Below are 72,089 nucleotides of genomic sequence, written 5' to 3'. Positions count from 1 at the left end.
ATTTAAATATTATTTAAATTCAAAAACTTAACTAATTATTAAATAACCTAAATAATATTTTTAATAATATATAAATATCCATATAGATGTTGGAGGATAAATGATTCCTATATTTTCTCCACATTAGATTAAATTACTCGGTTAATCTGAAGAGAAACTGATTCCTATATTCTCTCCACATTACTTTTATCAATTGTAGATTTTATTTTTATATTTTGTATTTTTAAATTTGAATTTTTCTGGCGATGACACTTGTCATCATATCGTCATTTTGTCTCTCCTATTCTATACAGATAGATTTAATAAAATTATATTTTAATCTAATAATAACATGTTTGAAATTTTTGAGTCTCTTAGTCATTGAAATTGATTGTTACTCCAGAATAAATGTAGAAACTTTGAAACATATACAGTGCTGAGATTTTTTTTTTATTGTGAGTACTTTATAAAGGAATTCCTGCTATTTTTAATATAACTTATTCACAGACCAAACCACTTGAGTACTACTCCAATGAAGAGAATCGGATTCAATCAATTGTAATCCTACGCCATCAGCTTTAGCTAAATTACTGTACTCGTAAAGCTTTCATCCATCTCGACCATGAAAGTCTTCTTATGAAAGAATATAGAATATGAAAAAGAAAAAATGAATTTGTAATGCATCAACTTAAAGCTGTCGCTTTAACCAATGGTTAAAGGTTGTTCCATCAGTTTTATGTGGAAGATGGACCCCAGAAATTTCATTAACTAGTCATAAGAAAGAATATCTTTTTTTCTGATGAAGATAAGAAAGAATATCAAACCTCAGAAAAATTGCTTATGAACACTTTAAATCAAAACCCAACTAGGTCCGTCAACAAAAGGTTACTTAGTAGGAAAGAGTTGTCTTAGGTCCCCCCCTCAATTTATGGACTCTGAATTTGAATAGTTCAAATCTCAACTCATTATAATTTCTTTGTAACTATTTACTAGATCTAGTTCAAATTATTAAGATATTTTTTCCCAAACATATGTTGTTCATTTAAATATTTTTATAAAAATTAATATTTAGTCTCCATTTTATCTTATTATTATGTACAATCACTACCTCTGATCACCACCAATAGCTATCTCATGGCACATTATTAACACCAATAACCACCTTATAACTATCACTAGTGTACATCCCCGCGCTTAGCTCGGTCGTTAAATATAATGCTCTTATAAATACAAAAATTAAAAATTTAATGGAAGAACAATATTGAAAAGTACAAAAATATGACATAGATAAGTAAAATAGAGGTATAACATTAATCCACACATTTAATCCAAAACCTCATCTCATTTTAAGTGAAGATATTTCTGTTTTGGAAGTGATTTTTTTTAATTATAATTTTCTCAAACTATTTTTAAAGTGCGATTCATTAGCTATATTGACTTGTAGTATTTTTCGTGTAGTTTAATTCCAAATATTGTAAACTTTATTTTAAAAAATTTATACCCAAAGTCATAGACAAAATTAATTATCTTGGCCCGAGCCCCTTCACAAAAATAAAGGGGAAGTAATTATTTCAGCCCAAAAAATAAAATTGTACGATATAAATGCACAAAATGTAGAACTAACATGCTTGAATGTACAAGACTGTTTTGTATTAAAAAAGAATGGTAAAGTCAAAGTGATGGTAGCAAAGATCGAAAAAGGGTATGAAAAATAATGTGACTGTGAGGGTGGTCGTATAGAGCAAAAAATGGGTGTGAGGGCTAGGAAAGGTTCCAACCTCAACACAAGTCAATCAAAATTGTCTGATAAAGCAGACGAGGTGGAAGAAGGTATGTCTAGTATATATATACAACTAAAGAATGTCTAATAAATACAGTATGTGAGACAAATAAAGAATATGTAAGATGCAAAGAGCACGTAGCAAATAAAGAATGTGTGACAGATAAAGAATGAAATTAATCCGGCTAGAGCAGTGATCAAAATTATACGTACAACGGCATAAGAATTCTAAGAGTAGATTCGCCTAAGCTGATAAATAATACTCGGATAACTGCGAGATGGAAAGTAGTAAGACTAGCCCACCAATCTCTAAAACTAAGGAGTTTGAAGAAGGTTCGGAGGAGCGCAAAGCACAACTCGCGTGCACAATGTGTGTATGTGTACGGCCAAAGACTCAATTGAAAGTGCGATGACCGTATAAAGAATGCAGTAACATATAGTGTCTTCAAATAAATAAGGAACACAAGTTTGACTTTGCTAGCGTCCTTTCAAAGACAATATTGTAGTAGTTCATGATATATATTACAAGTAATAATAATAAAAACAGATAAATAATCACATATCCCTCAAGTGCTCTGTCATACCCCATTTTAAATGGGTTAAAGTAGAAGTACAACATATTGGTGATTCCTATTTTTGTTTATTTTAAAGAGTCGCCACCTAATTATTTATGGTGAATTAGGACACCTAAAGTTTATTAAAGTTATTTTTAAAGTTAGCTCTGTCTAAGGTCTGCGAAACTTAAGATTCTAGGTAAGGGTTCAATTAGTCTAAAGGGAAGGTATTAGGCACCCTTTAAGACCCATTAACAATGGTTAACCGACCGGACTTACGATTAGTTAGGCTAAGTGTAAATATAGTATTACAGAAAAGAACATAGCTTTGTAAATATGGCTAAAGTTGTAAAAAGGCCTGTAAGAATGCTATTTAAAATAGGACTTGTATAAAAATAATAATTTGTATAAAAAAGTATTTCTAATGCTATTTTGAAAACACGACTTATAAATGTTGTTAAGATTTTAAATAAAAAATGTCATTTAAAGAAGACTTATAAATGTGACTAAACTTTTAAATAAAATGCTCTTTAAGAATAAGATTTGTATAAAGGTAATAGTTTGCATATAATGTGATAGCTTTCAAGAAAAGGCTTAGCAAATTTGAATCTTTGGATAAAAAATGATGTTATATGAATATGGTGGTGTAGAAATGCCTAGACTTATATTCTTAAATATGATGAAAAGGCCATAAAACAGCTTAGGCAAATAAAGTAACTAAGTTAGCACACAAAGCCTAATTAAATCTAAGTCCGTTATGGTTAGAACCTAGGTAGAGTTCCCCAGCAGAGTTGCCAAGCTGTCATACCCCATTTTAAACGGGTTAAAGTAGAAGTACAACATATTGGTGATTCCTATTTTTGTTTATTTTAAGGAGTCGCCACCTAATTATTTATGGTGAATTAGGACACCTAAAGTTTATTAAAGTTATTTTTAAAGTTAGCTCTGTTTAAGGTCTACGAAACTTAAGATTCTAGGTAAGGGTTCAATTAGTCTAAAGGGAAGGTATTAGGCACCCTTTAAGACCCATTAACAATGGTTAACCGACCGGACTTACGATTAGTTAGGCTAAGTGTAAATATAGTATTACAGAAAAGAACATAGCTTTGTAAATATGGCTAAAGTTGTAAATAGCCCTGTAAGAATGCTATTTAAAATAGGACTTGTATAAAAATAATAATTTGTATAAAAAAGTATTTCTAATGCTATTTTGAAAACACGACTTATAAATGTTGTTAAGATTTTAAATAAAAAATGTCATTTAAAGAAGACTTATAAATGTGACTAAACTTTTAAATAAAATGCTATTTAAGAATAAGATTTGTATAAAGGTAATAGTTTGCATATAATGTGATAGCTTTCAAGAAAAGGCTTAGCAAATTTGAATCTTTGGATAAAAAATGATGTTATATGAATATGGTGGTGTAGAAATGCCTAGACTTATATTCTTAAATATGATGAAAAGGCCATAAATTTCTTTCTATTTTCTATCACTCTTCATTTAACCAATTTCGGCTAAAAATATGTATAATTGGGTAAATCTTGAAAATGTTTATAAAATATAATCGACTTCATATTTTGTGTGTTAGTGACGTTTTGAAATTCCTAAGCTAGTGAGAATGAAAAATGATTCCTTTAACCCAAAGATATGTAGGCATGCTATTTGAAAATCAATTAATCAAATAAATGTTATAGATACTATAAATAGTTTAAAACATAAATAGAAGTGAATGTAATTTGTGGAATTAACTTCCCTTTACTAAACTAAAACCCTTAATGTCACTAAGGTTTACCTAAATTAACAAACAAAATGTTAGTCATACAATACACATTAAATGCACACAAAAATAAAAATAGAGGGATAGATATGATGTAAATGGGCTCAGCCCACTTTCCCAAAACAAACTGATGTGGTCTGTTGCGGTTGGGCTTCGGCCCAATCATTTTTGTGAACTGCTGCGGTCTGTTCACTGTTGGGCTTCGGCCCAACAACCTCAACATATGCTGCGAACTGTTCATTGCCTATTGGGCTTTGGCCCAGATTTTCTTTCCTTGTTTGGCTCCGGATTGGCTGCTACTATATGGGGCTGACTCGAGAGGAGTTGTGTTGGGCTTTTGGCCCAACGCCAAAATGCGGGGAAGATGACGAGTCGCTTGGATAGATTTAAAATTGTTAAACTGGGCTTTTAAATGCTTAGACGCTTTTGAATCCATTCTGATTTTTAATAGTACCAGAACCAACAACAAATTAAAGGTGCCAGCCTCATAGCTTTCGAACAAAATCACCAAAGAGGGAGCATTCAAGGGTCAGGGTCAGTTTATAGATCAGCTTGTATCTCATTTAACCTCAACTGAGAGTGTCAAATAACAAATAAGAAAACAAGACCTTTGTGGCAACACTTGGTTCATACACACATTTAATTAATGCATAACCCAGACCTCACATGGAAGAGGAGAGAGAGAAAAAAGAGAAGAACAGAATAGCAACAGTTCCAATTCCTAGTTATTACTAGATGAAACTTTTCTAATTAAACAAATATGACTCATAAACCTCAAGACTTGCTTGTTTTCTGCAATAAACCAAGTATTATCCTTCAAACAAGATCATTACAGTAACAACCTGGGAAAACATGACTCTTAAGTTCCAAACCATTGTATTAAAATGGCTTTCTCAACAGTCTTGCAAGTATTTAAAACTAGTCAGCAGAGATCATATGTGATTATGTATTAAGCTCATTTGCCTGACCAACCTTCAACTAGAAAAATTAATAACTGAACGACACCAAAAGATTTATACAGGACTCAGCGATTTAAACTTTGTAAAGCAAAATGAGAAAAACTCTTCCACAAGTTTTAAATAATCAGACAAGGATAAGGACCATCAAATCTCCAAAAAGGCATGTCGTTATCTTAAAAAATTATACAGGAGCACAAGCAAACCACCAGGGAGGATAAAAAATGAGGATACACTTATAACAGTATTCCACTGATGAACCAAAAACATTTAAGCTGACAAAGGTCCATGAAGACCATGCAGGACCAAAACCAGAAGAAACAAACAACTTGTCACATGATCTTTCATCAAATAGGTAAAAAGACAAACACATATTAGAGATAGTGAGCAAATCCAAAGCAGTTTAACCTATATTTTGACTCATTAAGCTCAGTGATAAGATCAGGGTAGTCGGGACATTGAGTGGTGACATATTCAGACTCCGTTTTATGCTATTTCACGCTCATCCAAGTTTGTAAGACTCTCTCTATTAGTTAGACATACTGGATGGTGAACAAAGCCTTGTGAAGTATAAGTTCAACTAACAAATACAATTTCAAACAAATTTATAGTACCTACTAGATATTACCATCACATAGTACAACAACCCAGTCAAACTACATATAAATACCTTCCTAAAGTAGATAAGTCAAAAGCTAATCCCCTAAATACACTTGATTAAACAAATTAGGTCAACTGCTTAGGTATATTTGATTGAAAATAGATGTGATAGTATGTTCGGACCAGCACTTGTACATATTTATCATAACCAATGACACTTACATACACACAGATCAACTGGACCAGCTTATATTAGGAAACTAAGCTAGGGCTAAACTGAGATCGGATCGAAGAGGTATAATTATCAAACGACATGTATCCTAAGCCAAAGGGCCATATAACTAAGTAAAACTGAAAAACTGAACTAAAGTAAGACATAAACATACAGATGCTGTTAACTACTAAACTGAAACTAAACCGAATTAAAACACGGACATATAAACATTATTAATTACTAAATCGAAATTAGACTCACTAAACATGAACATGCATAATGCCACTAAACTACTAAACTGAAATTAAACCGATTGAAACAACAACATATACGAACACATCGGAAATTTTAGATTCGAAATAAAAAAAACACACTGACCTTTTGTAGGTGCAGTGAATGGGGCGTCGAGGCCTCGAATCTACACTTGAACTCGAACGAACCCGAACCCGATTAAAGTAACTAAAGTTAAAACGAAAAATGAAAATAGAGTAATTATCCCCCGCGGCTAAAGTTCACCGGAAAGGTAAAATCAAGTTTGGGAAGATAGTGGTTGTCTCCAAAAACACTGAGTAATCTCCCTTGAAAAAACGCTGGGTCATTGTTGTCCCCCTAAACACTGAATAATCCCCCCCTCTTCAAGGTGTAAGCTTCCCTCCTTTTATAGAGTGAGGAGAGAGAGGAGCGTGGGCGAGAGACGAAGGAGCGGGGGACAGAGGGAATGTGGAAGAGATACGCGTGGGGGACAAGGGGAAGTGGAGAGGAGCGTGAGGAGAGAGGAGCGTGAGGAGAGAGGAAGGGGGAGAAGGGAGGGTGAGAGAGAGAGAGAGAGAGGGTAGGCGGCTGAAGAGGAAAAGGGATTTGGGTTGGAGTGAAGAGAATAAGTGAAGGGGAAATGGGTTGGGCCGGTTGGGTAAGCGGGTCGGGGGAATTAATTGGGCTGGACTGAATGGTAGTGGATTATTTGGGCTGGTTGGATTAGTTAAAAATAGTGGTAATGGGTTGGTCCGTTTGGGCCATTAATTGGCTGAAAAATGTTGATCTTTTCTCCCCTATTTAATTATTCTTGGGTTTCTAATTTAATAACTAGTACAGTATATACTATGTAAAGACAATTAATAATTAATATGTAGAAAAAATAAGGATTTTACAAAGTATTGTCTTGTAATTAATTTAACGAGTCCAAACTCGAAAATGATTTGTGATAAAGTAATGCTCGTAATGTTGAAAATAAAAGTAACGATATTAATAATAGTAACAATAAAATAAAATAGTGAAAATAAAGTGTTTAGCTCGTTAGTAAATTTAGAAGCCCGAGTAAATAAAATATTAAAATAAAGGAGGGACAAAATTGGGTGTCAACATGCTCACTTAAACTATGTTTGTTAAGGTCAAAACCTAGGTAATCCCCAGTGGAGTCGTCATTCTGTTACGTCCTATTGTGAACTGGTTCAAGATAATTTGCAACTTTCCGGTTCTTCTAACTGGTTTAAAAAGGGTTAGAGTCGCCATCTTATTTTTAAGCAAAAACAGGAAACCTATAAGTATTTGTATGTCTACTACATTCTTAGTCCACAAAACCTCTGAGATTCTAGATAAAGGTTTTATTTACCCCGAGGGGAAGGTGTTAAGCATCTCTCAGAGCCTGTCCGAAGACAGTCCTTAAACTTAGTTTAACTGAACACTAGAGGGGGGTTATCTATATGTTTATCATTATTATTACATATTTTTAAAATTTTATGACTTCATGAAAAGCTACACTAGGTGATAATATGCTAAGTATATACAATATATAAAAATGTATGTATATCGAGTATCAAGAATTTATAAAGAGTGTATATCGATATGAATCTACAAAAGAGTGTAAAGAAAACATACCTCATCCGTATGGTAGCATATTTGTTAGTAAAATAAGTGTATATCTATTAGCACAAAAGGTATATCAGTTGGTGTAAAAAATGTATACAACTATATAAAAGATGTATAAAATATATGAGAGTATGTAAAATAGGTATATCAAGTATATAAAGAATGTGTGTCTATGTATATTAAAAGAATGTATGTATATTAAACATATAAAGAATGTATTTCAAGCATAAAAGAGTGTCTATCAAACATAAAATGTATAAAGAATTGTATAACTAGGTATATTAGTGCACAAAGAATGTAAAAATATTTTACGAACATTCATCGGTGTAAAGATTTTGTATAACAAAATTATTCAGGAAAGTGAAGTTGATTTGACTTATTTCTACGGTTTAGCTAAAAAGAGTGTTCGTTTAATGAATATCCTATCAAATGAATTAGAAACAAAAGGATAGTAAAACGTTTTGGTAAGAATAAGTATAAGAAATTATGTATATAAAAAAATGAGTGAAAAAATATAATGCCTTTAAAGAATAAAATATTTGTAAATGGACGGTCTAGTATTTACCTAGCATAAAAAAAGTGGATTTAACTTAACTAAAATATGTATTAGTGTATACGAAACAATATAAAATGTGTGTTGTATTAAAAGTGTATAAAGAATATAAAATAAAGGATGAACCAGTATTTTTGCCTAAACGCCAAAAGTGTGAATTTAATTAACAAAGTATTTATATCGAGTCAATCTAATTAATTTATGAAAGTGTAGACGGCCTAAGTCTTGCCTAAATCGAATAACGAACTTTAAATTCAACATATAAGCGACAAGTAATTAAATATCCCCACCCAACATCAAAGTGAAGTTTTCACTACTCCAAGTTTATGTTTTGTACAATTTTAAATAACGCGTGAAAATAAATACAAATAAGGATTCGATGAAGTCTTCAGGTTCCTTCCGAGTGTCGTCTTAGGGATGTGTTTCCGGACACCTGTATAAACACTTAGTAAAAGTGTTAGTAAGAGAATAAATAACTATCGAATCAATTAAAGAAATAGTGAATATACTTAAAATAAAAACCCGTCTTTTGTACATGGGAGGCCTTGAAAATCGACGAAAATTTCTTCATCGGCCAAAAATATAGCATTTGTAATAAATTGCAAGATGAAAGAAAATTGTGTTAGTTAAAGTAATTTGAAAAAGTCAAAAAGTAAGTGACATGACATAAAGTCTTTAAATGAGTGATTTGATAAAAAATGAGGACGAAACTTGATTTGACCCTGGTATTAGTGTGGTGTATGTAATGTAAAAATGTATATGTGAATGATGTAGGTAAAAAGAACATAAGAATAAAAATGAAAATATATGTAAATGTAAATATGATGTAGAGAAAAAATAATTAAATAGGCATGTAGTGTGATGATACAAAAAAATGCTTGAAAATTTATACATGTATAAAAATAAATAAAATTATAGAGACAATATAACAAAAATATAAAGATATTGAATGAAAAATTTAAAGATAATGTAGAGACAATAAAGTGCATTCCCTTTAATGAAAAGTTTCTCCTTTCTTCACTTAGTGGTTAAGTAATGTAAGTATGTACACGTATGTGTATATAATGTATGGTATAAACATGTGTAAAAGAATATGGAGATGTAAAATGACGTAAAGGAAAAAGTGTGGCTTAAAGTGGAAGAAAGGTGTAAGGAAAATGTAAAGAAAAATGTAGAAAAAATATATGATGAAAATGTAGAGACAATATAAACATAATGCATGAATAAATTTAAAGACAATACATGAATAATGTAGGGACAAATGCATGAGTAATGTAAAGACAAATGCATGAGTAAATGTAAAGACAATGTATGAATAAAGACAAATGTATGAATGAATGTAAACACAAATGCATGAATAAATATAAAGACAATGTATGTAATGTATATAAAAAATATAAAGACAATGCATATAATAAATTTAAAGACAATGAATATAAAAAATATAAAGACAATGTATGAAAAAAGAAGAGAGGAAAAAACATAAAGAGAAGAGGAAGATGCTAGTCTTGCTAGTCTTCCTATGAAGAGAAAAATATGGAGAGTGAAGAGAGAAGAAAAAATATATGTGAGGTAGTGTGAAGTGATGAAAAAATATGAAGACCCATCTTCAGTATTTAAAATAAAAAATGACTCCTTGTTTTGTCCAAAAAATGAAGGACTACACCACATTGTCCCCTTAATGCCACATTTGATCTTTAGGTTATTGTCCAATGAGACTTCACCCTTTTAACTAATGTACAAAAATCTATTAACCAATGGATGAAGAACCCACCTCATCACTTCAAATGTCACCTTTTTAAAAAAGTGACAAGACCTTGACTTGATCGAATTCTTGCTCTGCGTTTAAAAATTAATTGTTTTGATTTTCTCTACACTCATGTACTATACTAAAATATAGTTAACTAATACATGTATAAATAATAATGTAAGTATAAAATATAAATATTAATATATAAGATACAAAAAATGTACTGCTATAAAATAAAGAAACAATTATTAATTGCACAAAAATGGCAGTATTACGCTATACATGTGCAAAAATAATGATTTTTAAAAATAACAAATAAATTGATAAAGTTCCTAAAATAAGGACAATCATGAATAAATTGTCGAAAAAATGAAAAAATGTGTAAAAATGCTATTCCGTTCTCTTTAACGAATCAGGGCCCCCCAAAACGTTAATTTTAAGCACGGTGAGCCAAAATTAGGTGTCAACAGTGATGCCCTTCCCGAAAAAGGATCTTCCTTCTTTAGGGATTTTGAAGTGAAGCTTGGTCATGATGACAAACATGGGGTGGGTGAAGTTGTTAACAGCATCTCCGATGGCGAAAAGTCCTTCTTTAGGGTTTGTGACCCACTTGATGGATCGACATCGTGTTTTGGAAAGGCTTCCCAAAATGAAGAGTACTCTTTAAATAAAAGCAATGTGCAAGGAAAGGAGCCTACATTTTGGAAGGACTATGCTAGATATTCTAACCTAAGGGGTGAGGAGATGTTACTCAAAGCTTGGCATAGGTTCGATGAGCGTAAAGGTAAAACTCTCTCTCTTGGTTATTTGACTAACTTGTGTGCAGTTTCATCAAAAGAGGAGTCTTGAAGGGGAAGACCATGGGAAGATATCTCATTGGACTGCACTTTGGTATGAAGTCACATCCTGTACTTCCTTCAAGGATGGTATGTATTCGTGGCTCATGCTTATTTTTGGGCTTTCTAGAGCAATGAAGGTAACTTGTTTATGTGATGAGTATAGTTGTAGCACTTCTATACATTCATGTGATTCTTTCCTAGTGTTATTACTTGACTTCATTATCTCTTTTGTTTTTCAAAGTTCAGATTTGAGGACGAATCCTTTCCAAGAGGGGGAGGATGATACGATCCTGAGGAGCACACATGATTCAAGATACTTCATCCGAGGCCGAGCCAAGGAACTCCACGCCATGGTGATGTAAATAGAGGCTTTGGAGACTTTGAGTAGCTTCATAGGAGAGCATATATATGATGTGTGGATGATTGCTTGGTCGCATGGAGTGAAGATGAGATGGACGGAGACGATGGTGACTATTCATGCAAAGCGGCTATTTTTTAAAGTCAAGCCATCATCCCTAAAGAAGACTACTAAACATAGCCTTTATTTCATAAAGGTATTATTGTAATAACCAGCCTAGTCTTCTTTAGCTTATTTAATATAAATACCATACTTCGTCTTTTGATACTTAGTTAGTTTTGATGTTCAGATGAATACTCTAAATGAGTGATAGTTTGTTTGGTAGAATTAGTGTAGTACTAATCTAGTGATTAGTGTTTAGAGCTAGTTGATTATGATGGATTTCATTATTGTCTATTGAACCTTTTTTTCATTGATTTCATACGAGAGTTGTTGATTTGTGGATTCATTTGATTGACTCTTAATTGAATTCAAATAGTATAGGTTCGTTAAAAGGAACCGATAAGGAGAGTTTAAGTTTCATATGCCTAAATTTTCCTATAATTTCTTTACTAATTAGGTCTTGCTTCTATTCTCATCTCATTTTCTTCACTTCTCATCTTTGATTTCTACTCTTTCTTTAATTCCGCGTATTTGCTGTTTGAATCCGAATCATCCACAATCTTAAAGCTGTCTTTTTAACCAATAGTTAAGGTTGTTCCATCAGTTTTAGGTGAAAGATGGACCACATAGAAGTTGCACTAACTGGTTTTGAGAAAGAATATCAAACCTTAGAAAAGATTGTTTATGAACACTGGATCTAACTTTAAATCAAAACTCAACTAGGTCAATCAACAAAAGATTACTTAGTAGGAAAGGGTTGTCTTAGGTCCTTCACCCAGTGGCGGATTCAGGATTTTCATTCAGGGGGTTCGAAAAAAATAACAAAAGTTAAATATAAAAAATAATGTTGTTGATGGGAATAGAACCTAGGACGTTAGAGACAATTTTGAACACCTTAAATCGCTTGAGCTGACCTTTTGCATTTGTTCAGGGTATTCAAAAGTTTAATATATATGTACACAAGTACAGAAAATCTACCCTATAGATACACTGTAATATTTTGCTTAGGGTGTTCGAGTGAACACCCTCGGCAGCCTCTAAATCCGCCCTTCCCACCCCCCGCCCCCACCAACACACAATTTATGAACTTTGAATTTGAATAGTTCATATCCCAGCTCATTATTATTTCTTTGTAACTATTTACTAGATTAGTTAAAATTATTAAGATATTTTTTCCCAAACATATGTTGTTCATTTAAGGATTTTATAAAATTAGTAATCCACTTTATCTATTATTATGCACAATCGTTACCTCCGATCACCACCAATAACTATCACATGGCACAATTATTAACACCAATAACCACCTTATAACTATCATTTAACCATCATCATCACCACAAGTATAACAACTACTAACTCTTAGTGTGTGCATCATAAATAAATAACCAGTTAACATCATTTATATTAAGATTTTTTCGATGATCTTCAAGGATAGAATACTTATAATTATTTTAATTTACATTTACATTTATAAACCTTTTATAAACATCATTTAAATACATTTGAATGTCGAGATAATGAATAACCTTAGTTATTTAATATTCATACTTCAAAGACAAATATCTTAAAAGGTTTAAGTTTCGTCAATACATATAACACAAAACTTAAAATTGCTAGCTCCCTTTGTTTCGGTTCATGTATTTTAGTTTAATTAGGTACGAAATTTAAGAAAGTAGGGAACTTGAGATCTTAAAATAAAATATGTATGTATATATCAAAATGTCATTTGAATTTCGTACTCTTAAATATGTCTTGTAAAACATTGAAATTTAAAAGTTATCTTCCGCCAAAAAAAAAAAGAAATTTAAAAGTTACCAAATATAAAAAGAGATATTTTTTTTAAACATATTACAAAAGAAATGAAACCCACAAATCAAAAGAACAGAGTATACCATATGATTCAGATTTATAGTACACTTTAATTTTCTTTTAAAAAGAGAAAGAAAAAGGGGCCCTTAACAAAACCATGGACCTTAGTGGGATCTCTCACTTTATAAAAACAGGCCACACAGAGTGAGAAAACAATAGAAAATCAAATTAATATTTCGAAGGGCAAATTTGTCAAATCATAATTCATTTATATTTATTTTAAATAGGTTTAAAGTATGGTTACAAGAAAATCAAAATAAGGGAGGTATGCATGGAGGGAGGTCTCCGAAATTATCCTTTTTTAAAAAAAATATTGAAATAAATAAATAAAAGAAATGACGCAGATTGAGCTACGTTATGAAAAGTAAAAGCCAATAGAGTGCTATGGTTGGTGGATAAAAGTAGTGATATAGGTATTTATCGCTCCATCTGCTTCGTAATTTCCCCGACAATAACTCTTAATTTAACTTCCTTTAAATCTCTCTTAAACCTAAAATTAGTTTCTTTTAAACTGAAAGAATAAAAATAATGTGTGTTTTACTGTGGGAGATTGTAGAGACAATTTAGGGAAAGTGGGATCGAAAATTTTGCAATTTGAAATGTAAATCTAAAATAATGTTTTTGAAAAAATATAAAGAGTAAAAAACAAAAATGTAATAAGCAACATCAAAAACCAGTTTTTTCTAAACAAATAAAAAGTGTAGAAATATGTAATTGTTTTTGATTAATTTTATAAAATGATTATCTAAATTTAAATATTATTTAAATTAAAAAACTTAACTAATTATTAAATAACCTAAATAATATTTTTAATAATATATAAATATCCATATAGATGTAGATTATCTGGTTAGGAGGATAAATGATTCCTATATTTTCTCCACATTAGATTAAATTAATCGGTTAATTTGAAGAGAAACGGATTCCTATATTCTCTCCACATTACTTTTATCAATTGTAGATTTTATTTTTATATTTTGTATTTTTAAATTTGAATTTTTATTGTGATGACACTTGTCATCATATCGTCGTTTTGCCTCTTCTATTCTATACAGATAGATTTAATAAAATTATATTTTAATCTAATAATAACATGTTTGAATTTTCTGAGTCTCTTAGTCATTGAAATTGATTGTTACTCCAGAATAAATGTAGAAACTTTGAAACATATACAGTGCTGGGATTTTTTTTTTTATTGTGAGTACTTTATAAAGGAATTCCTGCTATTTTTAATATAACTTATTCACAGACCAAACCACTTGAGTACTACTCCAATGGAGAGAATCGGATTCAATCAATTGTAATTCTACGCCATCAGCTTTAGCTAAATTATTGTATTCTTAAAGCTTTCATCTATCTCGACCATGAAAGTCTTCTTATGAAAGAATATAGAATATGAAAAAGAGAAAGTGAATTTGTACAAATTAAAGCTGTCGCTTTAACCAATGGTTAAAGGTTGTTCCATCAGTTTTAGGTGGAAGATGGACCCCAGAAATTTCACTAACTAGTCATAAGAAAGAATATTTTTTTTTGATGAAGATAAGAAAGAATATCAAACCTTAGAAAAATTGCTTATGAACACTTTAAATCAAAACCCAACTAGGTCCGTCAACAAAAGGTTACTTAGTAGGAAAGAGTTGTCTTAGGTCCCCCCTCATTTTATGGACTCTGAATTTGAATAATTCAAATTTCAACTCCTTATAATTTCTTTGTAACTATTTACTAGATCTAGTTCAAATTATTAAGATATTTTTTCCCAAACATATGTTGTTCATTTAAATATTTTTATAAAATTGATATTTAGTCTCCATTTTATCTATTATTATGTACAATCACTATCTCTGATCACCACCAATATTTATCTCATGGCACATTATTAACACCAATAACCACCTTATAACTATCACTAGTGTACATCCCCGCGATTCGCTCGGTCGTTTAATATAATGCTCTTATAAATAGAAAAATTAAAAATTTAATGGAAGAACAATATTGAAAAACACAAAAATATGACATAGATAAATAAAATAGAGGTATAACATTAATCCACACATTTAATCCAAAACCTCAACTCATTTTAAGTGAAGCTATTACTATTTTGGAAGTGCTTTTTTTTTATTATAATTTTCTCAAACTATTTTTAAATTGCGATTCATTAGTTATATTGACTTGTAGTATTTTTCGTGTAGTTTAATTTCAAATATTGTAAACTTTATTTTAAAAAATTTATACCCAAAGTCATAGACAAAATTAATTATCTTGGCCCGAACCCCTTCACAAAAATAAAGGGGGAGTAATTATTTCGACCCAGAAAATAGCATTGTACGATATAAATGCACAAAATGTAGAACTAACATGCTTGAATGTACAAGACTGTTTTGTATTAAAAAAGAATGGGAAAGTCAAAGTGATGGTAGCAAAGATCGAAAATGGGTATGAAAAATAATGTGACTGTGAGGGTGGTCGTAAAGAGCAAAAAATGGGTGTGAGGGCTTGGAAAGGTTCCAAACTCAACACAAGTCAACAAAAATTGTCTAATAAAGCAGACGAGGCGGAAGAAGGTATGTCTAGTATACATATACAACTAAAGAATGTCTAATAAATACAGTATGTGAGACAAATAAAGAATACGTAAGATGCAAAGAGCATGTAGCAAATAAAGAATGTGTGACAAATAAAGAATGAAATTAATCCGGCTAGAGCAGTGATCAAAATCATACGTACAACGGCGTAAGAATTCTAAGAATAGATTCGCCTAAGCTAATAAAGAATACTCGAACAACTGCGAGATGACAAGTAGTAAGACTAGCCCACCAATCTCTGAAACTAAGGAGTTTGAAGAAGGTTCGGAGGAGCGCAAAGCACAACTCGCGTGCACAATGTGTGTATGTGTACGACCAAAGACTCAATTGAAAGTGCGATGACAGTACAAAGAAAGCAGTAACATGTAGTGTCTTCAAACAAATAAGGAACACAAGTTTGGCTTTGCTCGCGTCCTTTCAAAGATAATATTGTAGCAGTTCACGATATATATTACAAGTAATAATAATAAAAACTGATAAATAATCCCGTATCCCTCAGGTTCTCACTTAAACTATGTTTGTTAAGGTCAAAATCTAGGTAATCCCCAGTGGAGTCGCCATTCTGTTATGCCCTATTTTGAACTGGTCTAAGATAGTTTGCAACTTCCCGATTTTTCTAACTGGTTTAAAAAGGGTTAGAGTCACCATCTTGTTTTTAAGGAAAAACAGGAAACCTATATGTATTTGTGTGTCTACTCCATTTTTAGTCCACAAAACCTCTGAGATTCTAGATAAGGGTTTTATTTATCCCAAGAAGAAGGTGTTAAGCATCCCTCAGAGCCTGTCCGAAGACAGTCCTTAAACTTAGTTTAACTGAACACTAGAGGGGGGTTATCTATCTGTTTATCATTATTATTACATGTTTTCAAAATGTTATGACTTTATGAAAAACTACACTAGGTGATAATATGCTAAGTATATACAGTATATAAAAAATGTATGTATATCGAGTATCCAGAATTTATAAAGAGTGTATATCGATATGAATCTACAAAAGATATAAAGAAAACATACCTCATTCGTATGGTAGCGTATTTGTTAGTAAAATAAGTGTATATCTATTAGCACAAAAGGTATATCAGTTGGTGTAAAGAATGTATACAACTATATAAAAGATGTATAAAATATATGAGAATATGTAAAATAGGTATATCAAGTATATAAAGAATGTGTGTTTATGTATATTAAAAGAACGTATGTATATTAAACATATAAAAAATGTATTTCAAGTATAAAAGAGTGTCTATCAAACATAAAATGTATAAAAATTTGTATAACTAGGTATATTAGTGCACAAAGAATGTAAAAATAATTTACGAACATTCATTGGTGTAAAGATTTTATATAACGAAATTATTCAGGAAAGTGAAGTTGATTTGACTTATTTCTACCGTTTAGCTAAAAAGAGTGTTCATTTAATGAATATCCTATCAAAAGAATAAGAAACAAAAGGATAGTAAAAAGTTTTGGTAAGAATAAGTATATAAAAAAATGAGTGAAAAACATAATGCCTTTAAAGAATAAAATATTTATAAATGGCCGGCCTAGTATTTACCTAGCATCAAAAATGTGGATTTAACTTAACTAAAATATATATTAGTGTATACGAAACAATATAAAATGTGTGTTGTATTAAAAGTGTATAAAGAATATAAAATAAAGGATGGACCAGTATTTTTGCCTAAATGCCAAAAGTGTGAATTTAATTAACAAAGTATTTATATCGAGTCAATCTAATTAATTTATGAAAGTGTAGACGGCCTAAGTCTTGCCTAAAGCGAATAACGAACTTTAAATTAAACATATAAGTGACAAGTAATTAAATATCCCCACCCAACATCAAAGTGAAGTTTTCACTACTCTAAGTATATGTTTTGTACAATTTTAAATAACGCGCGAAAATAAATACAAACAAGGATTCGATGAAGTCTTCGGGTTCCTTCCGAGTGTCGTCTTAGGGATGTGTCTCTGAACATCTGTATAAACACTTAGTAAAAGTGTTAGTAAGAGAATAAATAACTATCGAATGAATTAAAGAAATAGTTAATATACTTAAAATAAAAACCCGTCTTTTGTATATGGGAGGCCTTGGAAATCGATGAAAATTTCTTCATCGGCCAAAAATATAGTATTTGTAATAAATTGCAAGATGAAAGAAAACTGTGTTAGTTAAAGTAATTTGAAAAAGTCAAAAAGTAAGTGACATGACATAAAGTCTTTACAAGAGTGATTTGATAAAAAAGAGGATGGAACTTGATTTGACCTGGTATTAGTTAGTGTATGTAATGTAAAAACGTATATGTGAATGATGTAGGTAAAAAGAACATAAAAATAAAAATGAAAATATATGTAAATGTAAATATGATGTAGATAAAAAAAAATTAAATAGGCATGTAGTGTGATGGTACAAAAAAATGTAAAAGAAAATGCTTGAAAATTTATACATATATAAAAATAAATAAAATTATAGAGACAATATAACAAAAATATAAAGATATTGAATGAAAAATTTAAAGATAATGTAGAGACAATAAAGTGCATTTCCTTTAATGAAAAGTTTCTCGTTTCTTCACTTAGTGGTTAAGTAATGTAAGTATGTACACGTATGTGTATATAATGTATGGTATAAACATGTGTAAAAGAATATGGAGATGTAAAATGATGTAAAGGAAAAAGTGTGGGTCAAAGTGGAAGAAAGGTGTAAGGAAAATGTAAAGAAAATATATGATGAAAATGTAGAGACAATATAAACAAAATGCATGAATAAATTTAAAGACAATACATGAATAATGTAGAGACAAATGCATGAGTAATGTAAAGACAAATGCATGAGTAAATGTAAAGACAATGTATGAATAAAGACAATGTATGTAATGTATATAAAAAATATAAATACGATGCATATAATAAATTTAAAGAGAATATAAAAAATATAAAGACAATGTATGAAAAAAGAAGAGAGGAAAAAATATAAAGAGAAGAGGAAGTTTCTAGCCTTGCTAGTCTTCCTATGAAGAGAAAAATATGGAGAGTGAAGAGAGAAGAAAAAATATATGTTATAATAAAAAATAACTCCTTGTTTTGTCCAAAAAATAAAGGACTACACCACATTGTCACCTTAATGCCATATTTGGTTTTTAGGTTATTGTCCAATGGGGACTTCACCCTTTTAACTAATGTATAAAAATTTATTAACCAATGGATGAAGAACTCAACCGATCACTTCATATGTCACCTTTTTAAAAAAGTGATAGGACCTTGACTTGATCGAATTCTTGCTCTGCGTTTAAGAATTAATTGCTCCGATTTTCTCTACACTGATGTATTGTACTAAAATATAGTTAACTAATACATGTGTAAATAATAATGTAAGTCTAAATTATAAATATTAATATATAAGATACAAAAAATGTACTGCTATAAAATAAATAAACAATTATTAATTGCACAAAAATGGTAGTATTACGCTATACATGTGCAAAAATAATGATTCTTAAAAATGACAATAAATTGATAAAGTTCCTAAAATAAGGATAATCATCAACAAATTGTCGAAAAAATGTGTAAAAATGCTATTCCGTGCTCTTTAGCGAATCAGGGACCCCCAAAACGTTAATTTTAAGCACGGCGAGACAAAATCAGTGTCAACAGTGTCAGTGATACCCTTCCCGAAGAAGGAGCTTCCTTCTTTAGGAATTTTGAAGTGAAGCTTGGTCATGATGACAAGCATGGGGTGGGTGAAGTTGTTAACACCATCTCCCATGGCGAAAAATCTTTCTTGAGGGTTTGTGGCCCACTTGATGGATCGACATCGTGTTTTGGAAAGGCTTCCCAAAATGAAGAGTGCTCTTTAAAAAAGAGCAATGTGCAAGGAAAGGAGCCTACATTTTGGAAGGACTATGCTAGATATTCTAACCTAAGGGGTGAGGAGATGTTACTCAAAGCTTGGCATATGTTCGATGAGCGTAAAGGTAAAACTCTCTCTCTTGGTTATTTGACTAACTTGTGTGCAGTTTCATCAAAAGAGGAGTCTTGAAGAGGAAGACCATGGGAAGAGATCTCATTGGTATGCACTTTGGTATGAAGTCACATCCTGTACTTCCTTCAAGGATGGTATGTATTCGTGGCTCATGTTTATTCTTGGACTTTCTAAAGCAATGAAGGTAACTTGTTTATGTGATGATTATAGTAGTAGCACTTCTATACATTCATGTGATTCTTTCCTAGTGTTATTACTTGACTTCATTATCTCCTATGTTTTTCAAAGTTCGGATTCGAGGACGAATCCTTTCCAAGAAGGGGAGGATGATACGATCCCGAGGAGCACACATGATTCAAGATACTTTATCAGAGGTCGAGCCAAGGAACTCCACTGTCACGCCCCAAAACCCACCCTAGACGTGACCGGCATCCGAAGTCATGAACAACATCAGAAGAACCTAAACGATGCAGAATAACACTTGAACCCGCCAGGTTCAACATTCGCCTCCAACAGTTTATAAATTTAAATGTAATAATTCATGCATATATGAACTAAGACTGCGAAAGTCTTTGATATTGTAAGAGTTACTCACAACGTGACAAACGCCCAAGAGTTAAACAAAACTCAACAACTACCCACAAGAATGTATACTATGGAGCTTCTAGGATAAAGAGGTAACGGTTTGACTCATCGGGGCGCAGCCCAAAAACTAATAACAATTGAACAAGATAATAGGGTGTCCCACGAATGAATGTGTGGGCTCACCCAATCAGCAGCAACAACAAGTCCTTCCTAAGCGCCTGAAGTATCAAGAACCTGCTCTTCTCTGTTACCTAACATACCATCAAAAACAACAATGGTATGCCTGAGTACTTCGTACTCAGTGAGTGCCTTGGGGACAACAGGTAATATGAAAATAGAGTACATAATACATAAAGAAATTAGTCTTGCCAATCAGATGAAAATGACGTAAGAACAATTATCCATTTTATGTATCTCAATAATAAGTATCAAAACCCCATTCATAAAGCCTCTTGTCAACATACAATTCCATAAGAGAATGAGAATACCACACATGCCAATACAGGCCCAAGAACCAATCACATTCGAAGGGATAACCCCTAGAGGTTCCCTAAACACTGCGCAATACACCGAAATATGGATTCACGGTGGCTACTCTTCCTCCCGAATAGCAAGGCCATTAATACACCCCAGGTAGCGAACCCAGAAGTGGCCACTCTTCCTCCCGAATGGCAAGGCAATTAATACACTAGGATCCATAATGGCTACTCTTCCTCCCGAATAGCAAGGCAAACACAACAACAAGGTCCATGGCATAGAAGTCGATTCACAATTTATCTCAAAGTAGTCACACCATCAATAACATTAAGTTCATTATGCCATATCGAAAAATAAGTCATTTCAATCAAAGTTTTGAAAACGTATAACTTCTTTACAAAATATTTCCATGTCCCAATTCATCAATGAAAATATCATTACCAACCCTTAACCATCATTTAGACATGAATTAGGATTCAAGAACATAAAAAGATTACTTTTCCTCCCATTCATTTAAGAAGTTTGAATAAAATTTATACTTCCAACAATAGTTTCAAAAAGAGTGATTTTCATCCAAAATAAGTTATTAAAAGAGAGACATACGAATCAAAATCAAAGAGTTTGTAAAAATCGATCAAAAGAGTATGTTCAAAAGAGACATACCTCAACTTCGTGCTTTTGAGCATATCACAATGTCTTTCAATTCCTTCAACTTTAATCTATAGCAATACAGGTCATAGGGACTCTATATTAGCAACAATATCCATGCTTTGTTTATCTAAGCATTTTATCAAACACTTGGTGGGCATGAAGCTCCACAACCTTCATTAATGGTGTTTTCTTCACCCAATCTCCATTCTATTACTTCTAGATGATTCTACAATCTCAATTAGATGTAATTAACATCATTCTTCATCACCCATATGAGTACAAAAATCCCAAGTCAACAATCCAAAAACCCTAGCTTAGTTCATATAATTCTCTTTATCAAACCCATTTACTATTCTACCAAGAATTCACCAATTCACAACTATAAATGATTAGGGAGTAGAAGCATTACCTTTAAAGTCCAATCCTCTTGAATTCGGGTTCTAGGGTTTCCACATCCAACAAAAATGTTCCAATCACAACTCTATGGATTAGAAGGGTTTACTCAAGTTAGAAAGGGATTAGAGACTTGGATTCAATCTAAAATTATGATAAAAACTTACCTTGGAAGTTCTTGAAGTTTAGGACTTGTTCTCTCTAAATTTGGGGTGAGTTTTCGTGAATGAGGTGTGAAGGAAATGAAGTGGAAAGTGTTAAATGAAGTTTTAAACTTATTTTCAGACCCATTTTACGCCCAATTTTACGTCCCGTACAATTTGTACGGACCGTATATCCTACCGTATAATCATTCCAGTGATTTGGACATTCTGGACCAATTATACGGCTGGAATATACGGCCCGTATAATTTTTACGGTCCGTATGTTTTAACTTCAAACTGACAGAACACTGTTTAGTAAAACGGGCATAACTGTTTGTACAAAATGTTGCTCGGACTGGGCGACCTACCGTTGGAAAGCTATTGCAAAGATCTACAACTTTTATCAAGGAAGTATTTCCAAATTCTCAACACATTTTCATGAATATCTCCCAGAATCCAGGCCTACCAAAACTTAGGCGATTTTAAGAGCCCTTATGAACTTCGATTGTTGGTTTGACTTCAAAACGACCATCCTTTTCCCGAATTCATCAAGAATGAATTCATATAGATAAAATATAATCTTAACACTAGATTTTAAATATTCACACCTAGTTCAAGTTTACGGGGTGTTACATCCACGCCATGGTGATGCAAATAGAGGCTTTGGAGACTTTGAGTAGCTTAATAGGAGAGCATATATATGACGTGCGGATGATTTATTGGTCGCGTGGAGTAAAGATGAGATGGACGGAGACGATGGTGGTTATTTACGCATAGCGGTTATTTTTTAAAGTCAAGCCATCATCCCTAAAGAAGACTGCCAAACATGGCCCTTATTTCATTAAAGGTATTATTGTAATAACCAGCCTAGTCTTCTTTAGCTTATTTAATATAAATACCATACTTGGTCATTTCATACTTAGTTTTGATGTTGAGATGAATACTCTAAATGAGTGATAGTTTGTTTGGTAGAATTAGTATAGTACTAATCTAGTGATTAGTGTTTAGAGATAGTTGATTATGATGGATTTCATTGTTGTCTATTGAACCTTTTTTTTTCATTGATTTCATACGAGAGTTGTTGATTTGTGGATTCATTTGATTGACTATTAATTGAATTCAAATAGTATAGGTTCGTTAAGAGGAACTGATAAGGAGGGTTTAAGTTTCATATACCTAAATTTTCCTATAATTTCTTTACTAATTAGGTCTTGCTTCTATTCTCATCTCCTTTTCTTCACTTCTCATCTTTGATTTCTACTCTTTCTTTAATTTCGCGTATTTGTTGTTTGAATCCGAATCTTCCACAAGTCGAATCTTAAAGATGTTTTTTTAACCAATAGTTAAGGTTGTTCCATCAGTTTTAGGTGAAAGATGGACCACATAGAAATTGCACTAACTGGTCATGAGAAAGAATATCAAACCCTAGAAAAGATTGTTTATGAACACTGGATCTAACTTTAAATCAAAACTCAACTAGGTCAATCAACAAAAGATTACGTAGTAGGAAAGAGTTGTCTTAGGTCCGTATGTTTTAACCTCAAACTGACAGAACACTGTTTAGTAAAACGGGCATAACGTTTTGTACAAAATGTTGCTCGGGCTGGGCGACCTACCGTTGGAAATCTATTTCAAAGATATACAACTTTTATCAAGGAAGTATTTCCAAATTCTCAAAAACTTTTCATGAATATCTCCCAGAAGCCAGGCCTACCAAAACTTAGGCGATTTTAAGAGCCCTTATGAACTTCGATTGTTGGTTTGACTTCAAAACGACCATCCTTTTCCCGAATTCATCAAGAATGGATTCATATAGATAAAATATAATCTTAACACTAGATTTTTAATATTCACACCTAGTTCAAGTTTACGGGGTGTTACATTATCCCCCCTTAAGATCATTCGTCCTCGAATGAGGATAGTATTCCAGGAATGTAATTAACCAACACGAATTTTAAACACACAACCACCTTGCGCAATAATAGCTCAAAACTTAACTCATACCTGAAATAGGGAACAAGTGAGGATATCTCTTCTTCATGTCCTCTTCAGACTCCCAAGTAGCTTCCTCAGTATTATGATTTCGCCACATCACTTTAACTGATGCAACGTCCTTTGTTCTCAACCTTCTAACTTGGCGATCAAAAATCTGAACCGGTTCTTCTTCATAAGTCAATGATTCATCAATATCAACCTCTTCATAGTTCAATACATGAGAAGGGTCAGGTTTATATAACCTCAACATCGAAATGTGAAACACCGGATGAACCATGGACATCTCAGCCGGTAACCTCAACTCGTAAGCTACCTTCCCAACTCTTCTAATAATCTCATAAGGACCAATGTAGCGAGGACTAAGCTTGCCCTTTTTACCAAATCTCATTACCCCCTTCATAGGTGACACCTTCAAGAAGACCTTGTCACCAACAGCAAATTCCAACTCCCTACGCCTTGTGTCCGTATAAGACTTTTGTCGACTTTGAGCTGTCTTTAGTCGTTGAACAATAAGATTTACCTTTTCGATCGCCTCATGAATTGAATCAGGACCCAACAACTCTACTTCTGTTGGTTCAAACCAACCAATTGGGGATCGACAACGCCTCCCATAAAGAGCCTCATAAGGAGCCATCTGAATACTAGCTTGATAGCTATTGTTGTATGCGAATTCCACCAAAGGTAGGTGTTCATCCCAACTTCCTCCAAAATCGATTGCACAAGCACGCAACATATCCTCCAAAGTTTGAATAGTCCTCTCTGCTTGCCCGTCAGTTTGAGGATGAAAGGCAGTGCTCAGTTTCACCCTAGTCCCCAAACCTTCTTGAAACGTCTGCCAGAAATAAGCAGTAAATTGTGTACCTCTGTCAGATATGATAGATGTCGGAACACCATGCAACCTAACAATCTCCTTCAAATATAACTTGGCGTACTCTGCAGCGGCATATGACGTCTTCACCGGAAGAAAATGGGCAGACTTCGTGAGTCTATCCACGATCACCCAAATTGAATCATACTTGGCTCTTGTGCGAGGTAAACCTGCAACAAAGTCCATATTTATCATCTCCCACTTCCATTGAGGAATCTCAATGTTCTGAGCCAAGCCACCAGGCCTTTGATGTTCAGCTTTCACCTGTTGACAGTTCAAACACTTAGCCACAAAGTTAGAAATATCAACCTTCATGCTCTTCCACCAATAGTGTTGTTTCAAATCCTTATACATCTTGGTTGATCCCGGATGAACCGAATACTTGGAACTATGAGCTTCCATCATTAGTTCTTGTCGAAGACCATCAACCTCGGGAACACACAATCGTCCTTGCAATCGCAGAACACTATCGCCAGTTCCAACTGTAAATGAAGTGTACTCACCCCTTTCCACTCCATCTCTCAGCTTTGCCAAAAGTTCATCATCATATTGCTTGAATTTAATCCTTTCTACAATATCAGACTGTGATGGAGTGATTCCCACTAAATCTCCATCTTTAGTTTCATCAAGCCTAACCCCAAGGCTGGCGAGTCTTCGAATCTCTTTCCCCATGGGCATGTCATGAGCACGCAAATAAGACAACGTGCCCATGGATTTTCTACTCAAAGCATCAGCAACTACATTAGCCTTGCCAGGATGATACAGAATATTCAAGTCGTAGTCTTTTAACAACTCCAACCACCTCCTCTGCCTGAGGTTCAACTCTCGCTGCTTGAAGATATATTGTAGACTCTTGTGATCAGTAAAAACATCACAATGCTCACCATACAGGTAATGACGCCAAATTTTTAAAGCAAATACCACAACAACCAACTCCAAGTCATGAGTTGGATAGTTCTTCTCATGCTTCTTCAACTGACGCGAAGCATAAGCAATCACCTTACCATTCTGCATCAATACACAACCCAAACCAATTCTAGAAGCATCACAATACACCACATATCCACCAGACCCAGAAGGTAAAGTCAAAATAGGAGCCGAAGTCAATTTTGCCTTAAGCTCTTGGAAACTCTTTTCACAAGATTCAGACCACTGAAACTTTGCACTCTTCTGTGTCAATTTAGTTAGTGGAGAGGCTATTGATGAAAAACCTTCCACAAACTTTCGGTAATAACCGGCCAAACCTAAGAAACTACGAATTTCGGTCGCACTAGTGGGTCTAGGCCAATCCTTCACTGCTGCAATTTTCTGAGGGTCTACTTTAATGCCGTCACCAGTCACCACATGGCCCAAGAAAGCCACAGAATCAAGCCAGAATTCACACTTAGAGAATTTTGCATAAAGCTCATTCTCCTCAAGTGTTGTCAAAGTTATCCTCAAATGATTAGCATGATCCTCACGATTCTTAGAGTACACCAAAATGTCATCAATAAACACAATAATGAAGCGGTCTAGATACGGCTTAAACACACGGTTCATTAAATCCATGAATGCGGCAGGCGCATTAGTCAACCCAAAGGACATGACTAGAAACTCAAAGTGCCCATAACGAGTACGGAAAGCAGTTTTTGGGATATCCTCCCCCTTTATCTTCAATTGATGATATCCAGACCTCAGGTCAATTTTCGAAAAGAACTTAGCACCTTGCAGTTGGTCAAACAAATCATCTATCCTAGGCAAAGGATACTTATTCTTAATGGTCACCTTATTAAGCTGACGGTAGTCGACACACATCCTCAGGGAACCATCCTTCTTCTTAATAAACAAGACTGGAGCACCCCAAGGTGAGGAACTTGGTCGGATAAAACCCTTATCTAACAAGTCCTTCAATTGATCCTTTAATTCCCTTAGCTCCGCTGGAGCCATACGATAAGGTGGAATAAAAATAGGTTGTGTGTCGGGAATAACATCAATTCCAAAATCAATAACTCTATCAGGAGGAATACCAGGAAGGTCTTCAGGAAATACTTTGGGATAATCACTCACTATGGGGACAGATGCGAATTCTGGTACTACGGCTTTTGTATCATTAACAACGACCAAATGGTAAATACACCCCTTAGTAATCATCTTATGAGCCTTAAGGTAGGAAATAAATCTCCCCTTTGGCTTGGCAATTTCACCCTCCCACACAATAACGGGCTCATCGGGAAAGGCAAAACGAATTAACTTATGGCGACAATCCACATTAGCATAACACGCAGACAACCAGTCCATTCCCATAATTACATCAAAATCTACCATCTCAAGTTCATACAAATCAGCCACGGTCTCACGGCCTTTAATCACCACAACACAATTTTTGTACACTCTAGAAGCAATAACAGGAACACCCGTAGGCGTATCAACCGCAAAGGGTTCCAACAAAGATTCGGGTTTCATACCCATATCAAGAGCAAAATAAGGAGTCACATAGGATAAATTTGAACCCGGATCAATCAATGAGTAAGCATCATGAGTACAGATGGTAAGAATTCCTGTAACCACCGCGTCAGAAGACTCAGCTGTCTCCCTACGAGTTATCCCATAAAGTCGAGCTGTCCCTCCACCAGAAGTATTAGCAACTTCCTTTCCCTTGCCATTATTACGAGCATTCTGATAATTATTGGTAGCATTACCAGCAGACGGATTTTTAGCAGATGCTGAAGCAGGCGAATCATTCTTTTGATTATTCATAGCAGCCATTTCACGTATCCACTTTCTGCAATACTTCTTAATATGCCCCGAATGACCACAGTGATGACAGACACGACTCTCCCACACTGGTGGACGACCACTTCCCTGCAAAAACCTACTAGTATTGTTATTATTTTTCTGGCCTTGTCTACCAGAAGGCACGCTAACATGGGAATGAGTGCCAGAATGAGCAGGTGCAGAATACCCTTTACTCTGCCCTCCCTTATAATTATTACTACTAAAACCACCCGCTGATCGGGCCTTCTTGTGCTGATCTCGATCCACCCTCTCTTTATTTTTCCAACTTTCTTGTTGTTCAGCAAACCCAACCAGAGATGAGAAGGTGCAAGTAGGAGACATAGCAACAGCAGCACATGCAGACTTGATACGTGGTACCAAGCCTTTCACAAAACGAGTCAACTTATGCCTTTCAGTCGAAATCATGTAAAAGGAATACTTTGACAGACGAGTGAACTCCAAACTATACTCACGAACTGACTTGTTACCCTGCTCCAGCTTTTCAAATTTCGTAGCCATAGCAATTCTTTCCTCATCAGACAAGAACCTTTCCATGAACGCCTCCTCAAATTCAGCCCACGTCGGAGCTAAAGCAGTGTCGCCTCTCTCAGATTCCCACATCTCAAACCATACGTGAGCAACATCCTTCAACTGATATGAAGCAAGCCTCACAGCTTCTGAATCCTGGGCATCCATTGCCCTCAATGCCTTAAAGGTCTCATCTAAGAAGTGTTGGGGGTCGTCCACCTCTCGTGACCCAAGAACTCTGGTGGCTTTAAGTCTAGGAACTGCTTAAATCTGCCTCCAACATGAGGTCCCATACCTCCACGCTGTTGCTGAGCAGCAACCAATACAGTCAACATTTGAATAGCCGTTTGCATAGTACCAAGATCGGGTACACCCGCAACAGGGACAGCAGGAGCAGGCGGTGCTGGAGGTGGTGCTTGATTTCTAGCATCATTTCCATTACCAGCATTCGCGCCCCCCTGATTTCGCTTAACTTTCGCGGGACGTCCTCGTTTACCATTTTTGGATCGCGTCAAAGGCATTTCTGCAAGGCACGAATTAACGAGCGAATTAGAACGATCCTAAAAAAAGACTTTAAGCTCTACAACACAATCTAGAGTCAAGAAGAATAGGAAACACCTATAAATGTCCTGGGAGTTTCTCAATCATGCAGGTGATCAGGCTGCACAAGGAAAACTCCACTAGACACAGCTCCATAGACACCAGCAATAATCCTAGGACGTATTTAAACCCTGCTCTGATACCAAACTTGTCACGCCCCAAAACCCACCCTAGACGTGACCGGCATCCGAAGTCATGAACAACATCGGAAGAACCTAAACGATGCAGAATAACACTTGAACCCGCCGGTTCAACATTCGCCTCCAACAGTTTATAAATTTAAATGTAATAATTCATGCATATATGAACTAAGACAGCGGAAGTCTTTGATATTATAAGAGTTACTCACAACGTGACAAACGCCCAAGAGTTAAACAAAACTCAACAACTACCCACAATAATGTATACTATGGAGCTTCTAGGATAAAGAGGTAACGGTTTGACTCATCGGGGCGCAGCCCAAAAACTAATAACAATTGAACAAGATAATAGGGTGTCCCACGAATGAATGTGTGGGCTCACCCAATCAGCAGCAACAACAAGTCCTTCCTAAGCGCCTGAAGTATCAAGAACCTGCTCTTCTCTGTTACCTAACATACCATAAAAAACAACAATGGTATGCCTGAGTACTTCGTACTCAGTGAGTGCCTTGGGGACAACATGTAATATGAAAATAGAGTACATAATACATAAAGAAATTAGTATTTCCAATCAGATGGAACTGACTTAAGAACAATTATCCATTTTATGTATCTCAATAATAAGTATCAAAACCCCATTCATAAAGCCTCTTGTCAACATACAATTCCATAAGAGAATGAGAATACCACACATGCCAATACAGGCCCAAGAACCAATCACATTCGAAGGGATAACCCCTAGAGGTTCCCTAAACACTGCGCAATACACCGAAATATGGATTCACGGTGGCTACTCTTCCTCCCGAATAGCAAGGCCATTAATACACCCCAGGTAGCGAACCCAGAAGTGGTCACTCTTCCTCTCGAATGGCAAGGCAATTAATACACTAGGATCCATAATGGCTACTCTTCCTCCCGAATAGCAAGGCAAACACAACAACAAGGTCCATGGCATAGAAGTCGATTCACAATTTATCTCAAAGTAGTCACACCATCAATAACATTAAGTTCATTATGCCATATCGAAAAATAAGTCATTTCAATCAAAGTTTTGAAAACGTATAACTTCTTTACAAAATATTTCCATGTCCCAATTCATTAATGAAAATATCATTACCAACCCTTAACCATCATTTAGACATGAATTAGGATTCAAGAACATAAAAAGATTACTTTTCCTCCCATTCATTTAAGAAGTTTGAATAAAATTTATACTTCCAACAATAGTTTCAAAAAGAGTGATTTTCATCCAAAATAAGTTATTAAAAGAGAGACATACGAATCAAAATCAAAGAGTTTGTAAAAATCGATCGAAAGAGTATGTTCAAAAGAGACATACCTCAACTTCGTGCTTTTGAGCATATCACAATGTCTTTCAATTCCTTCAACTTTAATCTATAGCAATACAGGTCATAGGGACTCTATATTAGCAACAATATCCATGCTTTGTTTATCTAAGCATTTTATCAAACACTTGGTGGGCATGAAGCTCCACAACCTTCATTAATGGTGTTTTCTTCACCCAATCTCCATTCTATTACTTCTAGATGATTCTACAATCTCAATTAGATGTAATTAACATCATTCTTCATCACCCATATGAGTACAAAAATCCCAAGTCAACAATCCAAAAACCCTAGCTTAGTTCATATAATTCTCTTTATCAAACCCATTTACTATTCTACCAAGAATTCACCAATTCACAACTATAAATGATTAGGGAGTAGAAGCATTACCTTTAAAGTCCAATCCTCTTGAATTCGGGTTCTAGGGTTTCCACATCCAACAAAAATGTTCCAATCACAACTCTATGGATTAGAAGGGTTTACTCAAGTTAGAAAGGGATTAGAGACTTGGATTCAATCTAAAATTATGATAAAAACTTACCTTGGAAGTTCTTGAAGTTTAGGACTTGTTCTCTCTAAATTTGGGGTGAGTTTTCGTGAATGAGGTGTGAAGGAAATGAAGTGGAAAGTGTTAAATGAAGTTTTAAACTTATTTTCAGACCCATTTTACGCCCAATTTTACGTCCCGTACAATTTGTACGGACCGTATATCCTACCGTATAATCATTCCAGTGATTTGGACATTCTGGACCAATTATACGGCTGGAATATACGGCCCGTATAATTTTTACGGTCCGTATGTTTTAACTTCAAACTGACAGAACACTGTTTAGTAAAACGGGCATAACTGTTTGTACAAAATGTTGCTCGGACTGGGCGACCTACCGTTGGAAAGCTATTGCAAAGATCTACAACTTTTATCAAGGAAGTATTTCCAAATTCTCAACACATTTTCATGAATATCTCCCAGAATCCAGGCCTACCAAAACTTAGGCGATTTTAAGAGCCCTTATGAACTTCGATTGTTGGTTTGACTTCAAAACGACCATCCTTTTCCCGAATTCATCAAGAATGAATTCATATAGATAAAATATAATCTTAACACTAGATTTTAAATATTCACACCTAGTTCAAGTTTACGGGGTGTTACATCCACACCATGGTGATGCAAATAGAGGCTTTGGAGACTTTGAGTAGCTTAATAGGAGAGCATATATATGACGTGCGGATGATTTATTGGTCGCGTGGAGTAAAGATGAGATGGACGGAGACGATGGTGGTTATTTACGCATAGCGGTTATTTTTTAAAGTCAAGCCATCATCCCTAAAGAAGACTGCCAAACATGGCCCTTATTTCATTAAAGGTATTATTGTAATAACCAGCCTAGTCTTCTTTAGCTTATTTAATATAAATACCATACTTGGTCATTTCATACTTAGTTTTGATGTTGAGATGAATACTCTAAATGAGTGATAGTTTGTTTGGTAGAATTAGTATAGTACTAATCTAGTGATTAGTGTTTAGAGATAGTTGATTATGATGGATTTCATTGTTGTCTATTGAACCTTTTTTTTTCATTGATTTCATACGAGAGTTGTTGATTTGTGGATTCATTTGATTGACTATTAATTGAATTCAAATAGTATAGGTTCGTTAAGAGGAACTGATAAGGAGGGTTTAAGTTTCATATACCTAAATTTTCCTATAATTTCTTTACTAATTAGGTCTTGCTTCTATTCTCATCTCCTTTTCTTCACTTCTCATCTTTGATTTCTACTCTTTCTTTAATTTCGCGTATTTGTTGTTTGAATCCGAATCTTCCACAAGTCGAATCTTAAAGATGTCTTTTTAACCAATAGTTAAGGTTGTTCCATCAGTTTTAGGTGAAAGATGGACCACATAGAAATTGCACTAACTGGTCATGAGAAAGAATATCAAACCCTAGAAAAGATTGTTTATGAACACTGGATCTAACTTTAAATCAAAACTCAACTAGGTCAATCAACAAAAGATTACGTAGTAGGAAAGAGTTGTCTTAGGTCCCCCACCCAGTGGCGGATTCAGGATTTTCATTCAGGGGGTTCGAAAAAAATAACAAAATTTAAATATAAAAAATAATCTTGTTGATGGGAATAGAACCTAGGACGTTGAGACAATTTTGAACACCCTAAACCGCTTGAGCTGACCTCTACCCTATATATACACTGTAATATTTTGCTTAGGGTGTTCGGGTGAACACCCTCAGCAGCCTCTAAATCAGCCCTTCCCACCCCCCGCCCCCACCAACACACAATTTATGAACTTCGAATTTGAATAGTTCATATCCCAGCTCGTTATTATTTCTTTGTAACTATTTACTAGATTAGTTAAAATTATTAAGATATTTTTTTCCCAAACATATGTTGTTCATTTAAGGATTTTATAAAATTAGTAATCCACTTTATCTATTATTATGCACAATCGTTTCCTCCGATCACCACCAATAATTATCTCATGACACAATTATTAACACCAATAACCACCTTATAACCACCTTATAACTATCATTTAACCATCATCATCACCACAAGTATAACAACTACTAACTCTTAGTGTGTGCATCATAAACAAATAACCTGTTAACATCATTTATATTAAGATTTTTTCGATGATCTCTAAGGATAGAATACTTATAATTATTTTAATTTACATTTACATTTATAAACCTTTTATAAACATCATTTAAATACATTTGAATGTCGAGATAATGAATAACCTTAGTTATTTCATATTCATACTTTAAAGAAAAATATCTTAAAAGGTTTAACTTTCGTCAATACATATAACACAAAACTTAATATTGCTAGCTCCCTTTGTTTCAGTTCATGTATTTTAGTTTGATTGAGTACGAAATTTAAGAAAGTAGAGAGCTTGTGATCTTAAACTAAAATATGTATTATATATCAAAATGTCATTTGAATTACGTACTCTTAAATATGTCTTGTAAAACATTGAAATTTAAAAGTTATCTTCCACCAAAAAAAAGAAATTTAAAAGTTGCCAAATATAAAAAGTGTTATTTTTTTTAAACATATTACAAAAGAAATGAAACCCACAAATCAAAAAAAAAGAGCATACCATATGATTCAGATTATAGTACACTTTAATTTTTTATTTTTTTTAAGCAAAGCCACCAGAAAGGTGAAAATTTATTGATAAAGAAAATATGTGCATATCAATCCAAAAGTGATTGATCAAATAAATAAAACAGCAACAGAAAGGAAAATGAACATGTGGAAAATGGAAATACAGATTTTGGTTTTAAAACAGACTATTAACAACTATTAATCCAAGGGCCTTGACTTGATAACATCTATCACACCTTCAAAGTCTCACAGGTGGCATGTTTCAAATCAGTTGAATCATTCTTCAGGCCACTTAAATATAGTTGTGATCTTCTGTGCAAAACAGAATCTGTATGGAGCAAAAAACCACTCTCAACTTTGTACCATTGTGAAAAAAGCATGAATCCTAGCTTGGACATGTGTAGCATCCATATCAAGGAATGTCATCTGAATATATTTTTTGTATCTGTCCATGCTAGTTCATACAGCATTTGAATATGATTTTTCTACATATCTTGCTTATTAGCCCGGTGATCTTTCAAAATCTGTACTTTCCTTTCAATGTTCAAATTGTCCATAGCATAAACCTTTGCATGAAACTAGGTCTCTATGGTACTTGATCCATAATTAGTACAGTCTGCTACTTATATTATGAGCATCACACCATTTATACTAAGGAATAAGCATGCTAAGAACACTGATACCACCCTAATACAAATGCTGCAAATACTCACAACCAGTTGGCAAACTGTACTCAGTAATAGTTGCAGTTCTGATGTCAATCTGGTGCTTTGTCTTGAAGGGTTCTTATTCTCAAGTTGGGAATTCCTCTCTTCTCCATATTCAGAATCCTCTTAGCTTGACTGGGCAATTCCTGAAAGTTATGAAACTGAACTGAACCTGCAAAAACAAAAATCAAGTTAGCTAAAAAATCTGCAAGCCCATTTCCTTCTCCATGTATATGCTCCACAGATACTCTTTGATCATCCATCATCCTCCTTATATCATCCACCAACATTGATATGCTCCAAGGGACCTTCCATTCAGCATTTAAAATCATCTTCATGGTCATGGAATCAGTCTCTATGATCAATGGAAGAAGCTGCATTTCTACACAGTGCCTCAGTCCCATTCTAATAGCTTCAGCCTTAGCCACAATATTTGTTCCATCTGTCAAAGTTTTAGAAGCTGCATACACCAAATCTCCCTCTTCATTTCTTATACAAAAAGCAGCAGAACTTGGACCTGGATTTCCTTTAGCAGCTCCATCAGTATTACACTTGTAAACTCCAGATGCAAGTCTCCTCCATGTAATAATTTTGCATATAACAGTAGGCTTATATCCTTCAAAGAACTGAACAATCTGATGCCATATAGTTGGAATATTCAGCCCAGCAACTGAACTTTACATAACATATGAATGTTCATATTTATGTCATATAGCACTCTATTCAGATTCATAATACCACCATGAAGCCTATTGTTTCTTCACTTCCATATTTGCCACACAATAAAAGCAGGCACTGCTTTGTATATTGTTTTCATTTTGCTTCCCACCAACTTCTTATAGTATGTTTGACCTGAACACAATTCATGTTCAATCCATCCCCCATATTGAAGTATCTCCATACCTTTGTAGCCAAATATCCACACAGAAACAGATGGTTTATAGTCTCCATCTGAGCATTATGACAGCAGCAACACTTTGAAACTAATGGAATGCCAATACTTGCCACCACTTCATCAATTGGGACTTTAAACTTCCACAATCTCCACATGAAGAATGAAATTTTAAAAGGCACGCCTTTGATCCACATATTATGAAATGGCACTGTTACATTAGCTTTTTGTCTCAGTAATTGCCATGCACTACTTACTGTAAACTTTCCTGTACTTGTCATCATCCACCAAGGTCTATCCCATTCATTTGATGCATATTTAATGTCAATTTCCTGTATTATATGCTGCACAATATCTTCAGGAAACAGCTGCATGAGTTTGTTGACATGCCATCCTCCATCTGTCATAAGTTCAGAAACATCTTCAGCATGCTCATTGATTTGCCAGGACTGGGGAACCACATAACTAAGAGCACCTAGCTTAGTCCGATTTTCAAACCAAATGTTTGAACTTCCAATCTTTGGCTCCCACCAGATTTCCTGTTCTATACTTTCCCTTGCGTCCAACATCATCTTCCAGACTTGTGACCCTCTCTTCCATTGAACCACCTGAGGAATTGTTTTTTGCAGTATTTATTCCACATGAAATTAGCCCAGAGAGAACTAGTGGTTCTAAACTTCCACCATAGTTTAGCACATAAAGCTTTGGATGTGCCATAGATAGACCTGAAACCCAAACCTCCTTCATGTTTGGGAATGCACATGTTAAGCCAAGCTGCCCAGTGTCTGCATCTGCCTTCCTCCTTATTATTCCAAAAGAACCTGGCAAAGATCCTGTGTAGTTCCTGTATAACACATTTAGGAGGCCTTATAGCAGATAAAACATGAACTGGAATACTTTGAAGGACACTTGTAATCAACGCTTATTTTCCTCCATAAGACAGTAACTTGCCTTTCCAAGTTTGTAACCTGTCTTTGACTTTCTTCAATAATTCAGTATAATCCATTTTCCTTTTTCTGGCATGAGTAATTGGTACTCCAAGATATGTAAAAGGAAATTTTCCTCTCACAAATCCTGTAACTGTTGCAACCTGCTGACTTAACTGATGTGATACTTTGCTGAACATATAAAAAGAACTTTTGCTCTTGTTTATCAGCTGTCCAGATACTTTCTCATATTCCTGAAGAGTATCCATGATCATCTGTAAAGATTGGTTATCTGCTGAAGAAAAAATGATTGTATCATCTGTATATGCCAGGTGATTCAAATCAGCACTCCACTTTGGCATCCCATATCCAACAAAACCAGGTTGATCAAACAAAGAATTTAGTGCCCTTGAAAGAACTTTTGCAGCAATAATGAAAAGAGCAGGAGAAAGTGGATCCCCTTGCTTGGCACTCCTTGTAGAATGGAAGAAACCATGTGCCTGGCCATTTAGGAGAACAGAATACCAATTATTTGCCAACAGCCTCCATATAAGGTCAATGAAAAATGGAGAAAATCCCATCTTTCCCATCACTTTACAGAGGTACAACCATGAGACCCTACCATATGCTTTTGCCATATCCAACTTGATCACAACATTTGCTGGTTTTCCTCTCTTCCTTATATCAGTTACAATTTCTTGTGTCAACAACACATTCTCAATTATATTCCTGCCCTTAACAAAACCAGATTGATTTGGAGAGATCACCTTTGTAAGTAGCTTGTCTAGTCTGTCATGAACTACTCTTGATATGACCTTATTGATAAAGTTGCTAAGACTTATAGGTCTCATATCAGAAAATGCCTCAACAACATTCTTCTTTGGTAGCAAAACCAGATTAGTGTGAGTGATGGACTTGGGAAGAGTTTGTCCTTCAAAGAAAGCTTTAACAACACTATATACATCAGCCTTTATCACCTCCCAACACTTCTGATAAAATATACCAGAAAATCCATCAGGGCCACAGGCACTGTCCCCATTTAATTCAAATACAGCCTTCTGTACTTCCTCCATAGTAGGTTGTTCAGCAAGTAGTATATTATCCTCCTCTCTGATCAGCTCTTGAATATGATTAAAAATTGGAGAATCTTCACTAACCCCCTCATGAGTAAATTGCTTATGGAAAAAGTTGACAGCTTGAGCAGCAACACTATCAACATCCTCAATCCAATTACCAGCATCATCTTTAATCCTCCTAATCTGAATTCTTTTTCTTCTTCCTTTTACCAGACTATGGAAATATCTTGTATTCTTATCACCTTCAGAAAAACAATCCATCCTGGCTTTTTGCCTCCAGAATTCCTCCTCATTCACACAGCTTAAGTTCTGCTTGTGCCCTTTGCATAACCATTCTATTTTCTTTTGATGGATTTTCCTCAAACAACTGCTCTTTAATCTTAACTATTTCCTCTCTGATAACAAGTTGTTTAAAAATGTCCCCAAAAGTATTCTTACTCCATGTACTTAAAGCAGTTTTCAGTTTCTTCATCTTGAGCTTAAATGACAGAAATACATCATCAGTTAAGGCTGTTTCCCATTGCTGCTTAACAAAATCAAGAAAAGTTGGAATATTCAGCCCAGAATTTGAGAAATCTGAATGGTTTGATAAAATTTTCCACTTGATCTCCACATAATACAAGTAATGGTGCATGATCAGAACCAGTCCTTGACAAATGTTCCACTTCTAAGTGTCCAAACCAATTTTGAAATGTATCATTATGTACAATCCTGTCCAATCTCTTAAAGATGCAATCATTATCAGCCCTACCATTCCAACAGGTGAAAGGACTCCCTTTGAAAGGCATCTCATGCAACTCACAGGAATTCAGACAAAAGGCAAAATCTTCATATTCTTGTGGCAAAACTGGTAAACCTCCTATTTTTTCTTCTTCATTCAGTATAACATTGAAATCTCCACCAACCAGCCAATGAGCTGTCATATTACTGGCCAAGAGGTATAAATTGTCCCACAACTGCATTCTCTCCACTTCTGAACATTTAACATACACCATTGTAACCACCATTTCTTTATTGAAATCTTGAAACTGCAACTTTACAATAATAAACTGCTCAGTATCCAATAGAACCTCAACATCAACATTGTGTTGTACAAATAACCAGATTTTTCCATTACAGTTGGAATTAGCATAAGGCATTCCAAGTTTCCTTCTATATTTCTGAATTTGCCTCTGATGCTGAAAAGGTTCCATCAGAGCTACCAAAAAGAACTTGTGATGCTTATTTAACATTTGAACTCTATGAAATGCTTGTTGGGACTTCACTGATCTTATGTTCCAGAATAAAGTTTTAACAATCATTTAACAGATTTCTTAAGGTTACTCCTTGTTGAATACCTCACAGTTTGTGGAACCTCTGAGTTTTGCTTTCTTCCTTTCTTTGGACCTTTGCTTTGTGATTTTGGAGATAATCCTTCCTCTACACACATCTGCTGTAGTTTCATATCAATAGCATCACCATCAGCATCTTCCTTCTTATTGGTGATCAAATTCAACTTATCATGTTCCTCCTGTAACTTGTGAGAGACTACATCATGTAAAACTTTGTTAGGTGATACCCTTACAGCAACATTCAGAGGCTGCATATCTCTAATATCAGGAATAATGGCCAAGGCTAAATTCCTTTGTTCAGCATTAGCAATTTTCTCAGGATAATAGCCAACCAACTGCAAGTTACAGTTAGAGCTATGTACCTCCTCATCAGAAATATCCTTCAGAATTAATGCTTGAATAGACTCCTCCTGATCCATGGAAATATTCATATCTTGCATCTTCTCAACAAAACCATCATTCAAATACAGATCACATGCTTGGGCACATTCAGACATCTGATTTTCCAAAGAAATTTCAGAGGCCTCATTTCCATAATGAATCCTGTTACTATCAAGTCTTTGATGAGCATCTGCATCTGCATCCCTACTACCACTATTTTCAACTCCAAGTTGTTGATCATCTTCATCACCTCTTCTCTGCACCATTTCAGACTTTTGATCATCTGCAGATAATTCAGTATTCTCATGTTCTTGACAGTTATGAGACTTCTTTGAACCATAAACCTCTTTAACCTCCAGAGAGTCTGCTTTACCATCCAGCTGTGGACTATTAATCTCTTTTTGAACAGGATCATCATTAGGCTGCTGCAAAGACTTGGTTCCATTTGTAACCAAGTTTGCAGCATCCACTCCAGCATGCACCTTACTATGCTCCTTCTTGTCATCTATATCTTCTTCAGTGACATGCTCATCTTGACTATTACTGAGCCTACTAACATCAATATCCTCTACTCCTTGGTTCAATACCTCAAATTTGTTTGATACCATAACTTCTTTGTTTCCATCATCCCTCCCAGTTGGATTCACTTTGTTCTTGTACTGCCCTTTGTTTCCAGGATAAGTTACCACAATACCACTGGATAATACCTTTGGTAAATATTGTTGCACTGGTTTTTTCCACCCCCTATTTCTTCTATATCTTCCTTGTTGGATTTGACCTTGTTTACTTGTTCCAGGCTCATCTACTACAACTGCAGCCTTTCCTTTGTTCTGAGACCCTACCCCATTATCTGTCACCTCATTTTCCAACAGTTCTGGATGTAGCACCCAACATTCATCATTGGAATGACTTTGTAAAGAACACTTTGTGCAATACTTTGGTAAGTAATCATATTGAATATTAACTTTAATCGATCTGATATCCTTTGTAACATCATCTTCAATCTCCATCCACACAGACTTAGGCAAATCTGCAAGCAGATCAACCTGCACTTTCACTCTTGCACAGTTTGGCCTGGTCTTATTGATAGTAGCAACATCTAGCTGGATTGGCTTACCCACAGCAGAAGCCAATGTAAACAAGGATTCCTTGACAAAAAAGGTAGGAAGAAGGGTTGGAAATGAAATCCAAGCCATAACAATTGAAGTTTCCTTTTCCACAGTGAATTTAGAATCATATATTAATAGCCTCATTTGGTAAGAATGACCATCTTTTGCCTTCAACCAAAAGAAGTTTTTTGATGGTAGATTAATAAAATCTTCCCTCAGATCACATCTTATCAAGACATGTCTATCTCTCAAAAAGCCTACACGAACGTTACCCTTTACTCCACACTGATGAGGTATAATAGATCGCAACTCTTCTAGTTCAGGCCATTCATACGAAAACTTACCAACAATAGCATATTGTAGGTTTTCAATCCTTTCCATTCGTAGTACTTCAGACGAGGACCATCTTACGACGTGTTTACCATCTATAATCTCAACCATCTTCGTAGGAATGGATTCACACGTTTGCATGGGATCTTTACCAGTTTTCATGCATTAGGGTTTGACGATAATTCTGTGTTGTGGACGTAGGGATTACTTTTTGTAACTGTTGAGCATTGCTAGATGAAGAGAGAGAAGAGGGGAGGGAAATCTTGAGGAGACAAAGACTGACCAACCACCAGATGCGGCGGCTGGCCAGTGGCCGGAGTGGCCATAGCACTGTTAGGGTTTCAAGCTAGGGTTTGCATGGGAGGAGAGAGAAGAGAGCGTACTAGTACACTTTAATTTTCTTTTGAAAAAGAGAAAGAAAAAGGGGCCCTTAACAAAACCATGGACCTTAGTGGGATCTCTCACTTTATTAAAACAGGTCACACAGAGTGAGAAAACAATAGAAAATCAAATTAATATTACGAAGGGCGAATTTGTCAAATCGTAATTCATTTATATTTATTTTAAATAGGTTTAAAGTATGGTTACAAGAAAATCAAAATAAGGGAGGTATGCGTAATATTGTAAACCACAAGGGAGGTGAATGTGATAGAGCTAAACGTGGAGGGAGGTCTCTGAAATTATCCTTTTTTTTTTTTTAAAGATAAGTGGCAGATAAAAATATTGAAATAAATAAATAAAAGAAATGACGTAGATTGAGCTACATTATGAAAAGTAAAAGCCAATAGAGCGCTATGGTTGGTGGATAAAAGTAGTGATATAGGTATTTATCGCTCCATCTGCTTCGTAACTTCCCCTACAATCGCTCTTAATTAACTTCCCTTAAATCTCTCTTAAATCTAAAATTAGTTTCTTTTAAATTGAAAGAATAAAAAGTAGTGTGTTTTACTGTGGGAGATTGTAAAGACAATTTAGGGAAAGTGGGATCGAAAATTCTGCAATTTGAAATGTAAATCTAAACTAATGTTTTTAAAAAAAAAACATAAAGAGTAAAAAACAAAAACGTAATAAGCAACATCAAAAACAGTTTTTTCTAAACAAATAAAAAGTGTAGAAATATGTAATGTTTTTTGATTAATTTTATAAAATGATTATCTAAATTTAAATATTATTTAAATTCAAAAACTTAGGTAATTATTAGATAACCTAAATAATATTTTTAATAATATATAGATACCATATAGATGTAGATTATCGGGTTAGGAGGATAAATGATTCCTATATTTTCTCCACATTAGATTAAATTACTCGGTTAATTTGAAGAGAAACTGATTCCTATATTCTCTCCACATTACTTTTATCAATTGTAGATTTTAATTTTATATTTTGTATTTTTAAATTTGAATTTTTGTGGCGATGACACTTGTCATCATATCCCACTTCCCTTAAATCTCTCTTGAATCTAAAATTAGTTTCTTTTAAAACTGAAAGAACAAAAAAAAAACGTGTGTTCTACTGTGGGAGATTGTATAGACAATTTAAGGAAAGTGGAATCTAAAATTTTTGCAATTTGAAATCTAAATATAAAATAATGTTTTTAAAAGAAACATAAAGAGTAAAAAACAAAAACGTGTATTCTAATAAGAAACATCAAAAAGCCTGTTTTTTCTAAACAAATAAAAAGTGTAGATATATGTAATTATATTTGATTAATTTTAAAAAATGATTATCTAAATTTAAATATTATTTAAATTAAAAAACTTAACTAATTATTAGATAGCCTAAATAATATTTTTAATAATATAGAGATATCTAAATAGATATAGATTATCAGGTTAGGAGGATAAATTATTTCTATATTTTCTCCACATTAGATCAAATTACTCGGCTAATTAGAAGAGTAACTGATTCCTATATTCTTTCCACATTACTTTTATCAATTGTAGTTTTTATTTTTTATTTTTTTATTTTGTATTTTAGATTTGATTTTTTTTTACGATGACACTTGTCATCATATCATCGTTTTGCCTCTCCTATTCTATATAGATAGATTATGCCTATTTGGCCAATCTGTAAACAATTACTGATTTATTTTGAGAAATACTTTTGTTAGAGTAGTTTTTAAAAGTACATTTTGTGTTTGGCTAATTCGTTTGACAAGTATTTTTCTAATATTTTGACAAGTTGCATAAGTGTATCATGTATATTTGATTTCTTAAGAATTTGGTATCTCTCATAAGGAGATTTCGCTAAGTGAACATACGTACATAGTCTTTGGTGTGCAATTTTTCTTTTGGGTCGTAAATCAATAATTTTATATGATAAAAAGCATCATTACGAAATACAGCATCCTTGTGGACCAATATTTCATGCGAAGTTGAGTCATTAAGATAAATTAGTAGGACTATTAGATAATTACCCGATAAACGTAATATCTAATTTATCAGCTCTTAAAGCTTTCATGCAAACACATAAGGAATTGGCATATAAACAAAGCGATAACTGACCCCTCGAAATGCTATGCTCAACGATTGCAACTATCAAGAAATTGAAGAGTTGTTCCAGAACGAATAAATGTGTGATTTGATGATTACTGAATCATCGTACATACATTCAGCAAAAAGTTATTAGTACAAAATGTTTACACTAAGCCAATAAATGTAAAACATATGTTTTGCATATACGCTTTTTAATACTTAATCATGATTAAGCGGTGAATTTTCATTTTACGCCAATGATGTGCATATTTAAGCGATAATTAATTAACTTAAGTCCAAATTCCAACCGTGAATGCACTCGAGAATTTAAAATTAGTTTAAAAGGAAATTTTATCTTCAGGTTCAGTTAATTGCCTACAAGTGCATGAATGAATGCATGTATTGTCAAGTAATCCTTCCACACTTATACTGTGCAATTTATTGCTTTAATTCACACATCATTTATGCCTTCAATATTCAATTAATTTCCAATCGACAACAGGGGAAGCGAAATGGACACTCAAGACTCAAGAACATTAAATATTACAACAACAACATACCCAGTGAAATCCCACAATGTGGGTCTGGGGAAGGTAAAGTGTACGCAGACCTTACCTCTATCTTGGAAGATAGGAAGACTGCTTTTGAAAAACCCTCGGCCCAAGAGAAAACATGACGAGAAAAGGTCAGATAAGCACAAGCAGTTTAAAGCAAAATGAAAATAAAACTAATGAAAGTGAAAAAGTTATGACAAAGCATTTTGAGAAAAAGAAGCAGTAGCTACCACAGATAAATAAAATAGTCGAAGTATAAGAAACAACATATAATAGCAAGAATCAAAGAACAAGAACATTAAATATTCTTTCTCAATTATCCAAGTGTTTAGTACTATATAATACTAACAATTCTGCTAATAGGCTACACACAATCTGCAGTACTGTTAAATATTCAAACTAGCTATAATGGATTCCTCCGAAATCACAGCAAGCAATTCCCTTTTAAGTCAGATTATGGAGTATCTATCCCAGCTTAACAGTTTAGCTCTGCAAGGGCTACAGAAGCTTAAGAATTGGTGTGAACAAGCACTACTGTGGCTCAAGAATTTTGCTTGGAAAGTGCTACAGACGCTAAAGAATTTTGGTGGCCAATTGGTGTTGAAGATAAAGAATTTTGGTGGCCAAGTGGAACTGACACTGGAGAATATTGGTGGACAAATTGAAGTGACACTGAGGAATTTTCGTGGGCGATTTGCGAATTGGTTTGACAAGTTATTTCCGCCAGAAACTAGGAGAGAAAAGATCAAAGAATGGTATCAGAAGGAAGCTTTGCTATTCATAAGACTGTTGCTGCTCGAAAAAAATGAAGAACGCATTCTTGAGTGGGTGAAGTTGCAATTGAAGCAGGCTGATATAAAGGATGTAAGCTCTCTTTTCAAGGTGTGGGTCTCAGGGCTGCTGTTTCTGCTGTGGAAGGAATGTAGCGCAGGACAAGAAACTACTTATAATTCCCAGAGTACTCATATTTGAGGTGAAGTCCAAGTCTTACTTCCCCTAATTCCACCCGCAATTTTATAGATAATCCAGAGGGCAAGAAAAGAGTTGAATACTCTTTTAAGTTTTATAAATGTGATATTGCTATGTGATCGTTTTAGATAGAGAAAAGACATAAAATCACCCCTAAACTCTTACCGAAAACTTATTTTAGCAATCTAAATTTGAGATTTTTAATCGAGGAGTCAATTTTCTAAAAGTATTTTCATAAATAAGAGTACTTTTTTTTTATTCCAAAAATGACAGACTTCTTTTCCATTTTAGCAATATTGTGAAATCACTTACGGTTAATGAAGGACCACTAATTAAGGGATTAAGTCACATCCTAATTAATACTTATTATTTTCTCTTTCATCATCATCTTTCTCACTAACTAAGAAATTAGTTTACGAATGATTCTAATTAACATGTATATATCCCCTTCTCTTTCATCATTAATTTTTCCACTAATTAAGGAATTCGTTTAACACTAATTATCCCTATTTTCAATTTGATTATATATTTATACCATGTGTATTCATAGGGATATCTTTATTATACCATCAATGTCTTTTATTATAGCATGGATATCTTTATTATACTGTATATATTATTAGATATACACACATAAAATGGTGTAAAATTTTATTTTTCTTCTAAATATACTTTCAATAAATTTAGGGGGATATATTCATGGTATAAATTTGTTATATCAAAAGTTTTTAATTTTTTTTTTTTACATATAAATTTATATTTGTAATATATGCTTGGTATAAAACTTTTATATCTAAAATATACCATGTAATTTTATGGTATAAAATTTTATATCTAAAATAAACTATGTATATTTATGTTATAAAAAAATTATACCATAAATATACCATGTATTTTATGGTATAAATATAGAATATGACAAATTCAAATTATTGTTATATTTCTAGTACAATTTTATGGGATATAAAGGTTACCATGTATAGTCATGGAATAAATTTGCTATATTGAAAGCACTTTTTTTGTGATTTTTTAATTAAAATATAAATATTTATTTATAGTATATGTAAGATATAAATGAAACGTAATTGTGGTGAGAGGGAGATATTTTTTGAGCAAAAAGGTAGGAAAAAAATCAGTTGGTTTGTTAGTGCTAGCCGTAATGAAGAGTAATTTGTTATGGTTCTAACTCTTTAACTGCTACTGAATGTTAATTAAATAATTATGCTAACATTTTAAATATTTTTATATTTTTGTATAGTTATGTTTTTTTCCCATTAAATTTTACTGGTGTTTATATACTCCCGATTCTTGTTCAAAGTGTATTTATATGAAATTTTCGTAAATTGATATTTGATAATGTCTTTACCTGAAAAAGCATTTACTAGCAGTCACCTACGTAATAAATTTCTGGCCAAACCCATCCACTTTAGTCTCTTTTTTTTTTTTTTTTTTTTATCTTTTCTTTCCCCCTTTCTTTTTTTTTTTTTTATGTGTGTGTAAAAACCTCCTAACTAAGCATAAAAAATGTCGTTGGATATAGCTGTTGTGTTGGCAACAAAAAATTAGATAATTCAAACTTCTCCTCCTATGTGAAACCCTTCTAAAAGGGCGGGGGTGGCTCGGTTAAAACAAGAAAAAAGGTAGTTCGAAGAGAACTGATAGTCACTTGTCCTTTCTGGTTCACAAAGCTGAGATCTTTCATTTGGGATTGCAGGGAAGAAGAAAAGGAAGAAGAAGAAAAGGAAATCGAATAAAGAGAAATGTAATAAAGAATTAGAAAAACATAAAATTAACAAGACTATTATAGTATCCAATTACAGAGTGACAGTTGTGCAATGTAATTCATTTTGAACATAATTTATAATTGCTCAGGCGCTTTTAGAAAGTGTAAACACTTTCTCTGCCACGTCACCTCTTAAGAGGATAATGAATACACTTTGAACAAAAATAAGGGGTATATAAATATCGGTAAAGTTTAATTACTAAAATGAGTTTTCGGTGTAAATTTAGCGGTGATTTTATGTCTTCCTCTTTTAGATATTTAATTATATTACGTCTAAACCCTTAACATGTGAGTTTGGTTTTTCTCATTAATCAAAACAAGTGAAATGTTTTTCTGTTATTTTCGGGTGGCACTAAAATTTGAACTCAGGACCTTCACTATTTCTAATGTTATGTTGAAGACTTGAAGTGCGTGACTTCTCATATAAGAATTTGTGACGTTAGAGAATACACTTCTTATTATTTAACTATATTATGTTTTAACATGATGCTTGCTAATTTAAATTTAATTTATTCCTTTAAATTTAAAAATAATAAGACATCTGACCATCCACTTGAGAAAATTGAGTGTTACAACAAATTGAGAGTGTTACAACGAAAGGGAGCCTAATCCTGTTAGGATTGTTGTGCTTTCATGTATACATGATTTTGAATCGTTCGGAAAAGGATGGCATAAAATGATAAAATATAGATAGACACCTCTCATTCGTTTAAGTGTCTCTTAAAATCCCTTACTTTTACCTGACAAAGTTAGTGACTAGGAAAAATTTGCTTAAACACTGCTTACTTCAAAAATATGTTCAAATCAGTACTCTCTATCTCAAATTATTTATCGCGGTTACTAAAGATAAATAAATTATGACATGATTATTACAAATGCCCCTTGTCATTTAGTTTTAGTTATCAATATCCATTAGATATTCCAACTTCTAGTTTGATACTTGGAAATGCGACTCATCCATTTTAATGCTCGCTTTTTTCTTTTTCTACCAAAGTTTCTTGGCTTAACACTTATATCCTTAGTTCTCTCCCTTTCTTGCTTGGCATGGGTATCAACATATTAGTATTTACTTGGTATATACACTAAAAGATATAATTATACAATATTATACACGAAAATACACACTTATACACATTTATAAACAATTATACAATAGTGTATAAGTAGGTGTAAACATATATCTGGACTGGTTATGAATAAGAATTGCACTGTTATACAAGATAGATACATATGTATACAGGTGTATAAATATGTGTAATATTGAATAAGAGGTGTGTATATGAGTGGATTTTCCGGTTATCAGGCCACCAACGACGGAGCAGCAATGACGGAATACCACCAATAAATCACGTCGGGGCTCCGGTGAAAACCCCTGCATGCACACCACCTCACTCACAGGCCACCACCAGATCTGAGTGGATTTTCCGGTGAGTCGCGGTAGAGAGAGCGCGTGAAAGAGAGAGCAGGAGAAGGCAGAGAGAGAGAGAGAGAGAGAGAGAGAGAGAGAGAGAGAGAGAGAGAGAGAGAGAGAGAGAGAGAGAGCGAGAAGAGAGAGAGAGAGGAGGAGGATGAGAGTGGGTCATTTTATGTAAGATTTTAAAAAATAGGTCAATTCTGATAACATTGTTACCCTAATTAACATAAGGTGTAATTTTCTCTCAATTTTGCTCAGCCCAATCGGCGGCCTTAATTTTGAGCAGTAAAAAAGGATATATATGTTCCTCGGATTAGTACATGGTTACTTGTTTCCAAGGAAAGTGGTATAAGTGTGTGGGTTGGACCAAGTAAGAGTCGTCCTAGAAAAGAAGAGGGTATACATTTCCTACTTCAAGAAATATAATGAATACAACAACAACAACAACAACAACAACAACAACAACAACGACAACAACAACAACCCAGTGAAATCCCACATCTTGGGGTCTGGGGAGGGTATAATGTACGCAGACCTTACTCCTACCAAGGTAGGATGGCTGTTTCCGAGAGACCCTCGGCTCAATAGAAGCATAAAAAGCATAATGAATCATGCTTATAATTATCCTAATACTAGTATGCCATGTCCTCAATATGGTTATGATGTTGAAGGTAAGAGGGAAGTATCGATAGGTGATGGAAGTAGAGGACATGCAAGGTTTCAAGGAAGAAATGACCCGAAGAGGCGAATTCTTGAGATGAAAGTGATTCTCCTTGGTAGTCCGTTGTGTTTAATGATGGTAGTTATAGCAACTACCTTGACCCTCAAGCGGTTGACGAGTTGGGAATACCTTGTATGATGAGACGAAATCTTTACTATGATCAAAGAGGGTACTTGGTTGATAGGAGCGCGAAGGTATTCTTTGCCCATAGCCACTGTCAAAAGGAAATTTGGTGTGATGTACTTCCCACTTCCCCTAGATAATTGTCACTTGTGTTTAGGAAATCCTTGGTTCCAAGAACATAAGGTTCCATATGAGAAAGAATGGTACAAGTATGTAGTGGACAAGAAAGGGAGATTTCTCTTTCCACCTATACTCCCCAAAGAAGAAGCAAGTGCAAGTGATCTAGCACAATGGAGAAAGGAGTATAAATATTTCGAATAGATGGAAAAGCATCTACACCTAATGATGGAATGCTTACACAATGACTAACAAATGAAGAGAGAGAAATCCATTTCTTGTGAAGCGAAAGGGAAGATTGAAGTAGAGGGTTTCCCTAATCCTTCCCAAAGAATTCTTGGCCTTTGTCCCAACTCCTATGAACTAGAGAGAGAAAAGATCGAGAGGAGTAAGGGAGTGAAAAGTGACAACTCTGGAGTGGAAAACTGAGAGGTTGTGAGGAGTGATGTGAGAGGGTTGCCACAAACTCATTCTAACTCATGTAACTTTTCTTTCTTCTCTAGTTGTCTTGATAATGGTGCAGGTATTCTTGGAAGAAAACCGAATAATGAGCCTTAAACTTTGAAAGTTCATGAGGTAGTTGAAGGCTTCCCGAAGGAGCAAATGGACTCCAAAGTTGAAAACCACAGTAAAGAAGATACTTTGCGTGCACTTCAAGGTAAAATAGATAAACTTAACACTCCAAATAATATGCTTGATCATGTTGTTGAATTGAGTGTGAATGATAACTTGTCCTTATGTGAGCTTAATGAGTCTTTACCATGTGTTGAGCTTAGCTCTTTGATGAATATTGACAATGTGGTTGATATGGGTGTTCCAACACTAGTTGATCCTGTTGATGACCGACTTGATTTTTCTTGTGAGATCAATTTGTGTCCACCTAGTGTTGACACTTGTGATTTGAATGTTAGTACATTGTCATGTGATATGATAGCCCACACACTAGTTGATCCTACCTATGACCGAATTGATTCTTCAAGTAAGATCAATTTGTGTCCAACTAGTGAGGATATTTATGTTGATGAATTTGTTTGTTATGATAGTCTACTGATTGAGGAACTTTGTGATATGCCTAATGAATCTCAAATTAGTGATGATGTTGATATAATTGATCATGTAGATAGTCATGAACAGGAAATTGTTTTGAAAAATGACGTTTGTCTTTATGAGAGTGAAATTACATGTTTAGAATCCTCAACTCTTGTTGATTGTCCTCTCTTTAGAGATAATATCTTATTTGATGTTGGCATGACTAGTGAAAATGGTGTATCTAGTGGAATGCATGGTAACGTTGAGAATGTAGCCACCTTTGGAAGCTACAAAGTGTTCAGTAATCCACTATGTGATGGCGATACCCTTCCTGAAGAAGGAGCTTCCTTCTTTAGGGATTTTGAAGTGAAGCTTGGTCATGATGACAAGCATGGAGTGGGTGAAGTTGTTAACACCATCTCCGATGGCGAAAAGTCCTTCTTGAGGGTTTGTGACCCACTTGATGGATCAACATCGTGTTTTGGAAAGGCTTCCGAAAATGAAGAGTGCTCTTTAAAAAAGAGCAATGTGCAAGGAAAGGAGCCTACATTTTGGAAGGACTATGCTAGATATTCTAACCTAAGGGGTGAGGAGATGTTACTCAAATCTTGGCATAGGTTCAATGAGCGTAAAGGGAAAACTCTCTCTCTTGGTTATTTGACTAACTAGTGTGCAGTTTCATCAAAAGAGGAGTCTTGAAGAGGAAGACCATGGGAAGAGACCTCATTGTACTACACTTTGGTATGAAGTCACATCTTGTACTTCCTTCAAGGACGGTATATATTCGTGGCTCATGTTTATTCTTGGGCTTTCTAAAGCAATGGAGGTAGCTTCTTTATGTGATGAGTATAGTAGTAACACTTCTATACATTCATGTGATTCTTTCCTAGTGTTATTACTTGACTTCATTATCTCCTATGTTTTTCAAAGTTTGGATTCGAGGTCGAATCCTTTCCAAGAAGGGGAGGATGATATGATCCCGAGGAGCACACATGATTCAAGATACTTCATCCGAGGCCGAGCCAAGGAACTCCATGCCATGGTGATGCAAATAGAGGCTTTGGAGACTTTGAGTAGCTTCATAGGAGAGCATATATATGATGTGTGGATGATTGCTTGGTCGCATGGAGTGAAGATGAAATGGAGGGGGACGATGGTGACTATTCACACAAAGCGGCTATTTTTTAAAGTCAAGCCATCATCCCTAAATAAGACTACCAAACATGGCCCTTATTTCATTAAAGGTATTATTGTAATAACCAGCCTAATCTTCTTTAGCTTATTTAATATAAATACAGTACTTGGTCATTTCATACTTAGTTAGTTTTGATGTTGAGATGAATACTCTAAATGAGTGATAGTTTGTTTGGTAGAATTAGTGCAGTACTAATCTAGTGATTAGTGTTTAGAGATAGTTTATTATGATGGATTTCATTGTTATCTATTGAACCTTTTTTTCATTGATTTCATACGAGAGTTGTTGATTTGTGGATTCATTTGATTGACTCTTAATTGAATTCAAATAGTATAGGTTTGTTAAGAGAAATCGATAAGGAGGGTTTACGTTTCATATACGTAAATTTTCCTATAATTTCTTTACTAATTAGGTCTTGCTTCTATTCTCATCTCCTTTTCTTCACTTCTCATATTTGATTTCTACTCTTTCTTTAATTCCGCGTATTTATTGTTTTGAATCTGAATCTTCCACAAGTCTAATCTTAAAGTTGTCGTTTTAACCAATAGTTAAGGTTGTTCCATCAGTTTTAGGTGGAAGATGGACCATACAGAAATTTCACTAACCGGTCATGAGAAAGAATATCAAACCTTAGAAAAGATTGTTTATGAACACTGGATCTAACTTTAAATCAAAACTCAACTAGGTTAGTCAACAAAAGATTACTTAGTAGGAAAAAGTTGTCTTAGGTCCCCCCCCCCCCCACCCACCCACCCAGTGGTGGATTCAAGATTTTCATTCGGGGGGTTCGAAAAAAATAATAAAAGTTAAATATAAAAAATAATGTTGCTGATGGGAATAGAACCTAGGACACTAGAGAAAATTTTGAACTTCCTAAACCGCTTGAGCTAACTTTTTGCATTTGTTCAGGATATTCAAAATTTTAATATATATGTCACAAGCACAGAAAATCTACCATATATATACACTGTAATATTTTGCCGAGGGTGCAGCCTCTAAATCCGCCCTCCCCTCCCCCCCCTCCCCCAACACACAATTTATGAAATTTGAATTTGAATAGTTCATATTCCAACTCGTTATTATTTCTTTGTAACTATTTACTAGATTATTTAAAATTATTAAGATATTTTTTCCCAAACATATGTTGTTCGTTTAAGGATTTTATAAATTAGTAATCCACTTTATCTATTATTATGCACAATCGTTACCTCCGATCACCACCAATAACTCTCTCATGGCACAATTATTAACACCAATAACACCTTATAACTATCATTTAACCATCATCATCACCACAAGTATAACAACTACTAACTCTTAGTGTGTGCATCATAAACAAATAACCTGTTAACATCATTTATATTAAGATTTTTTCGATGATCTTTAAGGATAGAATACTTATAATTATTTTAATTTACATTTACATTTATAAACTTTTTATAAACATCATTTAAATACATTTGAATGTCGAGATAATGAATAACCTTAGTTATTTCATATTCATACTGTAGGAAATTTGGGTCCACCCATAAGTGGTGCTTAAGGCCCATTAGGGTAATTAAACTTAGCCCTAATATTTCCTATATAATAACATTTACGGTGTAAAATAAAACATACTTCTGGAGTATTTTTCTGCTCTTCTCTTCTCTACAATATATTAGGGTTTAGACTGTGATTTAGGGGGTTGTTCCAATATATCGTGACAACCACCATCGGCCAGTAATTTCAGTCGCGCTTCGACTTCCGCTTCCGCTACACGAAGAACACGTAAGTTCTCCTTTTATGGTTTACGCGCTATCTAATTAATTTAGATTAATGTGTTATGTGTAAACCTTCATTGGTATCAAGAGCCATAGGGTTGGTTTTCTGGTCTGATAATTAATTAAAGAACTGTTCTGATTTACTGTGTGTATTTAGAACTGAGTACTTATTTTTTTGCGCTGTGCAATTGGAAATAATAAAACTTTGTAGTATACTGATTTAAAATTACGTTTTAAGTCAGGTTAATGTTTTCTTATATCTGGATATGTTTCGACTTAGAACCTTTATCAATTTTTTTCTTCTGATATGAACTAAAGTTTTGAAATCTGTTAAATATTTAGATTTTAGCCGATAATAGATTCCAATCAGTTTTCAAAAGAAAAAAAAAGTTTTTTTTGGTTGTTTTCTCAATCAGTACCCGCTCCGTCACCGCCTGAGATCGCTGCCTACCACTGTCAAACGGACGGTGGCTGTGTCGGAGATACGAAGGTAAAAGATGCAATGGCTTCTTCCTTCCCTCTTTTCTAATGGCAGAAGCAAAATAAAAAAAAAAGCTTTGTGTTCCAACAATGGTGATGGTGGCAGCAGTGAAGAAATAGGAAGAAGAGAAGAGAAAATATTTTTTCTCAATTTTATTAAGAACTAGTATATAATCATTAAAAAAAAAAGGGAATTGGAACGTGAGCTCCATAGCAGCAAGGCAAAATTTTTTGGGAGGAAAAGCAACTAGTTTAACCTAGCATTACCTTAGAGAAGATATATTCTTTTAATGGGCTTGAGTAGTTTTTTTTTTTTTTTTTTTTTTTTTTTTTGCTGCGGAATAAGAAATCTTGGGCTTAGAGCCCATATCAATGCTCTGGTTGTTTTTCTTTTGGTTACAGAACTAGTTAATGGACTAAATGCCCAGTTTAATCATGGCTGATTTTTTTGGGCTAATGGCCTGATTTAAAAGGTTCTGTTTTTTTTTTTTTTTAATTAATATCCAGATTAAGAGATTTGGTCATATGGACCTAATATTCAGAATATAAATTTAGTATTTATATTTTCTTAATGACATTAAATTATTATCCCAATTGCTTTAAAAAAATGTTAATTAGTTTAACATTAGATGTATTTGTCAAATTTGTTTAACATGTTCAAAATGTTAATTTGTTTAACATCAGATTTATTTGCTAATTTGTTTAGCAAGTTTAAAATGTTAATTAGTTTAACATTAGATTTATTCGATTATTTTGTTTAGCATGCTTATAATGTTAATTTATTTAACATTAGATTTTTTTTGTTGATGTGCTCAACATGCTTGAAATATTAATTAGCTTGACAATAAAGTTATTTGTTATTTTTTTTCATGCTTGGAAATGTTAATTAGTTTAACGTTAATTTCATGTTAACTTGTTTGATGTGTGCTAAATGCTAATTAGTTTAACATCATTATGGTAAAGTCTATGTTAATATTTTTAACATGTATAATATGTTATAGTTTAACACATTTTATGTTAATTTAGCATGAAATATATGTTACTTGGTTTAACATTAATCTTGCTTGTTAATTCGTTTAACATGTGTACTATGTTAATTAGTTTGACATTAAGATTTTCATGTGAATTTATTAGCATGCGTATAAAAGTTAATTTGTTTAACTGATAATCCATATGGGATTATAAAATCATGATAGACAATTATGTTGCCTAAATATGATTAAGGTGCTAAGTTAGGTAATTGACTAGGCTAATTTTCATAATATTTTAATTTCTGGATGATGATTGAGAACATAGTGAACTCTCGACTCCATGATTAATATATGTGTTTATTACCTTAGTCAATTGATGCTTAGCTTCATAATATGTATGTGTGTTGAACATAGTACCTTGCGTTTTATTATTTTAATGGTTCTCATTATTTTTTTGTGTGTTAAAGAATGGCTACTGCTTCGAAAAACATTGTTGCTGAGCCTTAACAAAGGGTTGAAACTCAATGGTGACAACTATGAAACTTGGAGTTTCAAAGTTCAATATGTGTTGGAAGAGCAAGAAGCTCTGGAGGCCATTAACAATGTCATGAATGAGCCTGAGGATGGCAACACGGTTCAGCATAGGCGTGACCGTGAAGCGTATTATGCTTGGAGGAAAAAGGACTCCACTGCTCGCATTACGTTGCTAAGCACCTTGGATGATGACATCCTAAGGGAGTTCAAGGATCACCAAAGGGCTATGGAACTTTGGATTGCTTTGAAGAATAGGTTTGGTACATGTTCTACTGCAAGGCTAAGATCCTTGACGATCAAGTTTGACTCATACAAGAAACGCCTAGAGCATTCAATGAAAACGCATCTGAGGCAAATGACAAACATGATCGGGGAGTTAAAAGATGCTGGTCATGTGTTGACCGATGACAACAAATTCAAGCTGTGATACACTCTTTGCCTAGTTCGTGGGATCATATGAAGATGCACTTGGCTCATAACGAAAGAATCACAACTTTGGAAGATGTCCGGAGGTATCTTGAGTTAGAGGAGGAAAGACTTGAGGCTACAAAGCCAATAGCTGAGTTGCACATGGCAACAACCTCCAAAAACAAAGGTGATCCAAAGCGAAAGAACTGGGGAAAGAAGAGAGGGCCACCTCAAACTCAGCCAGCACAGCCTGCTAAACGAGCAAAGACTGAAAAAGGAAAGAATAGACATCCCAAACGTGTCAATGTTGCTAAAGTGAAGTGCTATAATTGTGACAAGAAGGGTCACTATGCTAAGTATTGCTCTGAGCCTCCTAGAAAGGTATTTCATAAAATTCGAATTAGTGAACTTTGTGTTTCTAGTTCTGTTTTACTAACTGAATCTAATCCTTTGTGGATTGTAGAATCGGGAACAACGGACCACATAGCTTGGGAGCGCAATGCTTTTGTTGAATTTCGGCGAGTTTCACGTGGAGCAAAGGGGATATATATGGGAAATAACAATAAAGTTGCTTATGAAGGGATCGGTACATGCAAGTTAGTCCTGCGTGGCGGTCGAGACCTAATTCTACATGATGTCCTCTATGCACCAACAATTCGTCGGAATGTTATTTCAGTCTCTGTTTTGCTTAGGCTAGGATTTAGCTTGTTTTTTCATGACACTTATCTCAAGTTGACTTATGATTCAACATTATTTGGTTTTGGTCATGTGACTGGAGGTTTATTTATTATGGATTTGGAATTGTGGTTCATTCAATAATAATGCTAGTTTTGCTATGTTTGCTTCTACAAATAAATATGATAGTGATGTAAACATATGGCATGCTAGACTTGGTCATATTGGCCAACAAAGAATGCAAAGGCTAGCGAAACAAGGTTTGCTTGCCGGCATTGAACATGTGGAATTGTCCACTTGTGAAAATTGCCTAGCGGGAAAATCTGCACGAAAACCTTTCGGTAAAGCAACTAGAGCTGAATATCCTTTGCAATTACTCCATTCTGATATCTGTGGGCCTATGAATATTAGAGCTAGGCATGGAGCAAGTTATTTCATTACATTTATTGATGATTTTACCCGTTTCAGTTATGTTTATTTAATTTCCCACAAATATGAAGCAATAAGTTGTTTCAAACGCTATATGAGCTTAGTGGAAAATCAATTAGACAAGAAGATAAAAGCTCTTCGAACTGATCGTGGCCGAGAATACTTATCGACTCAATTTAATGGGTTATGTGATGAAAAGGGAATAGTTCATCAGTTGACTATCCCAAATACTCCACAACAAAATGATGTTGCGGAGAGAAGAAACAGAACGCTCCTAGAAATGGTTAGGTCAATGATGGCATAAGCCAACCTCCTAATTAATTTTTGGGGTGATGCTTTGCTTACTGCCACCTATGTACTTAACCGAGTGCCTTCAAAATCAGTTGCAACCACTCCATATGAGTTATGGACGGGAAGACATCCTGAACTGAGTGTATTAAGACCTTGGGGTTATGCTGCATATACACATGATTCCTCTCACAAATATGGCAAATTGGGCCCGAGAGGAAAGAAAAGTATCTTTATAAGGTACTCTGAAACCTTAAAGGGTTATGTGTTTATAGGTCAGCAAAACAGTGGGATTGTAACTGAATTTGAATTACGAGATGTCACATTCTTAGAGAATGAGTTTCCTAAGAAGGGAGAGGCAGGTCACCTATCATTGTTTGAGTTAGGGGATCAAGACGTACAAGAATCTCTTCATTCGAGTGGGAGTATTTTAGCAGATGATGAATTATTTTCTCATCAACAACCTCTTCCATCATCAGGTGCGAATGAAAGTAATCCTTTTACACTTAATGAAAGTGACCAAATGGATCTGCTTCCAAGTGAGAGCGAGATGGTCACCAATCTTGTTCCGAGTGGAAGCAGGTTAAGTGTTCTTGATCCGAGTGGGAGCAACGTTGATCCAAATGGGAACAATGATAAATCACAAACTAGACGTGGTTCTCGTAAAAAGACTCCCCGCCGACAATTTGACATTTAAGGTGGTGAATTATTTATGATGCTCCTGCAAGATGAAAATGAGCCTAAAAATGTAAAAGAGGCTCTCTCATGCCCTTCTAAGGACAAAGGGACAAAAGCAATGGAAGATGAGTTGGAGTCTATGAGAGTCAACAAAGTTTGGGAACTAATTGACCTCCCTCAGGCACGCAAAACTATTGGGAGCAAATGGGTTCTCCAAATAAAGCTCAAGGCTGATGGCACAGTTGAAAGATATAAGGCTATAGTTCTAGCTATAGTTGCAAGCTTGGATCTTAAGTTACATCAAATGGATGTAAAGACTGCCTTTCTCAATGGAGAATTAGATGAAGAAATTTATATGGAACAACCTGAATGTTTCATTGAAAACGGCCACAAACAAAAGGTTTGTAAACTTTTGAAGTCTATTTATGGCCTCAAACAATCTTCAAGGCAGTGGTATATACGTTTTCAGAATATTGTCGTATCCAATGGTTTTACCATGATGGATGAAGACCATTGCGTTTATACCAAAAGATCAAGAAACAAGTTTGTGATTTTAACATTGTATGTAGATGACATACTTATAGCTAGAAATGATAAGGAGTTCATTACTGAGATAAAGTCATGGTTATCATCCCAATTTGAGATGAAAGATATGGATGAAGCTGCATATATTCTTGGAGTTAAGATTTCAAGAGATCGTCCAAAGAAACTATTGTATCTCTCCCAAGAGAATTACATTAGAAAAGTTCTTGAACGATTCAATATGAAAAATAGTAGCCCTGTTGATACTCCGATCAGTAAAGGCCATGCCTTGGGTAGTCAAATATGTCCTAAGACTCATGAAGAGAAAGAAAAATGAGTCGAGTTTCATATAGGAGCGCAGTCGGAAGTCTAATGTATGCTATGGTGCGTACCAGACCTGATATCTGTCAAGCAGTTAGCTTGGTAAGTAGCTTGGTAATGATAGCGCATTGGCAAGCAGTAAAGAGAATCATGAGATATCAAAAGGGAACTGCTGATTATGCACTTTGTTACCAAGGCGACAAAGATCTGCGATTAGTTGGATACGGTGATACTGATCATGGAGAAGATCTAGATGAGAGGAAGTATACCTCAGGATATGTTTTCTTACTCAGTGATGGCGCCATATATGGAGTAGTAAGAAACAATCATGTATATCACTATCTACTATGGAAGCCGAATATGTGGCTCTTGCATCAGCAGCACAAGAAGCTGTTTGGTTGAAAAGGTTCTTAGAACACTTATTGGATATCACAAAAGATGCTGAATCAGTGTTAGTCTACTGTGACAGTGAGGCTGCAATTTCCTCTACCAAGGACCCTAAGTTTCATTGCAAAACCAAACACATAGATATCAAGTATAACTATGCGAGAGACATGGTTAAACGCAAGGTAGTGAACGTGAAGTATATGTCTACAAAAGATATGTTAGCAGATCCATTGACCAAGCCTTTGTCTAGAGATGCATTTATGAGACACACTAGGTCTCAAGGCTTGCGTTGATTCAAAGATACTTCATTTTGTTTAATTTCCCCATGTTCACAAGACTGATGTTCTTTAATTATCAATAAAGTTGATTTACATACATACATATTTTATATGTTGAATGTCATGTGCATTCGTTACTTATTTGTTTTTTTAAGTATGTCGGGTAGACAAGAGGTTGACCTTCTCACACAGGTAACCGCCTCCTTATCTTAGTGATGAGTGGAGATGAGACTAGATTTTAAGAAAAATTATCAAATGGATAATTTGAGAGCTTTCAACTTAAAATCATGAGCGTCGCATAAATAATGACATAAGGTCGTTAAGGTGAAAAACGTTCACCTAATCTACTTACTGAGCCAGATGTGACTTAAAAATGATATAGTAGATAAAGAACTCAAATTTAGATACTTATGGTGTCTAAATATCATCTGTATTGCATTCTTTACGAGATAAAGACATACGCTCCCTAGGAAAGGAGAAAATGTTGTAGCATGTGTTTCATACTATGTGTGCTAATGTCGACCAATTGGGTTAACATAAGTCCATTCTCAACTTATTGTTGTGTGAGACCCAGAGCCTTTATGGTGGCTCAAGATTTGTACCCTTTGTGACTCGGATCAGATACTTGAGACTTAGTTTGATGTTATCTATCTTAGTGTGCTTCCCAAAGACCATGCATACAGATTCGGTCTGGCGGAGTATATCTAGAAAAGCAGTTAACCTAATGTTAAGAGGATCGTGAGAAGAGGAAGATCATTGATGGAATCTCATTAATTTGTATCCACTGGTGCACCAGTTATAACTTATGAGTTACAATTGTGAATACAAGAAATAATGATATATGAGATTTTGGAGATTATATCAAATGTGATTCATATGATCTGGGGTACTGCATACTTTATGATCTACTTGTAGGTTTGCACTCAACGAGAGGCTATATACTCCTAACAGATGTATAGCACTTAGCACTCACAGTATGCTGGTCGCACGGTCTACTTCCCTGTATGAATGATTGCAGAGATGAGTTGAGAAAATATTTCTCAAATTAGATGAGCACTTCCATTATGTGTGAGTGGGAGATGTAGGAAATTTGGATCCACCCATAAGGGGTGCTTAAGGCCCATTAGGGTAATTAAACTTAGCCCTAATATTTCCTATATAATAACACTTACGGTGTAAAATAAAACATACTTCTGCAGTATTTTTCTGCTCTTCTCTTCTCTACAATATATTAGGGTTTAGACTGTGATTTAAGGGGTTGCTCCAATATATCGTGACAATCACTATCGACCAGTAATTCCAGACGCGCTTCGATTTCCGCTTCCGCTACACGAAGAACACGTAAGTTCTCCTTTTATGGTTTTCACGCTATCTAATTAATTTAGATTAATGTGTTATGTGTAAACCTTCATCTTTAAAGACAAATATCTTAAAAGGTTTAAGTTTCGTCAATACATATAACACAAAACTTAAAATTGCTACCTCCCTTATTTTCAGTTCATGTATTTTAGTTTGATTGAGTACGAAATTTAAGAAAATAGGGAGCTTGTGATCTTAAACTAAAATATATAGGTACATATCAAAATGTCATTTGAATTACGTAATCTTAAATATGTCTTGTAAAACATTGAAATTTAAAAGTTACCTTCCACCAAAAAAAAAAAGAAATTTAAAAGTTACCAAATATAAAAAGTGATAATTTTTTTAAACATATTACAAAAGAAATGAAACCAACAAATCAAAAGAAAAGAGTATACCATATGATTCAGATTTATAGTACACTTTATTTTTCTTTTGAAAAAGAGAAAGAAAAAGGGGCCCTTAACAAAACCATGGACCTTAGTGGGATCTCTCACTTTATAAAAACAGGCCACACAGAGTGAGAAAACAATCAGGTTATCAATAGAAAAAAATTGAAGTCAGTGAACGTAGAGAGCATAGCAAAAGCTGCAGTGGAGAAGTTGAAGGAAATGAAACCAGAAAACATGGTTGAAAATGCAAAAGATGTTGTCAAAAAATCAACCCCATATGTATCAAACTTCATAAGAACGTCATTTGATTGGTTACTAGAAACAACTCCTCCACTTATATCCACTGCAAAAATTTGGATGCAAAACTCTTCACTATCTTTTAAAATATCAATTGGTTTTGGGTTGTTTTTGTTGTTTTGTTGGTGTTGCGGATGCGGTGGTGGAGGAAATGGGAAGACAATGAAAGCACCTGGAAGAAATAACGAAAGGATATCAAGAAGTAATTTTGAAAGCAGTCCTAAGTCTTATTTCCGTGATCTACGTTCCAAGAAAACTTAATTTCGATATCCTATATATTTTGGTATGATCATTTGGTATTTGGTATTTACTGGTCCGATTATGCTCCCAATCAAAAATTTCTTCATTTTCAAGTTTGAACTAGAAAATTTATGATTAAGGAGGAAGAGATCGCATTTATCCGACAAAACTATCCTACCAAGTAATATCCTTATATGTATATGTTTCCTTTTTAGGTACAATATGTTTTGTAGTCGTAATTTTGTTGTGTATTGCAGTACGTTTGCCTTAATATTATTTTCTGAATTATATATTTGCGGATATATATATTTTGTTATAACTATTTTGTATCTGGTACCTACGTCCGATTTTGCTTCCTATGAAGGGTTTGTTCATATTTTTTTAGTTCGAAATATTTGAGTTAGATTGGAGGATCTTATCTATGTGGCAACATCTCTTAGCGGCACTACAAGAAAAAATATATCTGGCAACAATTTTTTTTTTTACTGCCATAAATTGATTATTGTTGCAAAAAGTATTTTTGGCAACAAAAAAAAAAATTGTTGCATGAACTTTTCCCGACGGCTGTTATTGTAACAACGTGCAACAACTTTTTTTTGTTTGTTGCCAAAAGTACTTTTTGCAACAATAATCAATACTATGGCAACAAAAATAAATTCTTTGGCAACAAAAAAATCATTGGCCAACAATGAAATTAAATTGTTGCCAAATATAAAAAAATTTGTTGCGATTTCTATACTTTCTTGTAGTGCGGTGATGTTTTTTTGTTTCAGTATATATTTTGTCAAGTAGTTTGATTTTGTATTGCAAAAAGCTTGATTATTATTTCCTGATTTATTGCGGATATATATAGTTCATGTATGTGTTTCGGGTTCTTGTAATATTATGTGAATTGCAAAAAGAACTGAGTACGGAAACTAGTGATTTTGAAGGAGAGAAAAAAAAAAAAAAAAAAAAAAAAAGGTACTTTTGTTGTGCAAGCCCTGCACGTTTGAGTAGCGTTAGATTAAGGGGATGATTCATCGTAATTTTAGCTCATATCTTATAAGTATATTAGCCAAAATCAGAATTAAAATGGGACAAAATTGGATTCATTTTAACTTCTTTTTTTTTTTTAATTAAATGGGATTCATTCCATTACATTCCTCCACTCACCAGCTTTAGTTAAATTGGTTGCGTTTTTAAGCTTTCGGCCTAACCATGAAAGTCGTGAGTATATCAAATAGGGAAAAATGAAAAAGTGAAAACAATTGCAACAGAATTTGATAAGAAATGAATGTGTAATTCAGTCCTAAAAACTTAGCTCATGAAACATATTACTATCTTATTTGAATAATATTAGTGAAACACAATTTAAGTACATTATTACACCTCTTGTTGAAAACTTTTTTTTTTTTTCAAATGAATAAATAATACTTTATCCGTTTCAATTTATGTGAACCTATTTCCTTTTCAGTCTGTGTAAAAAAGAATGACTCATTTTCATATTAGGAAACAATTTACTTTTATGCAATGATTTATAACCACACAATATATATGAGTGTGCACGTGCGCGCGTACGCCTCATTTTGTACCACAAGTTCAAAAAGAAAAAAAAAATCTTTTTTTTCTTAAATCACGTGTCCAATCAAATAAATTCACATAAATTGAAATGGAGGGAGTAGCTTTATTAGAAATATTTTCATTATTAGACTGTAAAATAGACTATTACAATTGTAAATAAACCATCATGTAGCTATGACCGACTATTTTACCTGTCTGTTACATCATATTTGAAGTCTCTATTTGGTCCTACATGCAACTACTCTTAAAAGAGAAATAATAGAAATTGACCAATCAATAAGAAAATTGCAAGTTTAGAATATAACGTAGCTCAATCTACGTCATTTCTTTTATTTATTTATTTCAATATTTTTATCTACCACTTATCCTAAAAAAATATATATATATATATATATATATATATATATGAAGGGGGATCGCGGTGCAACCGCAATCTAACAATGTTGTCACTATATGACTGCACTGGTCCAATAATTAATGTCGTTACATCAAAGTTAGGTGGGACTAGTGATGAGAATTAATATCAAAAAACTTTGCCAAACTTTATGAACACTGTTGTTCCTCCTAATTTTTAAATGAAAATTCTGTCAAAGGAGGAAAAAAAAAAAGCCAGTAGTTTTCTTCAAGAAAGAGTAGAGAGACATGGAATACTCACTGGACGAATTGAAGGTAGGAAGCATAAGGAAAGCTGCAATGGAAAATGCAAAGGAGACACTTAAAAATTCTGATTTGGTGAAAATTTGGATGGAATCACCAGTAACCATTACCATTTTAATTGGGTTGGTGCTGATTTTGTTGTCCTTTATTTGTCGTTGCTGCTGTAGAGGGAATAAGAGAAATTTGAAGATGACGAGACCTCCAAGCCGCAGGAATAATAATGCGAGGATATCAAGGTATTCTAGGTAAAAATTTACTCGTATCGATCGAGTGTTTATTCTAAGTCAATGAACACAAGATGTATGTTTTACCTATACGTATTTATCATATGATGAAGTAATATGTGTTCTCTTTTTTTTTTTTTCAATTACAAAGGTTAAATTGTTTAGTTTGATGTAAACATTCGATGCAAGTAAATATTTTACCTATCTTTTGAAAATAGGCCTCAATCTTATTTCCATTCCAAGAAACCTAATTTGGGCATCTTGAGGTTTTCTCAAAGTATTGTGATTGAGATCAGATCTATGTTTTTTTTTCTTTATTATGAGTTTGTTTTTGTGGCATCAAAATAGGGGAATTTTCACAAATGACTACACTTTAGGTTTTTTTTAAGGCATAGCTACACTTTTACTAATTACATTTTGTAGCTACAGTAACGTGTCAAATTTGGTTGTATTCCAATTTGGCTGTATTTCGCTCTATTCAATTCGGTTGTATTCTTTCGTAGCTGCTTTTACACTGTATTCAACTTATTGTATTTAAATTCGGTTGTATTCAAACAACATAAATACAAAAAAAAAAATATAGGGATATTTAGTTGTATTCAAATTCACTTTTATTTGTGTACAAAGAAATCTCCTTTGAAATACAGGCGAAGAATACATAAAGAAATACTGAATTTTACACTAAAAAATAAGGAATACACTCAAATACATTCAGATCTGAGATGGAAGAAATAAAATACACTCGAATTTGTGATACAAAAAATAAAATACATTAAGATCTGAAATACAAGAAATAAAATACACTTAAATATGAGAAAATTACACTTAGATATGAGAAAATACACTCAGACCTAAGAACAAATCGGTCAATTGGCCATGAATTGTCCATAGATTCCGGCCATAAGAAACATATTAGTAGCTCGAATCAAATTTATTCAACAGGCAACTGACCAACCTTGTGAAGATGGACAATTTCAATGATGATATCGCTAGGTAATCCTGTAGTACAAAACCTGGAAAATGTAGGACGAGAAAATACACTCGCGGAGGCCGAGACGGTATTTCGACGGTGTTTAAGGGTGGTTTGACGGTTGTGGCAATTAGACTCGCTGGAGAAGATGGAGAGGAAGACAAAAGAGTGGAAAAGAGGAGATGGGCGACAGATAAGGTGAGGGAAGAGAGCAGATGTTAGAGAGAGAGAGAGTTATGTATTAGTTACCTTGTATAATTAAAATACAACATTTAGCTACCAGATGTAATTAAAGTAAAGTATAGTTACTAAATATAAACACCACTTATATGTTATTTATCCCAAGTAAATTCCCTATCAAAATAAGCTCATGAAAATATGACCCTTCAATCTAATTAAGTTTGGGGTCAAGTCATTTGACCAGCCCATTTCAGCTTATCCAAACTTTAGGCTGATATGTAGCCAATACTGATCTATAGAAATCTTGTCAATATAGTTTCAAGAAGATTTTTATTTGATATGTTATATATTAACATAATAATAAAAAAGTTTTATTAGGCATGTATAAACCTGTAAAAGAATAAAGGATATTAAAATTTAGTAAAAATTAGGTAGGCTGGGTTATGACCCGCCTTTTAGCTCAATTCACTTCAGCAAAGCAACTCGTTCATTTATTAACTCAATGTATTTTAACTCATTCAAAATACAGCCCATTTAACACCCTGAGTTTGTTTGGTTATGCATTATTTTAAGAAGCGTTTTTTGTCGAAATAATTTTGAATCATTGGACAAACATTTTCCACGGCAGGAATGCAAAATGTTAGACGACAATAGAAATTAAACAAAGAAACAGAGAACTAATTTAGGGAGAAAATTGGGATTCAATCAATTGTTTTTCTCTTCCACTGTTCCACATGCCAAGCTTTAATTAGCTGAATAAAATTGTGTTTCAAACTTCAAAGCTTCCCTCGTAGAATAAGTGGATGAAAAAGGAAGGAAAATGTAAAAAGAAAAAGTGAAAACTATTGTAGAAAAGTGGTCACTTTATGAAAATGTACCAGACTACCAGCCATGAATTAGGTTCTTCATTAACTATGGGGGACTTTAAGAAACTTTAATTAACATATACATGATGAAATTAAGATCAACATATTTTAAACTTTATAATTCAAGCTCAAGAAGCTAGTTCGCAATTAGAATATTTTTTCATATACGTGAGCTCGTGTGGTCCTTCCTCTTATGTGCGGTCCTTCCTCTTATGTGCATTGACCTTCGTTAATTATTCGCAAGTTTATTTTTTCATTTTTCACTGAAAAATTGTAACTAGAAAATAATGAAAGGCACTTGCATGAAGTGACTATTATACTCCAAGGTGTTAAAAGTTTTTTTTTTTTTTTGTTAAAAAAAAAAAGGGTAAATGGAAAATACTATTCTGATCTTTTATTAATTAGTAAATTCTGATTCCTTGTACTGAATATCTCAATACATTTAATTTTCAAATCAATAAGACTTGTGATTTTGATCTGTTTAACTAGAAAATATATTATATTTGGGCTATTTTTAGTAACATATAATCGTTCACATTTACTTGTCCAGTTTGGACTTCATACATCTTTTAAGAAATAATAATTGAAATGAGTATTTTACCACATTACCCATATTAATTGATGTTTAGTCTTAGATCTTGAAAAATAATTTGTGGAATAAGTAATTAAGACTAAGGGTAAAAATGAAAAATATTTTTCTCTTAATATGCTAAAAAAATATTTTTAATATAGTGGACAAGTAAAAATATACGCAGAGAGTTATTAAAAAATATGCACATTTCAGGAAATTAAAATTCAGCTTCTTGCCGATTAGTGGATGTGTGAATGTAGTAATCCTTCCACGGTGACCCTTGATATTACCAAATAATAATGTGCATTTTATTGCATTTAATTCCCACATTAAATTTATGTAATTTCCAATGGAGAACAAGGGGAAGCGAAGTGGACAGTCAAGAACAATAAATGTTCCCTATCGATTATGCATGTGTTTAGTACTATAATACTACACTAATTATAATCTATAAATAATCTGCTTTACTGTTAAAGATTCTAGTTACTACTTGTTATTAGAGACATGGAATTTGGAACTGACGAATTGAAGGTAGGAAACATAAAGAAAGGTGAAGTAGTGGAGAAGTTGAAATCAGCAGTAGATATGGTGAATATTATTTGGATGGAAACACCAATTATGGCCTTTACCATTTCAATTGCGTTGGTGTTGATTTTGTTATTCATTATCATGATGTGTTGTTGCTGCTGCTGAGGGAATAAGAGAAACGTAAACATGATGAGAGCTCCGCGCTCAGGAACAAGAAAGCATAGTTTTGATATCCAAAGTATTTTAATTGCGTTCAGCTTTGTGCTTATAAGTTTATTTGGTCAATTAAGTATAATTAATGAGGTCTCTTTTTCAAGTTAAGCTTTTTGTACTAGCGTCAAGTAATTGTAACAAGCTAGCTAGCACAAGGCATTGTTTCCTGCATTTAGCTTTTATATATACATTGATATTAAGTAGGGTGCCCTCTTTAGGTTATGGGGTTAACTATTTCTAGCCAAATGCGATTTCATTCTCATGATTTGAATTTGATATTTTTGATTAAAAATGCATACAAGGGTACTTGTCATTAGGGGTAGAGTTACAATTCTGCTGGCGATTCGGTAAAATCCAATAATTTTATTGGAAACTTGCATTGGTACTTAAAAATCCACTCAATATATTTGTTAATAATTTTGTTGTAATATGTTTTTTTTTAAAAGGCTAATTACATCGACAACCTGTTAAAGATGTTAGTAAATTTATTTAGCCACTTTGAATTATGACATGTTCAAGTGAGATGTAGATGCAGGTCTAGGAATGTGCAGCACTATATCTTTTGGAAGTGTGTTTAAGCTTCTCTGGAAGTTTAAAAGAAGCAACAAGAAAACTATGGAAGGAGCCAGTTATTTACTTTCATGACACTGAACTTGACTCTCCTTAGCTATTTACACATTGATTCTTCATTATTAAGTTACTTCATTTTTGTTGTAAATAATATTTAATAGTAAATGTTCATGTGTCATTCAAGTACTTTAGTGATCACCAAAGTAAGTTATCTTTTAGTTAGTAATCACCAAAATAAAGTTATCTTTTAGTTAGTGATCACCAAATGTATTACTAAATTAGTTTTCTTATAAATAGGACCACTCATGTCCTATGGAAGAGATATACAGAAGTGAAAGAAATCATATCAATCTTCAAGTCTCTTTCGTACATATGTTCTGTTGCATTTTAATTTTATTATTTTATAACAATTTTGTCTTTTTTGTTCTTTTATTCTTCCTTTTGGCCCTAGGTAGTCGAATAGTACGTCTAGACTTGTAGTCATGAAGGATGTGTCCTATGTAGGGCTGGGCATAATATGGTTCAAATCGAAAAATCGATTGAACCGAATTGAAATTAATTTCAGTTTTGATTTTTCGGTTTATTCAGTTCGGTTCGATTTAAATTTATAAGATTTCAATAATTTGGTTTGTGCAAAAATTAAATTGGTTAAACCGGAAAACCGAATTTTAACAAGCCTTTTTTTCTTGAAACATATATTATACATGCATATATATATATATATATATATATATATATATATATGTATTCTGCAGCTGGCTTGTGGGATATCGCTTGGAATGCACGAGATGTGGTTCAAACTAGAAGGTTACCAAAAGATCCTGGTTACAGCCTTTTGCATTCTGGCAATGATATGGTAGCACTAATTCCTACTGGCTGATACGTGAAATTGATCCAGATCTTCCTTGTAATGTTTCATACTACCTGGATTTTTTGAAGTATTTTTTGAATGTGAGTTTTGGTAGTTATAGTTTCAGCATGCAGCGATGATACTACCAGTTCATTTCTTTTCACATTTGTGGACTTGTTTAAGCTTCTACTTGTTGCCTTTTAATCACTGATTTGATGGTTTAATTTGGATTTCCTATTTCAGTGTTTATTTCTTGGGCTATTGTTTATACTTTTGCCTTCATGGTTGACATTACAATATTAAGAACTTCGTGTAGCTAAAGATTGGACAGAGAGAAGATAATAGAATGATTGTCATTTGGTTTCTGTTAAATTGACGCTTAACCATGTCATTCATATCTAAACCGAAAAAACCGACTGAAAAAATCTAACTGAACTTCCAAAAACCGAATCGAACTGAAGTTATTTCAGTTCGATTTCGGTTCCTATTTTTTACGAACCGAAATCAAAAAACTGAACCGAATTTATGAAACCAAACCGAACCGACTCGACTGAACGTCAAGCCGTAGTCCTATGAAGCTAAATAATTGTGTTCCTAAAGCAAAAGAATATGTTTTTAGTCATGAAAGGACCATGAAAGTCTTATACTATACGAAAAAAGGAAAAATAAAGAAAGTGAAAATATTAGTACTCCCTCTGTTTCAATTTGTTTGAGCTTATTTCCTTTTTAATTCGTGTTAAAATGAATGACCTTTTTCCTAATTTAGAAACAAATTCACTTTATGAATGATTTACAGCCAAACAAATTTTCAAGACTTATTTTGTACCACAAGTTTCAAAAGTCTTCCCTTTTTCTTAAATGTCGTGCCCAGTCAAATGGGTTCATATAAATTGAAACGGAAGGAGTATTATCTTTCGTACGAGAAAAAGAAGAAAAAAAAAAAAAAAAAGTGAACATGATTAACAAAGATGTCGCTTTAATTAATGACAACTAATGCTCCAAGGTTGTTTCATTAAAGTTGGGTGGAAGATGGATCCCACATGCCAATATGCCATGAGAAAGGATGATGATATGTAGTACTAATAGAAATAGAATGTGAAATACTAGGAAATATCGACAAATCATTTTATAGAGAGAGACTTCACTACATATCTACAATAATCTTTTGCTTCCTATTGGAGAAAGAAAGAGAGTAAAAGAATGATGGGTATGGAGGATGTGATGAGCTTTCTGATGGAGAAATTGAAGGAAGCGCTACTGATGATGCTAAATTTTGGTGGACAAGTGCTACTGATATTGCCAAAATTTGTTGGGCAACTACTAATGAAGCTAGTAAATTTTGCTGGACAAGGGCTAATTTCGCTCAAAAATTTCGGTTGGCAAGTGCTACTGATAATACCAAAATTCGTTGGGCAACTACTAATGAAGCTAGTAAATTTTGCTGGACAAGGGCTAATTTCGCTCAAAAATTTCGGTTGGCAAGTGCTGCTATCCTTGCAAAATTTATTTGGGCAAGGGCTACTGTCCCTCAAAAATTTCGGTTGGCAAGTGCTATTATCCTTGCAAAATTTTTTTGGGCAAGTTCCACTGACACTTGCGAATTGTTTTTGGCAACTGCTAGTAACGCTGAAAAATTTCGGTGTCCAAGCGCTTGTGTCACTGAAGAATTTCGGTGTCCAAGCATTTGTAACACTGAAGAATTTTGGTTGTCAAGCGCTAGTACCGTTGAAGAATTTTGCTGGGCAAGCGTTACTAGTGGTTGACAATTTTGGTCTTCAAGTGAAAAATTTATGCGGGGCAATTGTGAGTTGGTTCGACGAGGTGTTTCCACCTGAGACAAGAGCGGAAAAGATTAAATATTGGTTTCATTTAGCTTTACCCTATCTCATAATTGCCCTGCTGGTTCTATCTCTCTTGATCTGTTGCTATTTCTATCTAGGATTACTGTTCACTGTGATGGATCTTCTTATAAAAGCATGCGTTGGACTGATCCAGATTATGGGAAGTGTCGTCAATGTGATGAGTCGTCTTCTTATAACAGTATGGGATACACTGATCCAGATTATTAAAAGTGTCGTCAATGTGATGAGTCGTCCTCTTATAACAGTATGGGATAAACTGATCCAGATTATTAAAAGTGTCTTCAATGTGATGAGGAGTCTTCTTAACACAGTGTGGGATACACTGAAAAGTGTCTGTACATGTTGTTGGCAAAACAAAGAACCTATTGTCAAGATGATGACAGCTCCTGGTAGAGGTGGTGCTAGAATGGCAAGAGCTGCTTTTGAGAACAGTCCCAGATTATACTTCATTGCTCTTCGTGCTGGTGAGACGCTTGTTAGTGCTGGTGAGACGCTTGTCTAGCTGGTTAAGTATCAATCTTGATGCATACTATAAATTAGTAACTTCTTTTGGTAGGGTAATATCGGCTTGGTGAACTGTAATATTACTCTATGGTGCTTCTACCAGCTCCACCTTTTGTAATGTTGCTTATTAACTATATATGTATAATATAATATTTCATTTCCAACAGAAAAAAATGTTAATATTGACAAATTAATCGTCACACCATTTTGTGATTTTGCTCGTTATTGTTAATTATCCTTGTTGTCTAAGTATGTAGTTTGAAAAAAATAAAATGGACTTTGATCCGCAGACAATTTTTGAATATTTCTTAATCAAAATTTTCAACTTGTTTTCTTTTCATATGTTTTCCCAGAGAGAGTGGTAAATAAACATAAGGCAACTTAACAATGAAGAGTCAATGTGCAAATAGCAACAAGAGACAAGCTTAATGTCATGCATGTAAATAATTGCCCAACTTCTGGTCCTTTCACAAGTGGAATTTTGGAGTAATGGCATAATTGTCACCATATGATTTATAGATCACGGACTCAAATGGTAGAATCAATCCTAAAGCTTGTGTAGGATAAAATTAAACCTATATATACGGAAGGGAAAATAACATGCTATGTCTATTTGGAGAAATATTTATGTGAGATGGCAAATATTTCTAATATTACTCGAAATGACTCATTTATACATTATTATACACTTTTATATATGATTGATATATTATCTACAGTAGGTATATAATGTTATATATCATGTGTATAATTATTGTTGAAAAACAATTAATTATGCGGGTGTAAATTAAAAATATAACTACATAAATATAATATTTTATGTTAAATTATATATTATTGAAATTATCCCACGTAATAGTTCGTGACTTAAAAGAAGACTTTTTTTGTGAGAACGTCATGGATTGGATGTTTGACAAAAATAATATTTATAAATATAATGCCATAACATTATTTAAAAGTTTGACACAAAAAATCCATCAAATGTAAGTGAAAAATAAACAACATGCAATGTGAAAGCAAGTAACTTAAAATTGAAAATATAACCTACAAAAGAAAAAGTTTAACATGATACTCTTATGTCAAATTCACAGTAACTTAAGTAAATAATTCAAAAGAAAGGAAAAATATAAGTCTATAACCTCATTCACAACGAAATTCTACTTTAATAACGTCACTAATTATATGTCAAGTTTGTTAATGACTCATTCTTTCCAATATTAAGAGATGTAGTTTTAAAAATTAGAATAATAACATGGTTATGCTAAATGAATATTAAAAAAAAGCAATTACATGGAACCACAAGAAGTAAAAGTTGGGAATGAGAAGAAAGGAAGTGCAAAATAAATAATATAAAGAGAAAAATACATTTTAAAAAAGAAAAATAATTAAAAAGTAAAAATAAGAAAGAAATAAAAATATAGAAATAAAAAAAAATCAAAAGAAATTAAAATAATAGAAATTAAAAAAAAAAAAAAAAAAAACTAAAAAGTAACTCTATAATTACAGGATGTAATTACACTTAATTCTCAGCTCCCTCCACCCTTGAGAATTAGAGAGGGTAATTACACCCTCTCAATTACAAAGAATTATCACCTAACTATATAATTACTTGATCAAACAAATAGGTCAAATTATCTAATTACATTCAATTACACCCAATGACTTTCCAAACGGGCCCTTAATTTTTATCTTTGTTGATTGTGTAGACTACTTTAAGTTAGATGTAGATGCAGGCCTAGGAACGTGCAGCACTCTGTTTTGGATTAGTGTTTGAGCTTTTCAGAAAAGTTAACACGAGGAAGCAACAACAAAATTATGAAAGGACAAGGGCGGGCCACTTATTTACATTGCATGACACGGAGCTTGACTCTCGTTTGCTATTTAAACATTGATTCTTCATTATTAAGTTACCTTGTTTTGTCTTTTTTTGCTTTTTCAGTTCTTCCTTATGGCCCCTAGCCCCCTACCAGGTCGAAATAATACGTCTAGACTCGTGAACAGAACACGATT

The 72,089-nt window shown here is 33.8% G+C and overlaps 1 protein-coding gene across 5 annotated transcripts; it reads left to right on the top strand.

Moving 5' to 3' along the window:
- The first annotated feature begins 43,986 nt into the window (after positions 1-43,986).
- LOC132641932 (uncharacterized) lies at positions 43,987-63,180 on the top strand. Of its 5 annotated transcripts, none has more exons than XM_060359073.1 (5): positions 43,987-44,124; positions 45,835-48,936; positions 49,535-50,551; positions 54,181-55,036; positions 55,119-63,180. In XM_060359073.1, exons 3-4 carry the CDS (start codon positions 50,101-50,103, stop codon positions 54,672-54,674), a joined length of 945 nt encoding a protein of 314 aa, XP_060215056.1. In that variant the 5' UTR covers positions 43,987-44,124; positions 45,835-48,936; positions 49,535-50,100; the 3' UTR covers positions 54,675-55,036; positions 55,119-63,180. The 5 variants fall into 5 exon arrangements, with proteins under 5 accessions (XP_060215056.1, XP_060215057.1, XP_060215055.1 ...); XM_060359074.1 differs by having other exon boundaries at positions 45,835-50,133; positions 50,238-50,551; XM_060359072.1 differs by having other exon boundaries at positions 45,835-50,133; positions 50,238-52,269.
- Positions 63,181-72,089: the final 8,909 nt, after the last annotated feature.

This window comes from Lycium barbarum, chromosome 5 (assembly GCF_019175385.1).
Source record: "Lycium barbarum isolate Lr01 chromosome 5, ASM1917538v2, whole genome shotgun sequence".
NCBI classification, from domain to species: domain Eukaryota; kingdom Viridiplantae; phylum Streptophyta; class Magnoliopsida; order Solanales; family Solanaceae; genus Lycium; species Lycium barbarum.
Note: the sequence above shows the minus strand (reverse complement) of the source record. Positions and strands in the feature narration are given on the sequence as shown.

Bases quoted from the DNA above. Each gene is read 5' to 3' on its own strand.
- LOC132641932 (XM_060359072.1), top strand. From the start codon at position 48,882: ATGGACTCCAAAGTTGAAAACCACAGTAAAGAAGATACTTTGCGTGCA.